Genomic DNA, 72,089 nt, shown 5'->3' on the forward strand with positions numbered 1-72,089 from the left:
CTCCCCTCTTATCTTGGCACCTCCTGGATGATGGGTCATCCCTGCATCTTGTTCACTGCCCTGGGTCAGAGGCAGTGTCGCAAGACACAGCACATCCACAGCAAGGTCGCTTCATAAAATCGGCGACCGCCCCCCCCCCCTCTCCGTCCCCTCATGCAGAAAAGGAGAAGACGGGGAGAAATCCCTTCAGGCTGCGTCAAATCTTCTCACACATACTACCTCACCTCCATCCCCCCACCCATTCCACTTCATGCATCACAACATTATCCATATACAACCATTCTCCAATCACCACTGTCTTCTGTCCTCTCCCGTCCTTCCTCAACAGATATTCCCCTCTTCCCCAAAGCCCCTTTCACCCCATCCATCCATCTCATCCTAGGTCGCCCCCTCATATTCACTCCCTCCACATCTGCCTCCTCTTTTACTCATTCTTTCCATGTGTCCAAACCATCCCAATAATCTTTCATCCACCCTATCTTCCAACTCCCTTACCACCCCTGTTCTCCTCCTCACCTCCTCATTTCTCACTCTATCCAGCCTAGTAACCCCTATCATACTTCTCAGACACCTCATCTCAAACACATTCAAACTCCTTCTCTCTTCCTCTCTTATGTTCCATGTTTCTGCCCCCATACAGTGCTGTTGGCACAATCACTCCTTCATACAGTCTCCTCTTAGCATCCATTCCCAAATGTCTATTTCTCATTACACTTTTTAATCCACCAAGGCATTTACTCGCTTCTCTCAATCTACATTCTACCTCCACCTTCACTCCACCCTTTCCTGCCACATTTGCACCCAAGTATTGAAAATTATCCATTTCTTCCAGTCACACTCCCTTAATGCTCACTTTCAGTCTACTGCCACTTTCACCTCTTATACATCTCATCACCTTACTTTTACCCACATTTATCTTCAGCTTTCTTCTCTCACACACTCTCCTAAACTGTCACCAACTTCCTCAATACCTCCTCTGATCCTGCTACAAGCGCAGTGTCGTCCGCAAACAACAGCTGGCTCACCTCCCACTTTTCTCCATTTTCTTTAACCATCTCCAATCCCTGACCCACCACCCTTGCATTTACCTCTCGCACCACCACATCCATGTATAAATTGAACACCCAGGGCGAAATAACACATCCCTGATGAAGTCCCACCTTTACCTCGAACCACTCACTCGTAAAAACTCTTGACAGCTCCTAGAAGTTTTCCTCCTATCCCGTATACCTGCAAAACCTCCAACAGTGCCTTCCTGTCTACCCTGTCATAAGCCTTTTCCAAATCCATAAAAGCCAAAAAAAAAAAAACACCCTTACCTTTTCCTATAGCTTTCTCACATATCTGTCTTACCACAAAAATCTGATCTACGCAACCTCTACCTGTCCTAAATCCACACTGTTCCGCCAATTACTCTCTCTGTCCCTCTCCTAATCCATAAGCCTTCCCAACTACACTTAACAAGCTAATCCCTCTGAAACTACTACACTCACACTTATCCCCCTTTCCCTTGTAAAGTGGAACTAAACAGGCACTCCTCCAGTCCTCCGGAACTCTACCCTCTCTCCAGCAAACATTAAATAACCTCACCAGGCAGTTCACCATCACTGTACCTCCTTTTTTAAGACATTCTGCATGGCATCCATCTATACCAGGTGCCTTACCTGCTCTCATCATCTTAACAACTGCCTTCACTTCATCCTTCCTTATTTCTCCTCCATTTTCCTCACTCGTCACAGTCATTTTCTTAGCACTTCCCACTGCAACTATCTTTCCCTCCCTATCCTCCTTAACATTTAGCAACTCCCTAAAATACTCTGCCCATCTTCCCCTGACTGCCTTCTTTTCCATTATCATCTCTCCATCTGCACCTTTTACCTTTACTTCTCTACTTGATTCGCCTCCTCTTCCTCTCTTAATTTCTTTCCGAAACATCTTTTTATTACTTTCAAAAATTTCTGTCATACTCTTACCCCATTTCACATCTACTCTCCTCTTTGCCTCCTTTATCTTGTGCTTTACTTCTCTTTTCTTTTCTTTTTACCTCTCATATGACTCCCTCGTCCTATTTTGTATCCAATCTGTGAAAGGTCGCTTCTTCTCTTCTACAACCTTTATAGTAGGCTGGTGAAGTCCGGTCAGCCTTTCCGAGTTCCTGATTAGCTGGCCTCTGGCTGGCCGGGACGTCTTTGCGAAATATACTTGCCAACTACAGTGAGTATAAAAGCGTAGCTAGAGTTGTGTGACGGCCTGCTGGGGGGCTGCGGTTCTTGGTTCCGTTATGGAACTGGGGCCGCTGAGGGAGCCCAGGGAACTCTGCCTCCGTTAGCGCAGGCGACGGTGTTGGAGGCTGCTGGCGTGGCTCCCTCGGTTGCCGAGGGTGTTTCCACACCGAGGGACGGGGCGGGGCTGGAACGTAGTCCTCTCTGGCCTTGTACACCTCCCTCGCAGCCTTGGCCTCGTCTCTGCGGACACCGCAGGCAAGGCTCCAAGCGTGATGTGTTTTGCCGCAGTTGGGGCACTTAGCCGTCGTCTCCTCGTTTTTCTTGTGCTTTGCAATGCACGTGTCGGTGGTATGTGGGCCACTACAGATGCCGCACTTAAACGAGCGTCTGCAGTGCCTTTGGTGGTGCCCGTACTGCTGACAGCGAAAACACCTCATGGGGTCCGGCACAAAGGTGCGTAGTGGGAACGTGCCCCACATGCCCAGGTCCAGTTCCCTCAGTGCGGGCCCCCGGAGGGTAACCACGACCTGCCTGGTGTTCTCCTTCCTCCAGGTGCATCTCTCTGCACTGATCACCTGTGGATGCTCTTCGATGGCGTCCAGGGTATTAACCGTTGACCAGCCCTGTAGCACCATCTTCGTTCCCTTTTCTGCTCCTTCCACCCTCTGGAGGTTTATCCTCCTACCACTGACCTCCGTTAGGTTGGCAAGGGCAGAAGTGGCGGCCTCATCCTTAGGAGAGATGAGAATCTCTCCGGTTGGCAGGTACTTAAAAGTGATGCTCCAATTGCTATGCTGTTTCTCGATTTCTCGAGAAAGCGCATAGGCTGATTGGAAACCTTCTGGAGACTTTGGGATCTTGTATCCTTTGGTGACCAAAGGGGGCGATGCCCTCCTGGCCCCTTCCGCTTGCTCCCGACTCTCCTGCCCATCTCCAGAGCGAATAGCACGCTCTTTCTTCTTACTCCTCTTTTGGCCAGCAGTCACCCAGCCTCCTTCACCGTCATCGCCCGTTTCTGAAAGGCGCGTGGATTCATCCATTCTTGCTGTTGCTGGTAGCAAGAAAAGAGGGATCGAGACAGGATGTGTAGGCGGGAAAGCGGAAGGGTAGTGATTGGGGAGGCGGAGGAGGGAGAGGTGGGGAGAGGAAAAGGAGGGAGTGATAGGGGAGGAGGGATAGTGGAGAAGTGAGAAAGGAAGAAGTAAGGGTGAGCGTGAGGGAGAGGGTGGTAAAGGGGGGGAAGTAGAGTGATAGGTGTAGTGGAAGGAGGAAGGGTGTTGGAGGGTGAGTGGCGAAGGGCAAGGATGGAAGAGCAACTAGGTACAGGGGAGGAGAGTGAGAATGTGGGATAGGAGAGGACGGGTGGAGGAGATGGTGAGGAAGTAGGAGAAGAAAGGGTATGGGCAGGAGGGGTTATGGAGGAGGAGGAAGTTGTGAGCGGGAGAAATAGGAGATGGAGGAGCGAAGTGGAGATAGGCGGAGGAGGGAGAAGAGTAGAGTGAGGGTGGAGGAAGAGGGAAAGCCGGCCCGAAAAGGCAAAGCAGGTGCCATGAGTACCGCAGGAGCCGCGGTCAAGGCTACACTGCCTGAGGGCCCAGTTCGAGTCCAGCGGTACCAGACGAGGCGAGAGGTTACCCTCTCTAAGGCAGGTGGCGCAGCGTTTGTGGCTGGATTCCCTGACGTACCTAGGGGAAACGAAGGGGCGGATACGGACACTGATGGTAGCAGCGAGGGCTCTTCTTCGCCGTCAAGCCCGTCATCGTCATCAGAAGACAACGAGCACCATGGATAGAGTGTCCACAGTGCGCTCGACCACCCAGACTGTTCGCTTCCTCCAATGGAATATCCTTGGATTCAGAGCGAAACAGTCACTTCTGCAAGCCATCATACGGCAGGAGGAAAAACAGGTCATCCTCTTGCAAGAGACCCTGGTGGGAGAGGAAGAGATCAGGATCTCTGGATACCACGTGTTCGTGTCGCCCCAAACGGACACAAGCAGAGGTTGTATGACCCTTGTCCATGCGTCCATCCCATGTTCAAGAGTAGACCCACCAATAGAGTGTGGGGAAGATGTGGAGGTGCTCGCAGTTCGACTGCACTTCCCCCATGAAACGGTCCATGTGTATAACATTTACAAGGCCCCTGTGCGTGGACACTTGGACCTGGGGGAAGTATGCACCGTCGCGGAGGACGAGCAGTACATCATCGCAGGTGACTTTAATGCGCACCACCCCATTCTTCACTCTGTGTCGCCTACAAACTCGTCCGGGCGACACATTGATGAAATCCTGAACACCAGCCCGGGTGTGGTCCTACTGAACGACGGGTCGCCGACGCATGTACGACATGGCAGGCTCGATCTCTCATTTGTCTCCTCCTCATTGCTGCATCGGATGTCGTGGAGCATCAACGACACGGCTACGAGTGATCATTTTGGAATAGACATGTCGCTCACCGTAGCCCCGCCACCCCCAGTGGTCCAGAGAATAGGAAGGTGGAACCCGCGCAAGGCCAATTGGACGTTGTTCAAGGACAGAGTGGCTCGCGAGGTCGTCACCGACGCTCTGGCCATGGGTGAGTTGGACGATGCGGAGGCCTCACTGGTCTCTGCTATTCATGCAGCGGCAGAGGAGGCAATACCTAAGAAGGGCCTCAACAGGAGGAGACATCGAGATGGTTGGTACTACAACCAAGAGATCAAGGATGCCAACCACAGGGTCAACCGTCTACGAAAGATCCTGCGTAGACACCACAACCCTGCTAACCTGGCCAACCTCCGGAGTGCCGTCGAAGAGGCCAAGGAGACAGCTCGACGTGTGCGTAGCGAGAAGTGGCTAGAATGGTGCCAAAGCTTTAGTGAGTCCACCACGCTAAAGGAACTTTGGGGGAAACTCCACATAGCGACCAGCCGTACCCCACCACGGCGCGCTCCCCGTGCACCACAGTGCGAGGCAGAAAATCTGGCGCAAGAGTTTGCCAGACGCACGCACACAGCCACGCTACCCGCCGAGCTGCAACAGAGGCAGGCCATGCTCCGTGAACCAAGAGAGACCAGGATACAAGCTGCCATGGGGTCTCCGGGTGACACGGACACGCCATTCACCATCCATGAGCTGCAAGCCTCACGTAAGAGATCCTCCGACACTGCTCCAGGGAGCGACCTAGTGACGTACTCCATGGTTGCACACCTGGGGGATGCTGGAGAAGAAACACTCCTCCAGGTGGTAAACAGCAGTTGGTCCTGTGGAAGACTTCCGTCCAACTGGAAGAGGGCCGACATCGTGCGTATCCCCAAGCCCAGGGAGCCCGGAAAGTATCGTCCTATCTCCCTGACGAGCTGCCTGGGGAAGACCATGGAAAAGATGGTTCTCCAAAGACTTTTGTGGAAACTGGGACCACCACAAGAGAACCTCTATGGCTTCACCAAAGGGGTGGGCACGGCTCAATGCATTACAACGCTTCTGAGCCATGTGGAGCAACGTCACGCCATGGTCGTCTTCTTTGACCTGGAGAAGGCATTCGAGCTTGCCAGTCCCGCTGTAATTCTGGACAGTCTGGCTGCCAGAGGAGTACAGGGGAAACTGTTACAGTGGATAGCGGACTACCTCTCCAATAGAACTGCCAGAGTCCGTCTACAGGGAGTGGAGTCCTGCTATCACCCCCTGGAAAATGGTACACCCTAGGGTGGGGTTCTCAGTCCCACCCTGTTTAACGTGCTGATGAGTGAATTAATAGCCATCCCTCTACCCACAGGATGCCGCCTCCTATCATACGCAGACGATGTCGCGCTGGTGGTAGCAGGCAGAAGGACCAAGGCCAGAAGGACGCAAATGTGCCTCGACCGCATTTCCTCCAAATGCGAAGAGCTTGGCCTCAAGATCTCGCCACCAAAGACCAAAGCCATGTGTTTTGGCACTAGCGTGACACCGAGGGACAGGCTTCTGCTGCAGGGACATGAGGTAGAGTGGGTCAGCACGCACATGTACCTAGGTGTCTGGCTCGACTCCAGGCTGTCCTTCCGGACTGAAGTGGCATACATCCGGGGAAGGGTCCTCAGCCGGATTAACGTTTTGAAGTCCTTGGCGACCAGAGAGGCAGGTGCCAACTGCGCTGTCCTCCAGACATTCTACGTCAGCGCAATTCGACCGGTGATAGACTATGCCAGCAGTGCTCTGGCTGGTCTATCCGCAACACGGTTGGCTGACTTGGAGACAGTACAGAACCAGGCGCTGCGCGTAATATTGGGCGCGCCGCGCTGGACTCTGGTCGCCAATATGCAGCAAGAGGCGGGACTGGTGCCTATCAGTGCGAGGATCTCAGGATTGGTGGTAGCCTTCGCCATAAGAGTCATTCAGAGAGAACATGACTCGTTCCTGCGGCGAAGGCTAATCAGCGCCCTCCAGCAAGATCCGGATCTCTTCCCGCAGAAGAGGTGGTCAGCGAGGGTTGCACACCGCATAAGGGACCTTCACCTGCATGACCTTATCCTTCAGAAGAGGAGGGATGTGCCGGTGGAAGGTTATGTGCAGTCTCCCCCCTGGGAGAATCCACCGGCCAGAATCAGTGTGATGGCGTCACGACGCGGTACGCCGCTGCCGCGCCTGCGGGCGGATGCGGAGGCCACAATGAGATCTGTCGCCCAGGAAAACTGCGTCGTCTATTTCACAGACGGCTCCGTGGATCCCGTACACAACGTGGCAGGTGCAGCGTTTGTCACGAAGGACGAGGAACAGGGAGTAAGGGTGTTGGGCACTCGCTGCTCGACGCAAGCAGAGGGTGTTGCAGTGGGTCTAGCATTGACCCATGCTCTCAACACCCACCAACGTAATGTAGTTGTGCACACAGATAGTTTAGCTCTGTTGCAATTAATATCTAAAATTTATCATAATGACCAGAAAAAACTAATGACCTCACTGTTGTTTCAGCTCAAGGCCCTCCGTCAGCAAGGGAGATCAGTCGTCCTCAACTGGGTGCCGGGACACATCGGCATCCAGGGAAATGAAGCGGCAGACAGGGTGGCCAGAGGAGCGGCCACAGGGGACATGGAAGGCGGAATCGGTGTCCTCCCGAGCCGAACTGAGATCTTGGCCATTGCAACGAGAACGATGGCCAAGAGGGAACTACAAAGCCATAGGAACCTAACAGCCCAGAGGCCGTCAGCACGCTGGTATCAAGTTGCCACAGCGTATGAGCGACTGACCCCTGGAGTCCGTCTCTCCAGGATAGAGGAAGTCACCCTTCATCGACTCCGTCTCGGGTATCGATGCTTCTCGGAGGTGACGGGACAGCCGGAGGCCTGCATCCACTGTGGAGAGGCCGGCGCAAACGGGCTAGATCATTATGTGGCCCTTTGCCCAGCGACCAGATTTCTACGTGCGGGCCCCAGGACCTCGGCTGGGGGACTCATCCGTCGACTGACGATGTCACTTAACTCGTATCAGCTGGGACGCCTCCTTCAAGTGCCGCCCCCCAGATGATACGGATGGGTTCTGTTCGACTGTACTCTCTTGCTGATTTTTTTTACTTATGACACATTTCAACTTAAGCCAAGGACTAATGCTTTCTTTTTTTTCACCCAGGTAACTGCGCAGGATGCCCTGAACCGACCGGATGAGACGCGACGAGTGCAAAAGATACCAACCACGTCGGCTGGGAAGTCTCCTTCAAGTGCCAGCCCCAGAGGATACGGATGGGTTCTTAACTGCACTCACTTGAAATATTGACTTATAGCTCACCACAAAAATTCAAGCCAAAGGATTAACATCTTCTCCTTTCTCACTTAGGTAACTGCGCATGATGCCTTAGACTGGACCGGATGGGACGCGACGGGTGCAGGAACTACGTCGGCTGGACCGGATGGGACGCGACGGACTCATAGGACACTAACCACGTCGGCTAGATCGTGGAGACCGACCAGGACCATACAGCGCAACAAATATTGTCATATTTAAACACATGTACATGTAACTTATTGTAAAAGGCATACTTGTATGCCTTCTAGGAATATGGGTAGAGACCCAAACAAGATGTACTTCTTGTAAATCAATAAATGTAAAAAAATGTGTGACGGCCAGTCTGGTTTTGACCAGCGGCACGTCACTACTCTACATCATCATCTGTCATTCACATAGATAGCAAACATTATTGGAGCCAATACAAATCCTTGCAGAACTCCGCTAATCTCCTTCCAACCTGAATATTTGTCTCTTAGTACTACTCTCATCTTTCTACCATTCAGGAAGTCCTCCATCCATTTTAGCAGTTGCCTTGTATCCCTTATGTTCCAAAATTTTAAATTATTTTTATGTGGTACCTTGTCGAAAGCTTATTCTAAGTCCAAGAGAGCACAATCAGCCCATCCATTCCTTTCTTGTATTACATCTATTAGTCTTGAGTAAAAACATATTAAGTTTGTGGTACATGATCTTCAATGTCTGGACCCAAATTGTCTTGGGTTTATTATATTATTTTCTTCCAGGTGTTTTACTCATCTGTTATTATTTATCATTTTCTCACAAATTTTGGCTATGGTGCTTGTTAGTGAGACAGGTCTATAGTTAATTGGTTCTTCCTTGTTTCCTCCTTTATTAATATTGGTGGTGTGTGTACGTCAATTCATTGTTTTTATTTGAACTGATAGTAAACAAACTGTTGCGTTTTTACAGGCTTTTGTATACGAAAAGAAAAATCATAACACTGACAATACTGAATGAGATTTATTTTTGTAAGAGTTTTATTGTTATATCATAATTTTGCTTATCTTAGTATTCATGAATAAAACTTGCCTTTCATCATGTTGGAACAAAATTATTCTTTCATAAAACACTAGTCCCTGAACTCTGCCTTGTAATCAGCTGTTAGTTTGTTGTGTTGACGTTGATACAGCAGAAGATGGTGCTGAAAACTCAACGTAATATAGTAGACGTTGCCTGAAAGGGATTTAAGTTATAGAAATGACAAAAATAGTAAGAAAATGAATCTCCAGGCCCTGTTCAGGGATTTCAATCCTGGGTAAAGTTACCTTATTACCTGTATGAGTTTAAAGTGTCTTTTGCCCATAACATAATTCAAATTAAAATAAAACTTTCAAATGATTGGGATGAACGTCAGATTAATGTATAGAACAAACAATATAGCTCACATTATATATATTTTGATTGTCTATGCCAATTATCCCAATATAATATCTGACCGAAGTTGAACCTTACAGGAAGTTTATTGTATGGCTGTGTTTAGCTGTATTTACTGCTTTACTTGCCCTTCGTCTTGATGACGAGCTGGAATGGAGTTTCTGGTTTGTTTTCATTCCCATTTGGATATGGAAAGGCCTTGTGATCCTTGGAGCTCTCATTGGAAACATTGTCTGGTGGAAAAACCCTCATTACAGGTAGGTTAACTGGATTTTTCTGGTGTAATAGGATACCAAACATTGTAGTGCACCCCATCAAATGTTGATTTAAAATGTGTTTAAGATCTAGAGTATTACTATTAGCATGGCCATATCAGTAAATTTTTAGAAGTGCACATCTATGCAATATAGCAATAGAAAATTAATTATTACTTTTGTAAATTATAATACATTAATGTAATATGAGTTTTTCTTGGCAGAAATCAATAACAAAAAAGTTGGGTATTATTTTAGTTGTGCACACCTAGACTAATTTATTATGTTTTCATTTCTTTGATTTTGTCAATCAAAACAAACATGGTATATCATTCAACTCCTGCAACTTCGTTCATTAGTAAATAGGTTTTAGCAACTTTTTTGTTATTGATTTCCGCTATGAAAATTGCGTATTACATTAACCTATTATAATTTACAAAATTAATAATTGATTTTCTATTACTATATCACGTAGGTATGCATAACTAAAAATTTACCAAAAGTTGTTAAAACCAATTTACTATTGAACAAAGTTGTGGCAGTTGAATGATACGCTATGTTTATTTTGATAGATTCCAAGGTCAGAGAAATGAAAGGATGATAAATTCATCTATTCTAATTTAACCTGACCTATTTAACTAACCTACATAACCTAACCCGTATTTAGTAACTCGGTACCTCTAATTCCAAAGATCATCTGGGTTGTTATGGATGCTGACAGCCAGATTATTATTATACCTTGGGCAATTAACAGATGATGGCAGAACCCTGTGTTCTCTCATAAAGTCCAAGGAAGCCCTATTGTCTTTGTAACAGCACTTATTAACATCACCTACAGTTGGAGAACACCTAGTGCACAATGTGAAAACCATCATCTAACTGACAGTGACTGGACTGGACAGACAAACATGGAATGCAATCCTATGCAAGAAAAATATATGCTGATATATTGTAATTTAGATACATAAATATACCAAAGGCTTTTTTCCCCCTTACAAGGGAGGTAGCCAAAAAGAAAAAGGCATAAAAACCATTCCCACCCATTCCATCCCTAATACACTCCACTCCCCTCCACCCTCTACCCTCCCTCTTATCTTGGCACCTCCTGGATGACGGGTCATCCTTGCATCTTGTCCACTGCCCTGGGTCAGAGGCAGTGTCGCAAGACACAGCACATCCACAGCAAGGCCGCTTCATTAAATCAGCGACCCCCCCCTCTCCATCCCCTCATGCAGAAAAGGAGAAGACGGGGAGAAATCCCTTTGGGCTGTGTCAAATTTTTCTCATACGTACTACCTCACCCCCTACCCATTCCACCTCATGCATCACATCATCCATATTCTCCATCCATATTCTCCATTCACCCGTCTTCTGTCCTCTCCCATCCTTCCTCAACAGACATTCCCTTCTTCCCCAAAGCCCCTTTCACTCCATCCATCCATCTCATCCTAGGTCGCCCCCTCATGTTCACTCCCTCCACATCTGCCTTCCATACCTCTTTTACTAGTCTTTCTTCACTCATTCTTTCCATGTGTCCAAACCATCCCAATACTCTTTCATCAACCCTATCTCCCAACTCCCTTACCACCCCTGTTCTCCTCCTCACCTCCTCATTTCTTACTCTATCCAGCCTAGTAACCCCCATCATACTTCTCAGACACCTCATCTTAAACACATTCAAACTCCTTCTCTCTTCCTCTCTTATGTTCCATATTTCTGCCCCATACAGTGCTGTTGGCACAATCACTCCTTCATACAATCTCCTCTTAGCCTCCATTCCCAAATGTCTATTCTTCATTACACTTTTTAATCCACCAAAGCATTTACTCACTTCCCTCAGTCTACATTCTACCACCAGCTCCACTCCACTCTTTCCTGCCACATTCGCACCCAAGTATCTAAAACTATCCACTTCTTCCAGTCACTCTCCCTTAATGCTCACTTCCAGTCTGCTGCCACTTTCACCTCTTGTATATCTTATCACCTTACTTTTACCCACATTTATCTTCAACTTTCTTCTTTCACACACTCTCCCAAACTCTGTCACCAACTTCCTCAAACCCTCCTCTGATCCTGCTACGAGCACAGTGTCATCCGCAAACAACAGTTGGCTCATCTCCCACTTTTCTCCATTTTCTTTAAACATCTCCATTCCCTGACCCACCACCCTTGCATTTACCTCTTGCACCACCCCATCCATGTATAAGTTGAACACCCAGGGCAACATAACAGATCCCTGACGAAGTCCCACCTTTACCACGAACCACTCACTCTCTCCATTTCTAATCCTGACACATGCTCTACTACTCTTGTAAAAACTCTTGACAGCTCCTAGAAGCTTTCCTCCTATCCCATATATCTGCAAAACCTCCCACAGTGCCTTCCTGTCTACCCTATCATAATCCATTTCCAGATCCATAAAAGCCCAAAAACCATCCTTACCTTTTCCCATAGCTTTCTCACATATCTGTCTTACCACAAAAATCTGATCTATGCAACCTCTACCTGTCCTAAATCCACACTGTTCCTCACCAATTACTCCCTCTGTTCCTCTCCTAATCCTCTCAATCAAGATCCTCCCATAAGCCTTCCCAACTACATTTAACAAGCTGATCCCTCTGAAACTACTACACTCACACTTGTCCCCTTTTCCTCCGGCACTCAACCCTCTCTCCAGCAAACATTAAATAACCTCACCAGCCAGTCCACCATCACTGTACCTCCTTTTTTTTTTTTTTAGACATTCTGCATGGCATCCATCCAGACCAGGTGCCTTACCTGCTTTCATCATCTTGACAACTGCCTTCACTTCATTCTTCTTTATTTCTCCTCCATTTTCCTCATTCATCACTTTCATTTTCTTAGCACTTCCCACTGCAACTATATTTCTCTCCCTATCCTCCTTCACATATAGCAACTCCCTAAAATACTCTGCCCATCTTCCCCTTACTGCCTTCTCTTCCATTATCATCTCTCCATCTGCACCTTTTACCTTTACTTTACAAAGGCGGAGCATGCCGACAGGAGACCTTTTGATCCATATCTAGGTCGGATGCGAAAAAAAAAAATCATATTAATAATAAAATAATAAATAAAAACTGATAATGTTAATAACAAATAAAATACATAAATAAATGCATAGGTATAGTTAAATAATAAACAAACAGGTAAATAGTAAATAATAATAAATTGACATATAACTAATAATAAATAAAAAATCAGACAGACAAATGATAACAAAACAAAAACAAATAATATAAGATAAATTATAATCATTACAGCATCTTACTTAGGTATTTATCTAAATGATTCTTAAAGCTTTGAACTGAACTACATTGCACTACCTGTGCAGGAAGTTTATTCCATTCATTAACTACACGGTTGGCAAAGTTGTTTCTACCTACTTCCAAATTGAATCTATTTCCGGACAGTTTGAGACCATTGTTTCTTGTCTGATTCTCATTCAATGTAAAAATTTGGTCACTTTTGATGTTGTCAATTCCCTTTAGAATTTTAAAGACCTGTATCAAGTCACCTCTGAGTCTACGCTTTTTTAGGGAAAACAGATTCATATGTTTTAGTCGATTTTCGTATGATTTATTTTTAATATTTGGAATCAGTTTTGTGGCTCGCCGTTGTACTCTTTCCAATCTGTCAATGTCTTTAATGAGATTCGGTGACCATACGGAAACAGCATATTCCAAATGTGGACGAACTAATCCTGACACATACTTGATTTGTCTCCTCTTCCTCTCTTAATTTCTTTCCAAAACATCTTTTTATTACTTTCAAAATTTTCTGTCATACTCTTACCCAATGTCACATCTGCTCTCCTCTTTGCCTCCTTTACCTTTGCCTCTTCTCTTTTCTTTTTACCTCTCATATGACTCCCTCGTCCTATTTTGTAACCAATCTGTGAAAGCTCGCTTCTTCTCTTCTACAACCTTCTTCATTTCCTCATCCCACCATTCACTACCCTTCCTTCTATTTCCTCCTGTCCTTGTTCCAAACACCATCCTTGCACACTTTATGACTCCCTCCTTGAACCATCCCCATTCCTTCTCCACTCCTAGCTCTACTCTATCCTTCACTCCCTCCCACTCCTCTCTCAGCTTCTTCTTGTACTCCTTCTCCTTTCCCTTTTCATTTAAAGAGTTCACTCTAAGCACCTCCCTACCTTTTGTTCTTTTCCTCTTTCTCCATCTATCCTCCACTCTCAACTTACCTTCCACCAAAAAATGATCTGATATTCCCCCACTCTCTCCCTTTAGCACATGTACATCCTTAACTCTTCCTATTATATTCCTATCTACCACTACATAGTCCATTAATGCTCTATCTACCACCCTTCCATCCACCACCCTCTCCCATATGTACTTATGCTTGACTTTCTTCCAAAACACTGTATTTGCTATCATCAACTCTCTTTCTAGACACATCTCCACCATCAACCCTCCACTACAATTCTTTCCTGGAACTCCACATTTCCCAACCACTCCATCAATTGGTTCATTTCCTACTGTAGCATTAAGGTCTCCCAATACTACTACATTGACGTTCCTCCCTAATACCTGTATGCAGACATTTAAATCTATCCAGAATGCCTCCCTTTCTTATATACTCTTCTCACTACCAGGCCCATATGCACTTACAAAAACCCACATCTCCTTTCCCAGTTTCACCTTCATCCACATTATCCTTGAAGAAACCTCCTTCCACTCCACTACACATTTACCTATCTCATCACTTACTAGTATAGCCACCTCTTCTCTCCCTTGCCCTCTCTTCACTCCTGAGAACCTCCCATCTACACTCCCAAACTCACACTCGCCCTTCCCTCTCAACTTAGTTTCATTCAAAGCCAACACATCCATCTTTCTTCTCACAAACATACTACCTATCTCTTCCCTTTTACTCTCATCTATACCACATCCATGCACATTAAAACATACAAACCTTAGGGTGCTGGTTGGAAAACTCCTAGCCCCTCTTATGCCTTTACTTTTTTTAGGAATGTCCCCTGTGGGGCTACAGGGAGAAGGATGCCTAGCCCCAATCCCCGTCCCGTTTTTCTCACCTCTTACGATCCAAGTGGGAATACTTGGTGGCAGTATTCTTTTCCCCCACCACAGGGTAGGTGAAACAAGGAAATGAAATTCAGAGGAATGATAAAGGACAGCAACAAGGGGTTGAGGGAGAGCATAACGGAGGGACAGTAGCTAAAAGTTTCATAATTTCTCTGTGAGCAGAGTCCTCCTCTATCACAGACAAAATGATGTGTGGCTCTGGTCACCCCTGCATGTTTACTTCCTCCACCTCTGCCTTCCACACTTCTTTAACTAATCTTTCTTCACTCATTCTTTCCATGTGTCCAAACCATCCCAATACTCTTTCATCAACCCTATCTCCCAACTCCCTTTTCATCCCCACTCTCCTCCTCATCTTGTTTGTAAGTCTTGGAATTTTTTTATTACTAATTCTTGACAGTGTGCCAATGATACTGTAGCTGGGTTGTCTTCAAATAATAAAATTACATCTACCATTTGGGTATGAATTTCATTACTTCCCATCCTCACCAAAGGTTACTTAGACAGTTCTTAATTTTTTCATAATGATAATTTATGAGTAAAATGTTTTTAATGTCACCAGTTCCTCTCTAGGAAGCACTCTCAGGAACTTTTTTTTTATAACTTTTTTTCACTATTTCCTGTATCTTGCTAAGAGCAGTAAATATATGTAGGCAAATTGTTGTTTATCACTATAGATGGAGTGAACTTGAGGGGCCAACCAAAGTTGAGATGGATGGATGGGGTGAAAGGGGCTTTGAGTAAAAGAGGAATGTCTGTTAAGCAAGGAAGGGAGAAGGATAGGTGTGAGTGGAGGATGGTTGTGTATGGATGATGTTTAGATGCAGGCCAAAGGGATTTCTCCTCATCTCTATTTTCTGCATGAAGGGACAGGGAGGTGGGGGTCAGCATGTAAATGAAGTGGCCCTGCTCTATTGCTTCTGACCTAGGTAGTGGGCAGAAATAAGGGATAACCTTTCCTCCACAAGGAATTAAGAAAAGAGAGAAATAATGGGAGTGGGTGCATGCCGTTGACCTAGCTACCTCCCTTATAAGAGAGAAGCCCTTGGTATATAGATAGAGATCACTATAGTGTGTGAGTATGCAGCCACCACCATTGTAAACCTTTACCAAATGGGATAGGACAGTGCCTCCTTTTGCAGGATTTTTTGAAACATGGGAACTTAATGTAATAGACCTATACTATGAACTCACTACTACACAGCATCAAAGAATCTCCACCTCTGCTCTCGTGCTTAAGTAGCAGCTCTTATGCCATTCAGCCAGCAAGCATATTGTAAATTCTAAGTAGCTCTTAGTAATAGTAAGGGTGATCATATGATGAAGTGGTGGGGGTAAACCAGCTCTGGCTGTCAGCCCCTACTATGAAAAAAATAATTTTCTTGCTGCATTGCCCTTGATCTAAGCAGTATGGTGGGGCAAGGATGGCCCTTTATCCATGAGGTAGTGGAATGGGAAGGATGTTATATTGATTTTGTTTCTGAAGTGGGTGTGTTGCTTTGAGTTTGTAATTGCTTTTGTACTACATGATAGGAGTTTATTCTGTTTACTATGCATGTGATGGTTACAATTTGTGGCACACATTGGGATTAACCTCTTCAGCTGCTTGAGGTATGATATTTTGATGATGCATCACAATACTCACAATATAAAATATAAAGTTACAGCTGTATTACTCATTCTCTTTCACTCTGAATATTAATAACCACAGAAAATATGATCAAGCCAGTTTATAGAATATGGGGTTCACTCAGCTACAACTACAAAGTAAATATAATCAAGACACCAATGCTGCCATCCTCATGACACCATTATATGGAATGGGTTAATATACACTGGTAAGATGTATTGGGTGTGGGTAACTTTCACAATTGGTAAGACTTCCTTTTAATTTATACCATTCCTTTTTTCCATATCACATGACCTTTTACAAAAAATATTACTGTTGACCTTGAATTACTTCTGTCAACAAAATTTCATAATGTAATGGTCTTCTCAATGCTTCTAATGCAAATTTGATATCTTTCAGGTTAGAGGGTCAGTCCTACATCCAGTACAGAGCACTACTAATATCCCTTGGCCTTCACCTGTTCCTCCTCATGTTTGAGGTGTTGGCAGCAGACAACTTGGAGCACGGTCGTCATGCATGGGTCTCTGTCTTTGCTCCACTCATTCTCATCTCCATTGTTGCTATTGCAGCATGCATTTGGGCTGTCAAACATGACAGATCCTTTGAGGTTTGTTAGTTTAAAAACTTTCATAAGAAATATTTTGTTCCTAGGAAGTTGTAAATAATTTAGTTTGTTGAACTGCAGACCATGTATTTGCAGGTTATGGTGTATACATATATTCTATAGCATTTATAAATCTGTGTTGCAAGGACAGAGTCTGTCCTGAGAGAGATGTCTTTTCCTCTACCCTACCTGAGCTGAACTTTCAATTTGTTCTTGTACTAAGTTTTTCTGGTAATAAAGGGAGCCTTAGTAGAAGAATGAAGGCTCTTTGTGGTTATATCCATAGAGTTTTTCAGGAGAGAAATGTGAGTAAGGATAATATGAAAAGCAGCTAAACTTCTTCCATTAGGCTATAGATAAATTAAAAAATAATTTGTTTTTTATCTATTAATTTATTTTATTTTTATTTATTTATTTATTTTTTACAGCTGGAACTTTTCTGTTCTGTGAATCTGCTACAATTCATCTTCATTGCTCTACGTATGGATGGTTACATTAGGTGGCCATGGGAGGTAAGTTGTTGAGAGTGGTGGATCAGCTCTTCTCTTTTAGGGGTGGTCTTAATTCTGGAGTTCCCTGTTGGGAGCTGGGTATTTTGTTTCTGATAGTATTGTGAGGGAAAATTGAAATATTTAGATATGAAAAAGTTTGCTATGATGCAACTCGCAAGACACCATAAAAGAAATTCTTGAAGGACATCTCTGTCACCACAGTGTGCAATGGAAGCTCTATCTCCTCCCTTCCTCCTGCTCTTGCAATATAGAGTGATTGAAATGCTACAGTTGGTAAAATCATGATCCATTTAGCTGTCAATTATTATGACGTAAAATCATGATCCATTTAGCTGTCAATTATTATGGCGTTTCCAGGATGCACCACGTGGAGGCAGATCATACTTTTTCATATCTAAATATTTCAATTTCCAATCTGAGTGTCACTCTTACAACCATATACGTTGGTACAGCTGTATTCAAAGACTCAAGAAGATAATGAATATGAGATGATGAAAGCCATAAATTAATGGAGATGTGAAAAACCTTGAGCGGTATGTACTGAAATCATATTCAATTTTCATTCATGAGATAGCTGCAGTGGGAAATGCGAAGAAAATGAGAGTGAGGAGAATGGAGGAGAAATAAGGAAGGATGAGGTGAAGGCAGTTGTTAAGATGATGAAAGCAGGTAAGGCGCCTGGTCTGGATGGATGCCATGCAGAATGTCTGATAAAGGGAGGTACAGTGATGGTGGACTGGTTGGTGAGGTTATTTAATGTTTGCTGGAGAGAGGGTAGAGTACCGGAGGACTGGAGAAGTGCCTGTATAGTTCCTCTTTACAAGGGAAAAGGGGACAAGTGTGAATGTAGTAGTTTCAGAGGGATTAGCTTGTTAACCACTTCACTACGGGACTTAAATCTCGCGGGCAGCAGCCAATGCCAGCTGTACGACGTGTCGTAATAATACTCGCATCATAAAATATAGTCACCGCTTATATTGATCGTTCTCTCTTTCACCCGCAAATTTTGAAAACCACAGAGAATGGGATTCAGGGCACATTTGGGAGAATGTAAAAACACAGGAGCGACTACAATAAATATAATCAAGATGCCGATATTGCAGCGTCGCGAATCCACTTGCTCCTCATGATGCCTACGTAGGCGGCACCGTATGGAAGGGGTTAAGTGTAGTAGGGAAGGCTTATGGGAGGATCTTGATTGAGAGGATTAGGAGAGGAACAGAAGGAGTAATTGGTAAGGAACAGTGTGGATTTAGGACAGGTAGAGGTTGTGTAGATCAGATCTTTGTGGTAAGAAAGATATGTGAGAAAGCTATAGGAAAGGGGAAGGATGTTTTTTGGGCTTTTATGGATCTGGAAAAGGCTTATGATAGGGTAGACAGAAAGGCACTGTGGGAGGTTATGCAGATTTATGGGATAGGAGGAAAGCTTTTGGGAGCTGTCAAGAGTTTTTATGAGAGTAGTAGAGCTTGTGTCAGGATTAGAAATGGAGAGAGTGAGTGGTTTGAAGTAAAGGTGGGACTTCGTCAAGGATGCGTTATGTCGCCCTGGCTGTTCAACTTATACATGGATGGGGTGGTGCGAGAGGTGAATGCTAGGGTAGTGGGTCAGGGATTGGAGATGGTTAAAGAAAATGGAGAAAAGTGGGAGGTGAGCCAGCTGTTGTTTGCGGATGACACTGCGCTTGTGGCAGGGTCGGAGGAGGGATTGAGGAAGTTGGTGGCAGAGTTTGGGAGAGTATGTGATAGAAGAAAGCTAAAGATAAATGTGGGTAAAAGTAAGGTGATGAGATGTACAAGGGGTGAAAGCGGCAGTAGACTGGAAGTGAACATTAAGGGAGAGCGACTGGAGGAAGTGGATAGTTTTAGATACTTGGGTGCAAGTGTAGCAGGAAAAGGTGGAGTGAAGGTGGAGGTAGAATGTAGATTGAGAGAAGCGAGTAAATGCCTTGGTGGATTAAAGAGTGTAATGAGGAATAGACATTTGGGAATGGATGCGAAGAGGAGATTGTATGAAGGAGTGATTGTGCCAACAGCACTGTATGGGGCAAAAATGTGGAACATAAGAGAAGAAGAGAGAAGGAGTTTGAATGTGTTTGAGATGAGGTGTCTGAGAAGTATGGTGGGGGTTACTAGGCTAGATAGAGTGAGAAATGAGGAGGTGAGGAGGAGAACAGGGGTGGTAAGGGAGCTGGGAGATAGGGTTGATGAAAGAATATTAGGATGGTTTGGACACATGGAAAGAATGAGTGAAGAAAGACTAGTAAAAGAGGTATGGAAGGCAGATGTGGAGGGAGTGAACATGAGGGGACGTCCTAGGATGAGGTGGATGGATGGGGTGAAGGGGGCTTTGGGGAAGAGGGGAATGTCTGTTGAGGAAGGAAGGGAGAGGACGGAAGACAGAGGTGAGTGGAGAATGGTTGTATATGGATGATGTGTGATTGCATGAGGAGGAATGGGCGGGGGGGTGGGGGGTGAGGTAGTATGTGTGAGTAAATTTTGACACAGCCTGAAGGGATTTCTCCCCGTCCTCTCCTTATATGCAAGGGGGGACGGAGAGGGGGGGTCGCCGATTAAATGAAGCGGCCTTGCTGTGGATGTGCTGTGTCTTGCGACACTGCTTCTGACCCAGGGCGGTGGGCAAGGTGCAGGGATGACCCGTCATCCAGGAGGTGCTCAGATGAGAGGGAGGGTGGGAGGGGTGTGGAGTGTATTTAGGGATGAAATGGGTGGGAGTGTTTTTATGCCTTTCCCTTTTTGGCTACCTCCCTTGAAAGGGGGAAAAAGCCTTGGTATATGTATGTATGTATGAGATTGATTGGGATGGAGGGAGGGAGCAAGATGCTGTGCTTCCTGCCACCCATCCAGTATCAAAAGATAATCACATAAACCTTTCATTTTCTCTTTTATGTGTTACTTTATGGGATATGTGAAAGCACAGTCATTTTCATGACTATTTTATATCACAGAAGACATGTTAAATTTTATAACCAGCCTCATAATGACTGGACACAGCGATAATAAGTAAAATGCTGTATAAACATTAAAATTATATTCCTTATCTTATACATACATATACCAATGGCTTTTTTCCCCTTATAAGGGAGGTAGCCAAAAAACAAAGGCATAAAAACCACTCCCTATCACACTCCACTCCTGTCTACCCTCTTCCCTCCCTCTTATCTTGGCACCTCCTGGATGACGGGTCATCCCTGCATTTTGTCTACTACCCTGGGTTAGAAGCAGTGTCACAAGACATAGCACATCCACAGCAAGGCTGCATCATTAAATCGGCGAACCCCCCACCCCCCCCTTCTCCATCCCCTCACGCAGGAAAGGAGAAGACGGGGAGAAATCCCTTCGGGCTGCATCAAATTTTTCTCATACATGCTCCCTCACCCCCCATCCCCCACCCATTCCACCTCATGGATCACAACATCATCCATATACAACCATTCTCCATTCACCCCTGTCTTTTGTCCTCTCCTGTCTTACCCAAAGCCCCATTTACCCCATCTATCCATCTCATCCTAGGTCACCCCCTCATGTTCTATCCTTCCACATCTGCCTTCCACACCTCTTTTACTAGTCTTTCTTCACTCATTCTTTCTATGTGTTGATAAGATTTTTTTTTTTTTTTTTTATTTTTATTATGTCACGTTTCGCCGTGACACATGTGTCCAAACCATCCCAATACTCTTTCATCCACCCTATCTCTCAACTCCCTTACCACCCCTGTTCTCCTCCTCACCTCCTCATTTCTCACTTTATCCAGCCTAGTAACCCCTATCATACTTCTCTTATGCTCACTATAATTACTTCCTTTGCACTATCGAGATGGAAAGCTTTGAAATAGGTGAACAAGGACTGCTTCATCCCTAGATGTATATGAAATTCATGTAACTCGTATAGTCACTGAGCTAAATGAAGAAATGTAAAACTAGAACTACTGACTCTGGAACAAAGAAAAGAAAGAGGTGACTTGTTGACTATCTACAGAATTATGAAAGGTGTAGAAATCCTTGATAGAGACGACTTACTAAATTGGGATAAGAACACAAGAGGACATGAAAAGAAACTCAAAAAGGACAGTTATAGAAAAGACATGAAAAAAACAGCTTTCCCCATAGAGTGGTGGATATATGGAACATACTCGACAAAACAGTAGCGTGTGCAAAAACAATATAAGAATTTAAGAGCAAATTAAATATGGCGAGATACAGAAACGGGACACCACAAGTGTAGCTCCCTTTCCAGTAAGATGCAACTAGGTAAATACAACTAGGTAGGTAAATACACACACTTTTGGAGTGTTAGACATGAGACTGAGAAAATGGTATCTTCAAGAAAAGGAAATGAAAGTAACAAAGATGTAGAGTGCAGAAATTTAAAAATTGCTACTAATATAAATGGTTTAATTTAAGGATAAAATGAGCCTAATGATTACTTGTCAGAAGCAAAACCAGACATAATGGCAATTATAGAGACAAAATTAAGGGGTCCACTATCACCTAACAGTGTTGGAAATGGATTATATAATCACTGACTTAAAAATGGAGAGGAAAAACAGGGTGGAGAAGTCATGTCCTTGGCTAAGAAAAATTTAAATGTGATGAAGGTTACAAATGGAGGGAACAGTATGGAAATGATCACGATAAGAGTTGAAGATAAGGACATGAAAAAGAAAATATGGTGATCTATGTGCCCCTAAAAATGGGTTCTTGGAGACAGATTACTCTAAAATGTTAGAAGTTACAAGGATTTCATTAAATGGTGTGCTGAAAGATGAAGGAAACGTGGTACTTATAGGAGATTTTTACTGTAAAGAAATCCGTTGGGTAGAGATGACAGTGAAAGGTGGAGAGGAATTATGGGGAAATGTATTACTTGATATGACAATGGAATAAGCAATGGCACAATGGATAAAGGAAAATACCAGATATAGAAATAATGAAGAAACATCAAGACTGGATTTATTCTTTGTCAGAACCTGAAATTGTTGATAAAATTCAATACAAGACATCAACTGGGAAGAGTGACCACATATTACTAGAACTAGAACTAAAGAAGGAAATATATATGGAGAGAAATAAGAAATACAGAAAATAGAGACTGGTATATAGTAAAACAGACTTTGTGAAACTTGAGAAAAAAAAATTCAAGAAGTGAGTTGGGATAAATTTCATAATGAAAAGATGCAAGTGGAAGAAAAATGGAAGATTCTGATGGAAATTTATAATTAAAGGGTAGTGAGCCAAAAAAAAAGAAGAGATAAAGCTTGGAAAAGATGAAGAAAAAGAGAAAAATCCCAGAAAGGGGCAAATATTTATCAATGAAAGGAATAAATATGTAAAAATATGTAGGGAAGAAAAAAGAAATGATGAAAAGGACATAATAGAAAAATGTAGTGATCAGCCAAAACTTCTATAGATATGTGAATGGTAAATTGAAAAACAAGCATGAAATAGAGAAACTACGCCAGGGGAACATGGAATACACAGAAGATATAGAAATGGCTGAGGTCATGAGTAAACATTTCAAATCGGTTTTCACTAGAGAAAAAGTATGGCACTGGGATGAAATTCCTTCCTATGGGGAAAATGATAGCAACATGAGCTGAAATAATGGATCAAATAACAAGCCTTGATATCAAGAAATTGCACAGCCCGGATTGAATTGCAAACTGGATACTAAAGGAGTGTAAAGAAGAATTGGTAGGCAAAATAGATAATATACCGTGTATACTCGTCTATAGGTCGAAATCTTAAGGATTTTTTTTTAGGCCAAAACCTAGGGGTCGACCTATACACAAGTAATAATCTTGTTAGGTTGAAATCTAGACATGACAAGAAAGGCTAGGAAGAACTCTTACCTTTCTTTAGGTTCAGAAATAAAAATATTTACCTACTAGTTACTACCAGTAAACAATGGGGACATAAAATACACGGTACGTACCAAAACATGTGAAATTCCTTCTAGATACGGTAACCCCATACGGAATACGATAAACACCGGCTTTGGTGCCCGGTGTTTGGTTGTTGTGTATTTTCGTCTTCGTGATGTATTTTATCGTCCTGCTTGTCTGGCACACTACTTCCAAATTGGTGGTTCTTAAAATATGTGTCAGGTTGGTGGCAACGTCGCTGGTTGGCAACACGAGACGTCTTGTTATGCAGCAGGACAGCACAACAAGACGTCTCGTGTTGCCAACCAGCGACGTTGCCACCAACCTGACACATATTTTAAGAACCACCAATTTGGAAGTAGTGTGCCAGACAAGCAGGACGATAAAAGACATCACGAAGACGAAAATACACAACAACCAAATATCGGGCACCAAAGCTGGTGTTTATCGTATTCCGTGTTCAGGATGTGATAAAGTTTACATCGGAGAAACGTCACGCGACCTGAATACACGAATACGTGAACACCATTACGACGTCAGGCATGATGTCACCACCAATGCATGTGTGACACATAGAAACAAGGAAAACCATCTTATGGACTGGAAGAATGCAGAGCTGCTGATACGAGAACCAGACAAAATCCGCAGGAAGTGTTTAGAAGCAGCGATCATTCAAGGAATGAACACTATTGAACAAAATAGGTGCATGTTCAACATCTCACCCCACATAATTCCCCTAATACCCATGGCCAGCAAAAAAAAAAAAATTAAACCACCCTTTGTGAACATTTTGCCCATGGCTGTTTGGGCCAGCATTCTCAAGCTTTCGCAGTGTTCAATCCCCCTCCTCTCCCTTCCCCCCCTACTTTTTTCTCTCCCCGTTCCCTCCTTTCCCCTTATTTAATTTCAAGCATATGTATCTTAACTTGTACTTGAAAAGGCTGTAATAAGTGAAACATATTACAAATAAAGGTTCCGTCCTCATATGGTGTTTAACTCGTCAGTCTTGTCGGCAACTGCTTTCATGAAAGAAAAAAAACTTGGTAATCTATTCAAGTTTTTCACTTTGCTGAAATGGCAACTTCTGTGAAACTTATTAGATATTAAAATCAGTGAACTTGAAAAAAACATAAACTAAAATACATCAGAATTAATGAAGTGAAAAAACCATAATAATCAATTGCTATACCAGGCAAGCCACGCCACTTCAAAGCATTAAGACAGTGGAATGCTCACAGCACCAAAACAAAAACAAGCCACTCAACCTATACATGAGGTATATGGAAAATTCCAGATTTTTTGGCCAAAAATGGGAGGTTGACCTTTACACGAGATCGACCTATAGATGAGTATATATGGTAATAAGTTGTCTGCTTAAGGAAGAAAATTATCAGAAGACTGGAAAAGGGCCAAAATTGTATCAATATATAAAGGAGGTAACAAGGAATACCCAACAAATTACAGACCCATTTCCATTACAAGTACTGTAGCCAGAATTTGTTGAAAATATCTGGAGAACAATATACTAAACCCGAGACAGAAGAATAGTAATACTCTCAAATGGATGACAGACAGGCTGAAACATGAGATTGGAATGAAAAGAAGAATAAAAAAAGGGGGAACACACCTTAAATCCAAATATGGTAAGACTGGTTAAAAAAAATATGTGCACAGCAAAACATAACTATGAAATTAAGGTTGCCAGACTAGCAAGATCTGACCCAAAAGGCTTCTTTCATCTCTACAGAACAAAAAATAAGGATAGGATATTCCCAGTTCAAAATGACAAAAATGGTATGATAGAATCAGAGGAAAAAATGAGTGAGGCATTTAACAAATATTTTCTCTTGGTTATTACTAAGGAGAGGTTAGATGAAGTACCTGACTGCAATCCAATTTTCAGTGGGGATGAAGAAAGTAGACTATCTAATATCAGCATTAGTAAGGTAGAAGTAGTCAAGCAGATAGATAAAAAAACTTCTGAGAGTGCTTACATACATGCATATACCAAGGCTTTTCCCCCTTACAAGGGAGGTAGCCAAAAAGGAAAAGGCATAAAATCATTCCCACCCATTCCATCCCTGAATACACTCCACACCCCACCACCCTCCCTCTCATCTTAGCACCTCTCTGATGATGGGTCATCCCTGCACCTTGTCCACTGCCCTGGGTGCTTAAAGACTATAAATTTGAAATCTGTGACCAGTTAACAGAAATATTTAATAAGTCCATAGACACTGGTTTTGTGCCTTGCTTGGGGACAGGCAAACATTGTTCCTGTTTTTAAGAAGAGAGATAAATCATCTATATGCAACTGGAGAAAATACTAAAGCAAAAACAAAATTTAAAAAAATTACAAAATTGGTGAAGAAGAAATGAAAAAAGTGCACTCAGAAAGGGACCTTGGAGTAATAATCAGCAAAGACATGACACCGGGTAAACATATAAACAAAATAGACGGTGAAACCTACAACCTATTAAGGTCAATGAAAGTGGCATGTGACTAGTTGGATGAAGAAATTATTAAAAAAATATAAGTCACATTGATTAGACCAAAACTGGAATATGCAGCGACACTATGGACACCCAGTACTAAAAAGAATATAAGGAAACTGGAAAGAATACAGAGAGCAACAACAAAGTTGGCACCAGCTCTTTCCAAATTAACATACGAACAAAGATTATCGAAATTGGAACTACCAACACTAGAGCAGAGAAGAGAAAGAAATGATCTGCTGACTATATTTAGAATCATGAAAGGAATGGAAATCCTTGACAGAAAAGATTTACTAAAAAATGACAATGGAAAAACAAGAGGTCATGAAAAGAAACTCAAAAAGGATAACTATAGAAGAGATCAAAAAAAGAATAGTTTCCCACACAGAGTGCTGGATGTTTGGAATAACTTACATAAAGAAACAGTGTGTGCAAATACTATTCAAGATTTTAAGAAAAAACTTGATGCCGAAAGATACAAAGATGGGTCACCACGAGCATAGTTCCCTTCCCGTATAATACAACTAGATGAATACAGGCCAATCAGTTTGACATTAGTTATAGATAAAATATTTGAATCAGGAATAGTTAATAGACTCAGAGAACACATCGAGAGACATAATTAGGCCTAATTAGGTCAGGAGACACTGCCGAGATTCCATAGGATGATCTTAACAAATTGTTCACATGATCGGTGAAATGGCAAATGAACTTCAATATCTCAAAGTGCAGCATGTTAAATGTAGGGCTACACAACCCCAAAAATAGATATAGCTTAGATAACATGTTTTTAGATAAAACTGAGTGCGAGAGAGACTTGGGAGTTCTAGTGAGTCCAGACCTTAAATCCAAGAAACAGTGCATTAGCACCAGGAATAAAGCTAAGAGAGCATTAGGTTTTATTACTAGGACGGTTACGAATAGAAGTGAAGAGGTAATTATCAAACTCCAGCGTTAGTTAGACCATTGACTATGCAGTACCATTTTGGTCTCCATCTTATGGGATGGACATCAGTTCACTAGAATCAGTACAGAGGAGTATGACCAAAATGATACATGGGCTCAGAAATTTCCCCTACAGAAAGAGGCTTAGGCACCTTAACTTACACTCTCTGGAAAGATACAGTGTGTGGAGTGATCTAATAGGGGTGTTTAAATGGATCAAAGGCTTTAACAAGAGTGATGCAAACAAGGTCATCCTATTAAGACATTAGGATAGGACTCACAGTAATGGATTTAAACTGGAAAAATTTAGATTTAAGAAAGAAATAGGTAAGAATTGGTTTACTAATAGGGTGGTCAACAAATAGAATAGACTTAGTAAATATGTAGTGAGCAGTGAAACTATCAGTTGTTTTAAGAAATGGTTAGACAATTTTGCAGATGGGGATGACATGTGGTAATGGACATGGAACTGCCTAGTGTAGGCCTTATGGTCTTTTTCAGCCTCCTTCATTTTAATGTTCTTATGACAGTTTGGATTCAGACAGGGAAGATCATCTGCCACAAATCTGATTTGCTTTTAATCAAGACTATTAGAAATAATACAGGAAAGGGACAGATGGGCTGATTGTGCTTTCCTAGATCTACAAAAAGCTTTTGATAAACTACCACATAGGAAACTATTAAGAAAACTGAAAACCATAGGAGGGATACAAGGTAAACTTCTGGAATGGATGGAGGATTTCTTGGATGGAAGAAAAATGAGTAGTGCTCAGAGATAAAGGTTCTACTTGGGAAGAAGTGATTAGTGGAGTTCCACAGGGATCAGTACTGGCTCCAATAATGATTGCTACTTATGTGAATGATATGGACGAGGGTGTGGACAGTTACAAAATCTTTTTTGATGACGCAAAGTTGTTTAGAAAAGTGAGCACTGAAGTAGACTGAGTCACTGCAGAGAGATCTGAACAAAATTTGGGAATGGAATCAGAAGTGGGAAGTGGGCTTCAACATCAAGAAATGTAGTATAGTGGAATATGGAAAAGTAAAAACAGGATATCAGGACAATATAAAATCAGTGAAAAGGATGCAAAGAAAGTGGGATTTGAAAAAGACCTGGGAGTAATCATCAAAAAGGAAATGTCCCCTGATAAACAGATAAACAAAATTGTCAGAGAAACCTACAACTTGCTGAGATCAATAAAAGTGGCATTTACTTACTTGGTAGAAGAAATGGTAAAGATAATACTAGTCACACTGATAAGACCAAGACTAGAGTATGCAGTGACATTATGGTCACCCAGTACCAAAAAGAATAATAGGAAAATTGAAAGAATCTAAAGAGCAACTATGAAGATGGCCCCCACACTTCCAGAACTGTCATACGAAGAGAGACTGTTAAGACTAGCGTTACCAACCCTGGAACAAAGAAGAGAAAGAGGAGACTTGCTGACCATCTATAGAATCATGAGAGGTACGGAAGTCCTTGATAAAGAAGACACTAAATTGGGATATGAGAAATACAAGAAGACACAGAAAGAAACTCAAAAGGGACAGTTATAAAAGAAACCTGAAAAAGAACAGTTTTCCCCGGGATCCGGGCCGGATAGCAACTGTCAAAACAGCAACAGTCATAATAGCGGCTTCATAATGGCGACGTAATCAGGTGAGCGACTGTCATAATGGCGACCACATTATAACAGCAACTGTAACAATAGCAACTTTACTATCAACCGGTCAGAATGGTCGCAGACTTATGTTTCAATTGCTTGTGTTTTCGTGTTTGTATTTACGTGTTCAGTTGTGTTTACTTTGTGAGATAGGTTCAGAATGAAATATGCTCAAAAGGTCGCAGACTTATGTTTCTATCGCTCATGTTTATTTGTTCGTGTTTACATGTTTATATTCACTTTGTGAGATAAGTTCACTGAAGTGAATTTACTGGTCGGTCGCTCGGTTGTGGTCATAGTAATGTTTGGGTTGTTAAGACTTGAATATAAATGGCAAAAGCCGACAAGAATGTGAAGAACAACACCATGTGATGTCGAAGCCTATATTGGTAGTACAACGTTTCGCTTGTTAGGGTTTTGTCAAGAACAATGGCATTGGTGCTCACAAAATGACCCACTACTTGAATATAACTTAATTAAAATAATGGAAGGTCGGCAACAACAAAAGGAACCAACAACAAGACTAATCCTACCAACCAGCAACGTGACCTCCCTCCTCACCCGGACACTTGAGCCGAGTAATATTCAAGTAGTGGGACATTCTAGCAGGACCATCAAGGATCTGACAAAACAGCAGGACAAAAAGGATGCAAGTTGGGGCAAATCTAATCCTTCCTCCCTCTGTGGGTTGGTGTTCTTCCCCCACCCCTCCCTTGCTCGAGACCTTCCCCCGTGGTCACTTCAGCTGACTACAGTATATGACTTTCTGTTGTTAGGCTTGACTAGCCTTTTTCTTTTTAAATCATGTGACTTCTATAGCTAGTCCAAATGAAATGTTTTCGATTCCCTTTAGGATTCAATTTTCTATTACTGAGCAGTTTCATGCAGTTGATGCGATGATGTCGCTGTTATGACAATCGCTCTTATAATACAATCGCTATCATGTGGTCGCTGTTGTGAAGTCGCTCTATTGACAGTCGCTGTTATTACAGTCGCTATTCGGAACCCGAGCCGTTTTCCCCACAGAGTGGTGGATGTATGGAACAAACTGGATGAAACAATAGTGTGTGCAAAAACAATGCATGAATTTAAAAGCAATCTAGATACTGTGAGATACAGAGACAGGGTACCATGAGCATAGCTCCCCTTCCTCTAAGATACAAATTGGTAAGTACACACCTCAGTTTGGTACCTGTTGGGCATAAGATACATAAATACATATACCAGTGGTCATTTCCCCCTAACAGACATAAAATCCACTCCCATCCAGTCCATCCCCACACACTCCATCCCCCTCCCCCTTCCCTCCCTTCTTGGTCCCTCCTGGATGACAGGTCATCCCCATATCTCACCCACTGCCCTGGGTCAGAAGCAGTGCAACAAGACACAGTATAAGGTACAGTCATGCTAAAATTGCACATATACTTCATCCATTTCTAATTAACAGGGTCAGTGGGCTGTGACAATAGAGTATGGTTGCATAAGAAAAAACCTTAAGAGAATATCCTAACAAGTGCAGCTGAAGAGTTTGGTTTGAGAAAGGTGGATGTAGAAAGAAATACACACTGAGTGGCAAGATGAGGAGATGTGTGTACTGATAAATTATGAAAAAAGTTTGTTTGGAGGCTTTAATGACAGTGGGAGGAAGGTGGTAGGATTTTCTATAAAGAAAAAGACTCTAAGAGGAAGAAAATTCAGTTGAGAAAAGAAAGGGTAATGAGAGATAAGGAAGATTTCAATATCATATATGGAAAATGTGTTCTTGTATGAAGATAACAAAATTAGGACTCCTAGAGGAGATGGTATACACATGAGGAAGGAAGCAAGATTGTTTTCTTACAAAGGAGAATGTAAAAGAAACATGAGAAAATATGTTGATGTAATAAATCTAACTCTTCAAAATCATCATATGTCATGGTATATTGTTTTATTTTCCAGCAAAAAAGAGATTGTATGTGGTGAAGTGCTAAATTGTTTATCAGCACCAATCCAGAAATAATTGTGCTTATTTACCATCCCTAGTAATTGTTGTTGCACTGGGAAATTACATTTCTTGCTTATTATCAGGTTGTCCTTGTCCCTTCATGGATACTGATGTGTGTATCAGTTGTGGCAGTATTGTACTCCATTATATTTGCTGGTCTGCTCCTGCGGATGCCAGATGTCAACCCAGATAGAAGGAGAACTTCCATGAATTCTGCCATTGGATACACTTGTCTTGTTGCTCCTCTTCTAATATTCTTGGTATGATTTTATGTTTAGTTCATGCAAAGAAACTGAAATAGCACTATAATTGTTGGTGTGTAGTCAGGTACTAAACTTTTTTCACATAGTTTGCCTCTTTGCCATTACTAGAATTTATAATCTCCAGAAACCTAAACATTTTATATATTTACTTGTTATTATAACAGATAGCACTGTCATAACTTGCTGGAGTTAAGGGTTTATAACTTTCAGTATTGATAATCATCATTATCATTCACTCATCTTCTCTAATTACTTGTGAGTTGTCGAGGAGGGAGGGTCAGGTCACCATGTAAATGAAATGGTGAAGGTAAATCAGTTTCACCTATTGGACCCTGCTATGGAGATGCTGTGTCTTGTTACATTGCATCTGACCCAGGCATTGGGTGGAAGGCATGGATAGCCCTCCGTCCACAAGGAGCTAAGATGAAAGGGAAAACAAATGGGTTTGAGGGTGGGTACATACCTTGGGTGGCTACATCCCCTATAAGGGGAAAGAAGCCTTTTGGTATACAGATAATATTGATAATGAGACAGTAAAGAGGCAGACAGATTTTAGTTATTGATTGTATTGTACTTAGTTTTACATCACTGTGAATAAAACTATGTGAGTTTGGTGTCACAAGAATGTTGCTGGCTATTGCTTTATACTGTATTCCCATCACAGATTACCCTCGCCAGTAAACTCAACGGGTCCACATCTGCCACATATGCATCAGTAGTCTCACCTCTGTACCTATCTTACGTCACACTCTTATTAATGTCTTTTAACACCAAAAGAGCTAATCAGTGTAAGTATACATCTGTGTAGCACCATAGTTTGTCCCAGTGAACCATTTCTATGCATCTTAGTGGCTGTGTATATATATATATATATATATATGTTGTTTGGGCTGATACCAGGTGATATTAATCAACTGCATGTGAAAGACAGACCTTTGACTGAAGAGCATTTCATTTCATGGAGACATCTTCCAATTTGGAGTCTTTCCCCCACTACATAAACATAATATTAGCTAGTCAAGAATACACATTCCATACTCCCAATTTAATAATTGGAAATGACATTAAAAACTTCATTTGTGCTAATGTCAGTTTTTTTCAGCTTAGGATACCTTTGGATGTTTTTAATTATTCAAGAGAACTTACCTTTGTTAATCATATGGTCTCTCCTCAGTTGAATTTATTTATCTGGTATTAGCCAAATTTGAATTGGTAAAATAGCCATCAGTTAGTAAGAGATTTACTCGAGAATTTACAAAGCAGACTAGAAGAAATACCTTCAGGTTGCATCAATTTCTTATCCATTTACTACTGTTCACCAATCACACCAATCACTCTCTTCTTGCCCAATTTGACAGAAATTCCTAATGTGCCCAATGTTCTTTTCACATCATACATCTCCCTCATTCTTAGTCTTCTCATCTCTTCAAGTTTACTCCATTCACCTTTACCTTCCACACTCTTTTTTCTTGTCTTTCTGTACACTTTTCTTTCCATATGCCCAAGCCATACATCAACATCATCATCAATTAGAGGCATATGCCAAGGAGAGTGTTGCTTTACTCACACTCTGGCATCAGTCCCCACTGTCTATCTGAGCAAACTCCCATGCAGCCACCCTTCCAAACAACTTTCATCTGCTTTCCTCACACTTTTAGCTAATCTTTCTTTACTCATTCTTTTCATATACCCAAACCATATCAGCATTTTTTTTATAGACCTTATCAGTCAGCTCTCTCTCCAACCCCACCTCCACATTTTTCACTCTCTCCATTCTTATAACCCCCACCATCATTCTTAAACAACTCATCTTCTACACATTTAGGCTAATCCTTTCTACCTCCTGCAAATTTCAAATTTATATAGTGCAGTGGGCACAGTCACACCCTTGTAAAGTCTTCTCTTTGTATTCATCCACTGATATTTATTTATGACACTTTTCATTACTCCAAGACATTTATTTGCTTCCCTTACTCTATAATTTACTTCCACTCCTCCATTCCCTTCTACATGTTATTTGTACTTAAAGCCCTCCACTTTCTGCCATCTCTCACCCTCGATTTACCTCCAACCCACTCCCACCCTTGTACATCTCATCACTTTATTATTGCCCGCTTCATCTTTTGGCTTTCTCCTCTCACTAACCCTCCCAAAATCCACCACCATCCTCAGATTCAGTTATATGTGCAGTGTCATCTGCAAACTACTATCTCTTCTACCACTTCACTTCACTCTTAATAACTCCAAATCCCTGCCTGGTACCCTCATGTTAACATCCCTCACTACCCCATCCATATACATGTATCTCGAATTATGACAAAAGAAACAATATAGATTTAGTATATCTAGACTTTGCAAAAGCTTTTGATACCGTCCCACACGAAAGACTACTTACTAAATTAGCTTTGCATGGAATAAGTGGTAGCCTGATAGGTTGGACTAGTAATTGGTTGAATGGTCGAAAACAGAGAGTTGTTTTAAATGGAAAAACTTCTGGATGGAAAAGTGTTGCAAGTGGAGTTCCTCAGTGTTCCGTTCTTGGGCCACTTCTATTCATAGTATATATAAATGATATAGACCATGGACTAAAATCTACTGTTTCCAAATTTGCTGATGATACAAAACTGTGCGGAGTGGCAAATGATCACTCAAACCAATTAGATATTCAAGAAGATTTAGATAAATTACAGCAATGGTCTGAAAAGTGGCTAATGAAATTTAACACAAGTAAATGCAAGGTAATGCACATAGGTAAAAATAACAGTAAGTACGATTACAAGTTATTTGGAAATTCGTTAACAAAAGTGGATAGTGAAAAAGATCTCGGCGTAATTATCAGTAATGACCTCAAATCATCCAAGCAGTGTATTTCAGCCTCTGAGAAAGCAAATAAGATTCTAGGACTGATTGCGCGATCTTTTGATTTCAAAAGTCCATCACTCATTAACAAGCTATATGAATCATTAGTTCGTCCACATTTGGAATATGCTGTTTCCGTATGGTCACCGAATCTCATTAAAGACATTGACAGACTGGAAAAAGTACAATGGCGAGCCACAAAACTGATTCCAAATATCAAAAATAAATCATACGAAAATCAACTAAAACATATGAATCTGTTTTCCCTAAAAAAGCGTAGACTCAGAGGTGACTTGATACAGGTCTTTAAAATTCTAAAGGGAATTGACAACATCAAAAGTGACCAAATTTTTACATTGAATGAGAATCAGACAAGAAACAATGGTCTCAAACTGTCCGGAAATAGATTCAATTTGGAAGTAGGTAGAAACAACTTTGCCAACCGTGTAGTTAATGAATGGAATAAACTTCCTGCACAGGTAGTGCAATGTAGTTCAGTTCGAAGCTTTAAGAATCATTTAGATAAATACCTAAGTAAGATGCTGTAATGATTATAATTTATGTTATATTATTTGTTTTTGTTTTGTTATAATTTGTCTGTCTGATTTTTATTTATTATTAGTTATATGTCAATTTATCATTATTTACTATTTACCTGTTTGTTTATTATTTAACTATACCTATGCATTTATTTATGTATTTTATTTGTTATTTACATTATCATAGTTTTTATTTATTATTTTATTATTAATATGATTTTTTTTTCACATCCGACCTAGATATGGATCAAAAGGTCTCCTGTCGGCATGCTCCGCCTTTGTAATCCTTTATGTAGAACAACCATGGTGACACACACAACCTTGGCACAATAGCCATACCTTCACATCAAACCACTCACTCTCTCCATTCCTGGCCCTCACTTAAACTCTACTACTCATTTAAAAAATTTTTACTACCTTCAACATATTTCCCCCATCCCATACATCTGCAACACATTCCATAATTCTTCTCTCTCAACCTTGTCATACACCTTCTCCATATGTATAAAAAAACAAACAAACAAAAATCATATCTGTGTTAATACAAAAAATTTATAATGCCCTCTTCCTTTCTTGAACCCAAACTACTCTTCCCCAATTATTTCCTGTTCTTCTTCCAGTTTACTTACTGAATACCCATATGCCATACTAAGTACATTTAAAGTATTACATTCATATTTATCCTCCTTTCTCTTGCATAGTCGAACTATACATGCACTCCTCTACACCACTAGAGCACATCCTTCTTTTAGACACACCAAAGTATTTTACCAGTCATTTCACTACAACTACTATCAAGAAAAACAGTTTGAGGTGATGGAGGCTTTATTAGTATGACATTCTGCTTGTTAGAGCTTTATCAAATACATAGCTGTGGCACCTAAATCTCTAAGAGAGGAAGTAAAAAAGAAAAGACTTGAAGCTAAGAAAAAAAACGAGAACAGAACAGAGTCAGAAAAAGAGAGATTCTATTGGAGAGTAGTGAATATGAAACTAAGGAAATTCGACACACAAGAGAAAAACAAAAGGGAAACAGAAAACACAATGGAAGTGGCAGAAAACTAAGAGTGTCTTACACAAATATAGATGGATTAATAACAGGATTGAATGAGCTGAATGATTATCTGAAGGAAAAAGAACCGGACATAATGGGAATTGTAGAAACAAAATTAAAAGGTCCACTACCACCCAACAGTGTAGGACATGATGCATATAATTATTGGATTAGAAACAGAGAGACAAAGCAAGGGGGTGGAGTTATGTTCCTGACTAAGAAGGATATAAACGTGAGGTGTGTCACATATGGAAAGAATACAGTAGAGATGATTATGATCGAAGTGGAAGACAGAGATAAGAAGAGCAGAAAGTTTGTGATAAATTATGTACCTCTGAAAACAGCCTCGTGGGAAGAGAGTGAACATAAAAGTATGTTAGAGGACACAAAGATAACATTAAATAAGATAATGGAAGATGGAGGAAGAATAGTTATGATGGGCGACTATAATTGCAAAGAAATCTGCTGGGAAGAGATGACAGTAAAGGGTGGAGACGGCTCATGGGGAAACGCTCTACTTGAGATGATTACTGACAATACAATGACACAGTGGATACAGGAGAACACTAGGTATAGAAATGAGGAAGAACCATCGATACTAGACCTAATAATTACATCTGAACCTAGAATAGTGGACAAGATTGAATATAAAACACCAATAAGTAAAAGTGACCACATATTGATTGAACTGGAACTAAATGAAGAAAAATACATGAAAAGAAATGAACAATATAGAAAAGGAAGAATGATGTATGAAAAAACAAACTTTGATATAATAAGGGAATTCTTTCAAAAAGAAAACTGGGAAGAAATATACAAAGAAGAAACAACAGTGGAAGAGAAATGGAATATTTTGACAAAAATTTACAAAAAAGGAGTGGAAAAGTATGTCCCAAGACAAAAACAAGAAAAAGAATATGTAAAATGCTGGTACAACAAAAGCTGTAGGGAGTTAAAAGACAAAAGAGACAAAGCCTGGACCAGATGGAAAAAAGACAGAAGACCTGAAAAATGGAAAATATATACCTGTTATAGAAATGAATATGTACAAATGTGCAGAGAGGAAAAGAGAAAATATGAAAAAGATATCATAGAAAAGTGTAAAGATCAACCAAAACTATTCTACAGATTTGTAAACAATAAACTGAAAAACAAACAAGACTTGGAGAAATTAAGACAGGAGGGAGTTGAATACACTGAGGAAATGGAAATGGCGGAAATTATGAACAAACATTTTAAATCAGTGTTTACAAGGGAGAACATACAACCTGAAGAGAACGAATGGAAAGAGAAAGTCCCCCCTATGGAAGAAATAGAAGTAACAAAGAATGAAATATTAACACACTTGAGTAATCTTGATGTCAGAAAATCGCATGGACCAGATGAAATAGCAAACTGGATTCTGAAAGAATGCAGGAATGAACTGGCAGACAAAATACATAGCATAATAAACAGTTCCTTGAAAGAAGGAAAAGTTCCAGAAGATTGGAAAAAAGCAAATATAGTACCCATATATAAAGGAGGAAATAAAGAAGACCCTAACAACTATAGACTAGTCTCCCTAACAAGTACAATAGCAAAAATTTGTGAAAGAATTATCAAAAGTAGATGGGTAAAAAATTTAGAAAAAAACAACGTGTTAAATCCAAGGCAATTTGGATTCAGACAAGGACGATCATACGTCACCAATTTAATATGTTTCTATTCAAGGCTAATAGATATAATAGAAGAAAGAGATGGATGGGCTGATTGTGCATTTCTAGACCTAAAAAAAGCTTTTGACAAAGTACCACATAAGACGTTGCTTAAGAAATTAGAAACTGAAGGAGGAATACAGGGCAAACTGCTTAATTGGATGGAAGATTTTTTGCAAGAAAGGAAAATGAGAGTAGTGATAAGAGACAAACACTCAAAATGGGATGAAGTAATAAGCGGTGTTCCGCAAGGAACAGTTCTGGCCCCAATAATGTTTGCTATATATATTAATGATATGGATGAAGGAATTGAAAGCTATATGAGCTTCTTTGCAGATGATGCAAAACTACTGAAAAGAGTGAACATGGAAGAAGATTGTGAATCACTACAGAGTGATCTAAATATAGTACAGGAATGGAGTAAGAAGTGGGAGATGGAGTTCAATACAAAAAAGTGTAGTATAATGGAATTTGGAAAAAGCAAAAACAGAATAACAGGATCATATAAATTGGGAGAAGAAGGAATAAAAAAAGTAGAAAATGAGAAGGACCTGGGAGTCATTGTTATGAATAATATGTCACCTGAGAAACATATAAATAAGATTTTTGGAGAAACTTATAATTTAATAAGAACAATCAAAGTTGCATTTACATACCTGGATGAAGAAATGGTGAAGAAATTTCTAATCACCCTGATAAGACCAAGATTGGAATATGCAGCAACGATATGGTCACCAAGTACAAAAAAATGTATAAAAAAACTTGAAAGAATACAAAGAGCAATTACAAAATTGGCACCAACACTCTCAAAACTATCATATGAAGAGAGACTAGCAAAACTTGAACTACAGACACTAGAGCAAAGAAGAGAGGAGATTTGATAGCTATTTACAGAATCATGAAAGGCATAGAAATTACTGATAGAGAGAATCTGATAAAATGGGATGATAGAAATACAAGAGGACACGGAAAGAAAATAAAAAAAGACAGCTATAGAAGAGATTTGAAAAAGAACAGCTTTCCTCACAGAGTAATAGACAGTTGGAAAAAGTTAGATGAGAAAGTGGTGTGTGCAAAAACAATACATAAATTTAAAAATACATACATATACCAAGGCTCTTTCCCCCTTCCAAGGGAGGTAGCCACAAAAGGAAAGGCACAAAAACACTCCCACCCATTCCATCCCTGAATACACTCCACACCCCTCCACCCTCCCTCCCATCTTAGCACCTCCTGGATGACGGGTCATCCCTGCACCCTGCCCACCGCCCTGGGTCAGAAGCAGTGTCGCAAGACACAGTACATCCACAGCAAGGCCGCTTCATTTAATCGGCAACCCCCCCTCTCCGTCCCCCTTTGCATATAAGGAGAGGACGGGGAGAAATCCCTTCGGGCTGCGTCAAAATTTTGCTCACACATACTACCCCCCCCCCCCCGCCTATTCCTCCTCATGCAGTCACAACATCATCCATATACAACCATTCTCCACTCACCTCTGTCTTCCGTCCTCTCCCTTCCTTCCTCAACAGACATTCCCCTCTTCCCCAAAGCCCCCTTCACCCCATCCATCCACCTCATCCTAGGACGTCCCCTCATGTTCACTCCTTCCACATCTGCCTTCCATACCTCTTTTACTAGTCTTTCTTCACTCATTCTTTCCATGTGTCCAAACCATCCTAATATTCTTTCATCAACCCTCTCTCCCAAATCCTTTTTCACCCCTGTTCTCCTCCTCACCTCCTCATTTCTCACACTATCTAGCCTAGTAACCCCCACCATACTTCTCAGACACCTCATCTCAAACACATTCAAACTCCTTCTCTCTTCTTCTCTTATGTTCCACGTTTCTGCCCCATACAGTGCTGTTGGCACAATCACTCCTTCATACAGTCTCCTCTTCGCATCCATTCCCAAATGTCTATTCCTCATTACACTCTTTAAACCACCAAGGCATTTACTCGCTTCTCTCAATCTACATTCTACCTCCACCTTCACTCCACCTTTTCCTGCTACATTTGCACCCAAGTATCTAAAACTATCCACTTCCTCCAGTCGCTCTCCCTTAATGTTCACTTCCAGTCTACTGCCACTTTCACCCCTTGTACATCTCATCACCTTACTTTTACCCACATTTATCTTTAGCTTTCTTCTATCACATACTCTCCCAAACTCTGCCACCAGCTTCCTCAATCCCTCCTCTGACCCTGCCACAAGCGCAGTGTCGTCCGCAAACAACAGCTGGCTCACCTCCCACTTCTCTCCATTTTCTTTAACCATCTCCAATCCCTGACTCACTACCCTAGCATTCACCTCTCGCACCACCCCATCCATGTATAAGTTGAACAGCCAGGGCGACATAACGCATCCTTGATGAAGTCCCACCTTTACTTCAAACCACTCACTCTCTCCATTTCCAATCCTAATACAAGCTCTACTACTCACATAAAAACTCTTGACAGCTCCCAAAAGCTTTCCTCCTATCCCATATATCTGCATAACCTCCCACAATGCCTTTCTGTCTACCCTATCATAAGCCTTTTCCAGATCCATAAAAGCCCAAAAAACATCCTTCCCCTTTCCTATAGCTTTCTCACATATCTGTCTTACCACAAAGATCTGATCTACACAACCTCTACCTGTCCTAAATCCACACTGTTCCTCACCAATTACTCCTTCTGTTCCTCTCCTAATCCTCTCAATTAAGATTCTCCCATAAGCCTTCCCTACTACACTCAACAGGCTAATCCCTCTGAAATTACTACATTCACACTTGTCCCCTTTTCCCTTGTAAAGAGGAACTATACAGGCACTACTCCAGTCCTCCGGTACTTTACCCTCTCTCCAGCAAACATTAAATAATCTCACCAACCAGTCCACCATCACTGAACCTCCCTTTTTCAGACATTCTGCATGACATCCATCCAGACCAGGTGCCTTACCTGCTTTCATCATCTTTACAACTGCCTTCACCTCATCCTTCCTTATTTCTCCTCCGTTCTCCTCACTCATCACTCATTTTCTTCGCATTTCCCACTGCACCTATCTTTCCCTCCCTATCCTCCTTCACATTTAGCAACTCCCTAAAATATTCTGCCCATCTTCCCCTTACTGCCTTCTCTTCCATTATCATCTCTCCATCTGCACCTTTTACCTTTTCTTCTCTACTTGATTCGCCTCCTCTTCCTCTCTTAATTTCTTTCCAAAACATCTTTTTATTACTTTCAAAATTTTCTGTCATACTCTTTACCTTTACCTTTTGCTTTACTTCTCTTTTCTTCTCTTTTTACCTCTCATATGACTCCCTCGTCCTATTTTGTAACCAATCTGTGAAAGCTCGCTTCTTCTTTTCTACAACCTTCTTTGTTTCCTCATCCCACCATTCACTACCCTTTCTTCTATTTCCTCCTGTCCTTCTTGTTCCACACACCATCCTTGCACACTTTATGACTCCCTCCTTGAACCATCCCCATTCCTCCTCCACACCTAGCTCTACTCTATCCTTCACTCCCTCCCACTCCTTCAGCTTCTTTTCGTACTCCGTCTCCTTTAAATTGTAGTTTCCTTTTAATATTTTTTTCTTAATTCTTCAATTGTTTTATGTACTCTAAATATATGTGAATTTTAAGATCTATTTTTCTCATCCATTTCAATCCATTCTAAGTGTGAGATATATGTACAGTACATTTATCTTTGTATACAGCATTGAGTAAAAGCAGCAACGACTGCAACAGCACTGGAGGAGAGAAGCCAAACCCAGAGTGTGGGATCCAATGTATTTAACGTTGCGCCCAGCAGTTTCATGTTCGTTTCTCCCCGCAAGCTCGGGTTATATAAGGAGTCAGATGTTTGTCCACTATGTTATTTCTGAAGAAGCCCTGGTGGGCAAAACGTTAAATACATTGGATCCCATACTCTGCGTTTGGCTTCTCTCCTACAGTTGTATACAGTATTGTTTTCAGTTGCTTAGTTGTTAATATGATATGGTAAGTTAAAGAAAGAAAATACTTATTATAGTGTATTCGTATTAGTAAACTCATAATAGGCATCAGCTAGACGTGGTCGTAAGAACGTAAATATCCTTCATCCATAATTTATCAAACTCTTCCACAAATGCCTTAGCTGCAGGCGCATCACGGCTAGCAGCCTCACCTTTCGACAACATGTGGTGAACCTGGTAACACTTTGAAAGCAACGAAACCACCCAGTACTCACTATGAACTCATCTGAAGCATATTCTTCACCTGCACGTTCTTTCAACATGTGAAATTAACTTGTAGCCTTACTTTGCACTGCTTGCAACGTCACTCTCACATTTCTTTGCCGTACGCGATGCCGATTGCCACAACTATCTTACGCGCTGTGCTGCCAGACATGTACAGTAAACTCATAATAGGCATCTGCTAGATGTGGTCGTAACTCGCGCACGTCGTAACTCGGATAGTGACTGTACTTGATAAAACTCTAACAAGTGAAATGTCATACTAATAAAGCTGTGTCCTTACATGGTATTTCTTTTGATTCATTGGCAACTGCCAATTGCATACATAACTATCCCTCCCCTTATCATACACTCCATATGACAAAATCTAACCAAGGTATCTTACCAGATTTCAGTTCTTTTAACTTTCTTTATATCTCCTCTTTACTTATAGTCCTATCATTCTTCTTTCCCATTACAGCTATTTTTCTTGGTATCTTCCACTGTTGTAATCAAAGCCTCCCTCTCTTCCTCTCTATGCAACAGGTCCCTGAAATACTCAACCCATTTTCCTCATCTCGGGGTATTGGCTGCATGTTATTGTGGAGTTAAAAGCTGCTCAGTAGCATGCACCCAATACTTTAGGGTCTATGTGGGGTCCCCCTAAGGACCAGAGCCACACTCCTTTTTGTCTATTCATAGAGAAATGATGATACTTTATTATTCTGTAACTGTCCCTTCGTTATGCTGTCCCCCTACTTTTAATACTGTCCTGTATCACTTCTCTGAATGTTCATTTCCTTATTTCACTGAACCCTGTGGTGGGGGAGAAGAATACTACCACCAAGTGTTCCCACTTGAGTTGCGAAAGACAACAAAAAAGGGACAGGACAAGGCTTCCTACTCTCTGTAGCCTCAAAAGGGATATTCCTAATAAAAACAAAGACATAAGGGTGTCTGGGAGGAGTTTTCCAACCAGAACCCTAAGGTTTGGGTCTTTTAATGTGTGTGGATGTGGTAGAGATGAGAGTAAAAGGGAAGAGATAGGCAATATGTTTGTGAGAAGAAAGATGGATGTGTTGGCATTGAGTGAAACTTAAGTTGAAAGGGAGGGGCGAGTATGAGTTTGGAAGTGTAGTTGGGTGTCAGGAGTGAAGAGAGGACAAGGGAGAGAAGGGATAGCTATACTAGTAAGTGAAGAGGTAGGTAAATGTGTGGTGGAGTGGAAGGAGGTTTCTTCAAGGTTAATGTGGATGAAGGTGAACTGGGAAGGGAGATGTGGGTTTTTGTAAGTGCATATGAGCCTGGTAGTGAGAAGAGTGTAGAGGAAAGGGAGGCTTTTTGAATAGATTTAGATGAGTGCATAGAGGGTTTAGGGAGAAATATCACTGTAGTAATATTGGGAGATCTTACTGCTAGGGTAGGAAATGAACCAATAGACAGAGTGGTTAGGAAGTGTGGAGTACCAGGAATAAATTATAGTGGAGAGTTGATGGTGATGTGTCTAGAGCAGTATTTCTCAACCAGGGTTCCCCAGAACCCTAAGGTTCAGCAAATGGTCCCTAAGGGTTCCGCAAGAAGAAGTGAGAGAAGCTAATGCACTTTTTTTTTTTTTTTTTCATATAGGTAATATGATTACCTATATGAAGTGGAGTGCTGTGGATAGCCATTGTTGACGAGTAGTGTTGTCATACGTTGGAGTTCGAATCCATCAACAAAAAGAAGATGAACTCCTTTACCGCCCAACCAACACCCACAAACACCAATATAACAACACTAGATCTGTACTACAAAGGACATATGAACACCGGCTACAAAGAAGACGAAAGAACACTTCGAAATATTATCACACGTAACATTCGACCCATCAACCCAGACACTAAGATACGCCTAATCGTATACTACAAAACCTCTAAAACACACACCCTGGTAATGAAGAACAACAGCCAGCCCCCCAACCCTCCTCTACAAGAAGTCAATGTTGTGTATAAGTTTGATTGCCCTGTCGGTGATTGTCAGCACCGCACCTCCTCATACATTGGCATGACTTCTATGACCCTCTCCAAAAGACTCACATACCACCTCCAGAATGGCGCCATCAAAACACACATGATAAAAGAACACAAAACCACCATCACCAGACAAACACTAAACGAAAACACTAAAATAATTTACAAAGCTCACGACCCCCTTCACCTTAAGATGGCCGAAGCAGTGAACATTTACATCAAAAAACCTTCCATTAACATACAACTTATGCCCACAACCACACTCCCAAGCAGTAGACACACATAACACAAACAATAACACCCATTTCCACAATCTACAAGAAAGTTGCTACTTCCACATACGCAGCGCTACGGATCACGGCAATAGGCTGACCTCTCCCAGTGTTCGGCCAATGTACGGCCTGTATATAAACCTATGTAATCACCAAACATTGTAACTCCCTCCCTGAGGATGACCGAGTAAGGTCAAAATACGTATTGGAGAAATTAAAAAAGAGAAAACTGCACCAAATGTCTTTTGGACACCTTCTCAGCTATTTGGAACAAACACAGAAACTTGTTGCACAAGACAAATTAAAGCTTCAATATAAGCTCAACAACGCCATTGTTGCTGTAGACTTCTTGAAATCATATATATATATATATATATATATATATATATATATATATATATATATATATATATATATATAACAACCTACCTTATATACCCACTATATAACACCCTCTTTATTCTGTATTTCTCATATGCTTTCTTATTTCTTCTTTGCAACCCTCCTAGATGTGCTTGTTTCTCTTCTGACAGTACTGCTTACACTTCATAATTTGCTACATCTACTTCTGTTCCTTCCTAATCTCATCATCCCACACACTGTCTTTGTGGACTTTAGCACTTCCTCCTTGAAACATACCCATTCTTCCTTTAGTCCCATTTCTCCTTTATCATTTACTACATCCCAGACCTCTCAATTTATCTGGTATTCTTCTGCTTTCTTCTCATTTTTTTCTTTTCTTCTTTCTCTGCTTGATCTCCACTCTCAATTGTCCTTCTACAGTATAATGATCAGATCATCCATTACCCTTTCTTATGAATATGTATACAGCCAGAACTCTTCCAATCTTCATTTTGGGCACCACTGTAGTAACAAGCATAGAAAAAAAATAATTGACAGTTTATGAAGTAACTGTAAAATTTTATTGAAAAAAGAACATGAAATTTCTAATTAGGTATCTAAATTTGTAATGGTATTTTTTTTTTTCCTTCTTCTTCTTTTTCTTTTTCTTTTTCCCTTCAGGAGCTGCAACCTCCGTGGGTATTGTTATATTATTTTTTTTCCCTTTTTCTCTCTTTCTCTTTTTGACAGGGTGGTTTGGGTTAAGGAAGGACTTGTGCCAGTTCTTGCTGGGTGTGTGCCCCTTACTTCAGGAGTATGCCAACATATCATACAGCATGTCTCATACAGAAGAAGGTATGGTCGCAAGCCCAGGTAGTCAAATGAGTCAAGGAGTAATTACATCTGAGAAGCGAGATGTTATTGGGTCTTCTCGGAGGGTTGACCACCGGGTGGTGGTCCCAGCTGTAAGCCTGGAAGTACCAGATTAGGATGTTTGATCATTTTTGTTCATTCTCACATTCCATTAACACCTTTGGTTTGAGGGGCTATTCCTCAGCCAAACAAAATTGTCTAGCATTAAGCAGAACAAACTCATGGAAGTATGACACTGTTGAAAGAGTAATTGAAAATAGTTTTAACCTGTTAATCAGAGAGGTCACCCACTCTGTTGAATAAGATTTTCTGGAGTTAGGCAGAACATATGTTTTTGAGAAGGGTTAGTATTGTTTTTCATGAGACAAATGTGTAGACAGTAGTCCATATATATTGAATTTAGAATGAAAGGACCTGTTGGCATATAATTTATTAGCATCTATAAGGAATAAAGATATTTTGATGGTAGGTGCTATCACTTCAAAGATGTAAAAAAATTATTCATAGAATAGGAATAATTGAATTATCAATCTGCAAATCCCATCAGAGATGGATGTAGTCACAAATGAATAGTGCTTTGGTTAGTGTCTTATGAAAAACAGGCATTAGCTGGTTATATGTATGTGTGTGTATGTATATATATATATATATATACATACATATATACATACATACATACAGTGGTGGTTACCAGTTCATATAAACATGTCCTTGGAATTTCATAAGCTCTGTGAACTGGATATTAAAAATTGGCTTATACAGGCTATGATGCAGCCTAAGTGATATCTGCCTGCTACTGGTCTAATGAGAGAACCTGTTATTAAAAGTTTTGGATACTACCACTGTGTACATATATATATATATATATATATATATATATATATATATATATATATATATATATATATATATATATATACACACAATAGCTGCCATAAGTTTGGTTATTAGGTGGTGTGTCTCTTTGCACAGTGCAACACTGCTCCCCCCCACTGTCCTTGAAACATAACAACCAGCATTGCACTGAATGCAGTGTAACTCCTGTATTTTTAGAGATATCCTCCACAGAATGCCCTGCCTTAAACAGGGCCACTATAGCAACAATTTTGTCACGTTTGATTTCATGTCCACTATCCATAGCCGGCAACACAGACGCCAAACCACTTAGAATTTACGTAGAATTGTAGGCAAAGCACAGAGCTCCAGAAACATAATCCTCCCCCGGTTGAATCTCAAACAGCACTAAGCCTGGAAACACTGCATGCCCTGGTGACAGCCAACCTTGGTCTCACTGCCAGGCATACGAAAAAATATCTGGCTCACTTGGGATAATGAGGGTGAGGGACTTCCAATTTGTGGCATAAGAATTGACATCAGCATTATTGTGTCCAAACTTATGGCAGCTATGGTATATATATATATATATATATATATGTATATGTATATATATATGTGTGTATGTGTATATATATATATACACACACACACATGTACACATACATACATGTATATAATGTATATTTTTCTTTGCTTTCAGTTACTATCAATTCACTTTAGACAAAGATTTGGTTATAAGGTTTAATGTCACCGTTATTGTAGTGCATGTATGTGCACACGTACATTACCTTCTATATTGTAATTTGGTAAGTATCTAATGAAAGTAGATATCACAATTTATATTAATTTTCTCTTCTTCCTTGCTGTTATGATCTATAAAGAAAAATATTTGGTTATAAGTTTATTATTGCCACACATGTATGTGTCCATGCCATGTATATTTATATATATATACATGTACATGTGTATTTGTGCTTGTATACTTGCATACATAAATTTATTAGTGTGTCAGTGTGAGTATTATTATTATTATTATTTTTTTTTTTTTAATGAATGAAGAAGGAAAGTTGAGTGACATTGTGTAGACTGAGATTGTAAGTTTTATGTACTGCTAGTACATACATAAACAAAGTGGTCTTTTCCCCATGTAAATGGGGTGGCCCAATCAAAGCATACACCCACCCAATATGTATACCACATCCATCCAAAACCCCTTTTGTTGTCCCTCCTATCCGTACACCTCATGAGTGAAGGATCATCCTTGCCACCCTAAACTATATCTCCACAATATGGTTCCCAATAATCACCAAATTGAACACTACAAACACTTCAGGATGACAACCAATCACCTATACCACACAAAATATCCACATAGAAGTAGGTAAATACATACACACCCAGGTAACTAAATAAGCTCTTCAAGAAGCACTGCCAAACTCACTACTCCATTGACAGTCCCCAAATATAATCTCCCACAGAGAAAAGCCTCCCACACTTCTCTCAGCTTCTCCTTGTGCTCCTGCTTCTTTTCCTTTTCATTTAAACAGTTGACTCAAAGCACCTCCGTACCCTCTCCCTTTTTCCTCTTTCTCCACCTATTCTCCACTCTTGACTTACCTTCCACCAAAAAATGAATTGATATTCCCCACTCTCTTCCTGAAGAACATGGACATCTATAACTCTTCCTACTCTTCTCATGGATACCACTACATAGTCCATTAATGCCTTATAACCCACCCTTCCATCCACCCTCTCCCAAGTGTGCTTATACTTGACTTTTTTCCTAAACACTGTGTTAGCTATCATCCATTCTCTTTCTAAACACATTTCCACCATCAACTCTCAACTATAATTTTTACCTGGCACTCCAAACTTCCAAATCACTCTGTCTATTGGTTCATCCCCTATTCTAGCATTGAGATCTTCCAATACCACTACACTGACATTCCTCCCAAAACTCTCAAAGCACTCATTTAAATCTATAAAAAAAATATCCCTGTCTTCTACCCTCATCTCACTATCAGGCCCGTATGCACTTACAAAGACCCACATCTCCCTTTCCAGTTTCACCATCATCCACATTAACCTTAAAGAAACCTTCCACTTCACCACACACTTACCTATATCCTCACTAGTAGAGCCACTCCTTCCCTCCATTGTCCTCACCTAACTCCCGACACCCTCCCCACTACTCTCTCAAACTCAAAAGCACCCCTCCCTTTCAAGTTAGTTTTACCAACACATTCATCTCCCTTCTCACAAACATACTGCCTATCTCTTCCCATTTACTTTCACCTGTACCACACCCACACACATTAAAAGACCCAAACTGGTTCTGGTTGGAAAATTCCTCCTAGACCCTCTTATGCCTTGACTTTTTGTAAGAATGTACCCCTCAGGGTTACAGAGAGCAGGATGCCTAGTCCCATCACTCCATCCCATTTTAGCAGTCTTTTATGACCTGAGTGGAAAAACTTAGTGGCAGTATACTCTCTTCCCCCCCTACCACAGGGGACAAAGGCAAAAATGGAAATATATATTCAAAAAAGTTGTACAGGATAGTATCAAGAGGTGGAGAGGACAGCACCATGGAGGGAAGGTCACAGTATGATAAAGTAACATCAATTCTCTATGAGTAGATATTTCCTCTAGCACAGACAAAATGATGTGTGGCTCTGGTTCATAGGGGTGCCCCATATAGTCCCTAAATTATCAGCTTCATATTATTTATCAAAATTTTATAGCACATTAACATGCAGTCAGTATCCCAGATGGGGAGGTAGCCAATTTGAAAGATAAGTACCCACTCCCACCCATTTTGCTCCCACCCATTCTACTCCCATCCACCACCCTTTTTTCCCTTTTATCTTAGCTCCTCATGGATGAGGTGTCATCCCCATATCCCACCCACTGCCCTGAATCAGAAGCAATGCATCAAGAAACAGCACATCCACAGCAAGGACACTTCACTTAATCAGCAACCCCCTTTCCATTCCCTCATGCAGAAAAAGAGAAGATGTGGAGAAATCCCTTCAGTCTCCATCAAAATATCATTGATACATAACCACTCCCTACCCTCCCATCCCCCACTCCTCCCTTCCTTGCATCATATTATCATTTATACACAGCCATTCTCCACTCACCCCTACCTCCTGCCTGTTCCCTTTCTTGGTCAACACCCCTTTCATTCCATCTATCCATCTCACCCTCATTCATCCCTGAAGTTCATTCCCTCCACCTCTGCTTTCCACACCTCTTTTAATAATCTTTCAACACTCATTCTTTCCATGTATCCAAACCATCCCAATACTCTTTCACCAGCCTTATCTGCCATCTCCTTTTCCACCCCAGCTCTCCTCCTCACCTCCTTGTTTCTCATTCTATCCAACCTTGTAACTCCTACCATACCTCTCAGACATTTCATTTCAAATACCTTTAAACTTTTCCTATCTGCTTCTCTTAAATTTCATGTCTGCCCCATACAGTGCTGTCAGTACAGTCACTCCTTCTTATAGTCTCCTTTCTGCATCTATTCCCAAATGCATATTTCTCATGACACTTTTTAATCCCTCAGAGCATTTACTTGCTTCTCTCAGTCTACAATTTACTTCCACCGCCACTCCTCCCTTTTTTGCCACATGCAAACCTGAATACCTAAAGCTGTCCACTTCATCCAGCCTATCTCCTTTAAGGCTTACTTCCAACTCGCTGTCATCCCCTTCACTTGTACATTTCATCACTTTTATTTTACCCACATTTTCCTTAAAACTTCTCCTATAGCCATCCCAAATTCAATCACTAACTACCTTAATCCCCCCTCTGCTACAAACACTGTTATCAGCAAACAAAAACTCACCTCCCACTTTTCTCCATCTTCTTTAACCATATATATTTAATATATATATATGAGGGGTGAGGGAGTATGTGCAAGAAATAAACTGACGAAGCCCGAAGGGAGTTCTCCCCATCTTCTCTTCTGCATGAGGGGATGAAGAGGGGGGGGGGGGTCACCAATTTAACGAATTGGCTTTGCTGTGGATGTGCTGTGTCTTGCAACACAGCTTCTGACCCAGGGCAGTGGGTAAGATACAGGAATGACCTGTCATCCAGGAGATGCCGATGTAAGAGGGAGGGAAGAAGGTAGAGGGGAGTGGAGTATGTCAGGGATGGAATGGGTGGGAGTGGTTTTTATGCCTTTATTTTTTGGCTACCTCCCTTGTAGCAGTGGCCAAGAAAGTAGGAGAAAGAATTAAGAAGACAGATCTCCTAGAGGTAAAGAATGAAAGCTAGAACAAGAAAATCAGAAAATAGTCTTCAAAGAAATAGTACAACAGTAGGTAGAGGAAAATACTAAAGAAATGGTAATAAAAGTAATTAAAGAAAAGGAAAACTGGGTAAGAGGCATAGTGGATAAAAAAAAGTGCATTGTAGTTTATGGTATTAAAGAAAAACATAATATACATAGATACCAAAGAGAAAAAGAAGAGAAATTGCAAAAGCAATTCTGAAAGAGATACAAGAGGAGGGACAGGTAATGGACAAAGAGATAGAGTACTCTAGAGAAAAATAGTATGGGCCACTAAAAATCAAACTAAGGTCTAAAATGATAGCTGAAGAAATACTATCAAAAGCAGCAAAGCTGGTAAATAGTGAAAATTACAAAAATGTATTGATAAAGAAATGAGCAATGAGGAAAAAAAGAGAAAGAAAAGACTGAAATTAAGCAAATGAAAAAAGAGAGAAGAATGGAGACTGATTTTTTTTTTTTTTTTTTTTGAGAGAGAGAGAGAGAGAGAGAGAGAGAGGCTGAGAAAATGGTACATCAAAAAAAGGAAACATGAAAAAAAAGAGAATAAAAGAAAAAAATTAAAATAATATATACATACATATACCAAGGCTTTTTCCCCCTTACAAGGGAGGTAGCCAAAAAGGGAAAGGCATAAAATAATTTCCACCCATTCCACCCTCCCTCTTATCTGAGCACCTCCTGGATGACGGGTCATCCCTGCACCTTGTCCACTGCCCTGGGTCAGAAGCAGTGTCGCAAGACACAGCACATCCACAGCAAGGCTGCTTCATATATATGAACTTTGCAGATGATGCAAAATTACTAAAGAGAGTAAGTACAGAGGAAGATTGTAAATCACTACAAAAAGACCTGGATAAATTCGTTAAAAATGTTAACTCAGAAAGGGACCTAGGAGTAGTTATCAGCAATGACATTGCACCAAACATTTCAACAAAATAACTGCAGAAACCTTCAATTTACTAAAATCAGTGAAAGTGGCCTTTGACTACTTAGATGAAGAAATGGTAAAAAAATATTAGTTACATTGATAAGACCAAGATTGGAGTATGCTGCGACACTATGGACACCCAGTACTAAAAAGAATATAAAGAAATTAGAATTCAAAGAGCAACAACAAAGATGGCACACTCTCCATACTGACACACAAACAAATATTGTCCAAACTCGAACTACCAACCCTGGAACAAAGAAGAGAAAGAGATCTAATGACCATCTACAGAATTATGAAAAGGATGGAAGTCCTCAATAGAGATGATTTACTAAAAACAAGAGGACATGAAAAGAAACTTTAAAAGAATAGTTGTAGAAGAGATCTGAAAAAGAATAGTTTCCCACACAGAGTGGTGGATATCTGGAATAAATTGGATGAAGAAACAGTGAGTGCAAAGACTATACAAGAAGAAACACAATGGCAAAATTGTATAGACACGGATTTTCACAATGGCAAAAGCCGACAAGACTGTGAGAATCAACACCGTGTGAGATGGTGTTGATTCTCACTATACAAGAATTTAACCCATTAAACTCCGATGACAAGATGTCTTGTCATTTGGTCAAATAAAACAAAAAATCATAAAACACCAAAATGTTTGATCAAACACCAGAAAAAAATATGACGTCTGTCCTCGCTTCCTGCGAGGACAGACGTCATATTTTTTTCTGGTGTTTGATCAAACATTTTGGTGTTTTATGATTTTTTGTTTTATTTGACCAAATGACAAGACATCTTGTCATCGGAGTTTAATGGGTTAAGAACAGACTTGATGCTGAAAGATACAAAGACGGGTCACTACAAGCATTGCTCTCTTCCTGTAAAATACAACTAAGTAAATATACACATACACATACACTCCATGTATAGCTCCCCTTTCTGTATAATACAACTAGGTAAATACACACTCTATTGTATAGTTTACTGGACAAAAACCAGACTTTGTGTAAGTGTGAAATGTAATGCAAAGTGCACATGCAAGTATACAAGGGTTATGCATATTGAGGTATGTTTATAGTTGAATGTGGATACATACTGTGCAAGGATTTCTTTTCTGCTATTTACATTTATCCAAATAAAGGCAACTAATAAAGGGGTGCAATGAGTCAGTACTCTAAATGTAAGGTACAAATACAAGCACACAATCAGCCAAATGGTTCACTAGGTGGCCTTGGAGTTTAGCAGTTTTTTAATTGAAATAGAAGTGAATCATATGAGATCTGAATTGTGTCACATGTTTGCTAATGGGTCTCCATAAATAATGATGATGAAATTGATTCAGGGTAGACCACAAAGTGCATGAAGCTTCTTGAAGGCTTTTAATTTGTCCGAGGAGTTTAAGGAAATGACAAGTATATTAGCAACTGTTTCACTATAAAGCATACACATAGTAGTAATTCTTGTGTAGTTTTATTTCATTCTGTGTTCACACATGTACAGTATATTTTTGTTGAATAATAAATATGTAATATATTAAGTAGAAACTTGTATTGTCCTTTCGAACTACTGTTATGTGTTAAAAACTGGAAACAAGTATTAATGCATCATTCATATCATCATACAGTGGTACCTCTATTTACATGATTAATCCATTCTGTACACCTCTGCATAGATAGAAATTTGTATAAATGGAAACCCTATTTCCCATTAAAATCAATGTTAATTCAATTAATCCCTTCCCAACCTCGAAAAAGTCTACTTTTTTCTTCTGATATGATGAAGCCTGTCACCAAACAGATATAGATAGGGATGATGATGTTCCCACAACATTAATGCCAAAAAATCAATGTTAAAGACCACTTACAAGGTAAAAAATATAATGAAAAAAGCAATCTTTTGTACCTACTGATGGTAAGGCTTGCAGCTGGCATAGGGGGATGGGAGTGAGGAGGTGGTGGAGTGGTGGGGGCTTACTGACCCCCCTCTGAAGGAGGAGGTGCTCCTTCAGTTGGAGCAGCACCCTCATCAGGGCACTGTCGTTTGGCACAAGGCTGGAAAAACTCTGTGATGGTTGCTTGCCATCACCATGTGTGCAGGATTTGGCAGTAGTGAGACATGACCAGTTCATTAAACTGGCCTGCAACACGACTCACTAGTGTCTGGTCCAGGTGTGTGACCTCCACAAAATTGTAGAGCTTCCTCCACATTACACAGGCCTCCTTCACCTCCTCTGTGGTGGGGCCCTGAACATAGTCATCGTCTCCCTCAACCTCTTGCTGTTCCCGGGCCAGTTCGGCAACCTGCTCCTGATGCAGCTCCTTCAGCTCCTCAGTGGTCAGTTCATCCTCGTGCTCCCTTTCTAACTCCTCGACATCCCCGTCCTCCATCTCCAGGCCCAGGTCCCTCCCTAGCGCAACTATGTCCGAGATGACCAATGAACCAGCAGACTCAAAGCCCTCGAAGTCCCACTCTCTGTCAAATGAAGGCCAAAGATTCTTCCACGCTGCCTGTAGAGTCCTGATGGTCATCTGCTCCCAGCTCTTGCTAATCATCTTGACACAGTACAAGATGTTGAAGTGGGACTTCCCAAATTCTTGCAGGGTTAGGTCTGTGTCGGTGGTTGCATTAAAGCAGTGTTCAGACAGAGCACATGTGTACAGCTTCTTAAAATGAGAAATTACCTGCTGGTCCATCAATTGCAGAATGGAAGTGGTGTTCGGAGGCATTAATTTAATTGTGATGAAATGCAGGTCTTGGGGAAGATGTGCCTGCATGTCAAGGGGATGTGCTGGGGCTTTATCCAGCAGCAGGAGGCACTTCAGTGATCTCAGTGACCTCAGGGCCACATGCCCCTTCGAGCCACTCCTGGCCCAGCTGTCGGGTTGCCCACGCCTTTGGGTTGGAACGCCACATCACTGGAAGTCTGCTCTTCAGGACGTTGCCCCTCTTAAATGCTTGTGGCGTCTCTGAATGATACACTATGAGCGGCATGATCTCACAGTCACCACTCACATTAGCACACAACATCACTGTAAGCCTGTCTTTTATAGGCTTATGCCCCAGCAAAGCTTTCTCCTTAGCAGTAATGTAGGTGCTGTCAGCCATCCTCTTCCAAAAGAGCCCTGTTTCATCACAATTAAATACCTGCTATGGCAAGTAACCTTCATGACGCACCAGCTCCTCAAACTCCTTGACGAATGCCTCAGCTGCGTCTGTGTCCACACTTGCTGCCTCACCATGCTGTGTCACTCTGTGGATGCCCATATATTGCTGAAACTTCTCAAACCACCCCTTACTGGCTGTAAAGGGCACTGAAGATGGTGTAAGCTGGCCACTGGTACCAGCCTGTTGCTGCTGTAGGTCGGCATACACTTGGTGAACCCTTGAACAGATCATTTCCTCACTCAAGCTGTCACTGTTATGCTGATTATCCTGTATCCACACAAATAATAACCTTTCCACCTCATTCAACAATGCTGGCCTCTTATGTGTGCTGACATACCTTATACACTTAGACACATTAGCTGACAGAATTTATCTTTATTTAAAAGAATGGTTCTTATTGTTGACTCAGGCATACCAAACTCTCCCACCAGCTTACACACGCATAAACCTTGAGCAGCTTTGGCAATCACTTCCCTCTTTTTCTCAATCATGATGCTGGTTTTCTTATGAGCACGAGCTTCAGTAGGACTTCTCACCTGTTTTGGAGGCATTTTAAAGGCACAAACAGTACAATACCAAGGGGCAGGCACCGAAAGAAGGACCAGTCGTGCACACAACAAACAAAGATGACAGGAGGAGACACAACACAGCGCGTGAATGGTGACATCAGCAAGATGGCAGCGCGGGATTTGATTTCCCGTGCAGTAATGAACACCAATGGGCCCACGTAAACAGAAATTTTCCGCATAAATAGCAAGATTTTCCCCATAATTTGACCACGTAAATAGAATTTTGTATACATAAGGGTACGCATAAATAGAGGTACCACTGTATTGCTAACTATCCCAGTCATTATTTCTTCCAGGTATTATTTATATATTTTATAGCCTTTCATTTGTATATGTACTACTTCTCTCTTAAAATTTTGTGCAGTCTATCAACATATTTTGATCTCCATTTTTCTACATCCCTTCTGCTTTGGTTACCTATTACCTCTAAAGCTTTAGTTTTATGCCTAACCTCATTGTTCAAGATTTCATCAGGGCTGCACATGTTAATATGTAGTGACAAACATTGTATTTGGCCATTATTGCTTCATATAGAAGAGGAGTACAGTAGAGTATATATGTTAGATATTTCTTTTTCTTTTATCTTTTTCTTATGCTATTCTCATCCCTTTTCCCTTCATAATTGTTCATCTTTATGTATTCAGCCATATTGCATATCAGATTATCATATTCATGAAAAACATGTTACAACACAATTTTGTCGCATATAATAAAAGTAGTATGCATATCTGGCTTAAACCATACACTGCTAATTCTGGATATTCTAGAATTCATGGAATTAAAAAAAAACGCTTCAATAGGGATAGTGAGATACATAGGAATATAGTTTTGAATTAACAAACACTTGAGTCATAAATGTTGGTAAAAAACAAGCATCAGTTGTTGTGTTTAGCAGTAAGCAATGAAACATCAGTTGCTGATAGCAGTTCAAGGATTAAACCAGATAGCCAATTTGATCTACTTCTGGGAGGTGTTGTTAGAATTTATTATTTATGTTAGTTATCAAATCTTTCAGATTGACTTTCATTCCTTAATTCATTTTATTTCATTTATCTGTCTATTTATTTATTTTTTGTGTCCTTAAACTTCAATAGTACAGCATATGTTCATATTAATTATGTTTTGATAATATTTTGTTCATTTACATGTATTATTCGCATTTAGATAAATGTATTCTTTTGAATACAGTACATATGATTAGTCATTGTTTACATTTAAGTTATATTTGTATCTGCAAAAATGCACCAGGTCTCAAAGCATTTTACAATGTCAAACTGTATAATGTTTATGTTTTTACATAGAATGCAAAGGCAGTTGTTTATATAACAAACTAGAATTATTGGACTTTGAGCATGATGTTGGTTTACAGATTTTCATCAGTGAAATCAGCTCCTAAAATGGACTGGAATAAAAATTTTGTAAAAAATAAATAAATAAATAAATAAAAAAATTTAGCCTTTGGACTGGTTTCTTACAAGTGGGTAAAATATGTTGCTGGACATGTTTATCTCTTTTACTATGATAATCTATTTGTATTTTGCTGTGGCTAGGCCCTCCTTCCTGGAGGATGACTAACTACTACCTTACCACCTCCTCGCCTCTTCATGCTGTTCCCCAGGGATTGATTCCCATGAGGGAAGTCAATGTTGAATGTGAGGTAGTAACTGAGACTGACAGTATGATGGGGGTTACTAGGCTAGATAGAGTGAGAAATGAGGAGGTGAGGAGGAGAACAGGGGTGGAAAAGGAGCTGGGAGATAGGGTTGATGAAAGAATATTAGGATGGTTTGGACACATGGAAAGAATGAGTGAAGAAAGACTAGTAAAAGAGGTGTGGAGGGAGTGAACATGAGGGGACATCCTAGGATGAGGTGGATGGATGGGGTGAAGGGGGCTTTGGGGAATGTCTGTTGAGGAAGGACGGGAGAGGACAGAAGACAGGGGAGAATGGTTGTATATGGATGATGTTGTGATGGAATGGGCGGGTGGATGGGGGGTGAGGTAGTATGTGTGAGCAAAATTTGACGCAGCCCGAAGGGATTTCTCCCCGTCCTCTCATTTTATGCAATGGGGGGTCGCCGATTTAATGAAGCGGCCTTTGCTGTGGATGTGCTGTGTCTTGCGACACTGCTTCTGACCCAGGGCAGTGGACAAGGTGCAGGGATGACCCATCATTCAGGAGGTGCTAAGATGGGAGGGAGGGTGGAGGGGTGTGGAGTGTATTCAGGGATGGAGTGGGTGGGAATGATTTTATGCCTTTTTCTTTTTGGCTACCCCCCTTGTAAGGGGGGAAAAGCCTTGGTATATGTATGTATGTAATAACTTTCCTCAAACTAACAATAATTTTGTTCTTCCTTATACTAACTAAAGTCCTGCCTGTGATGGTGCATGACAGTGGGGGGCAGGAGGGGGTGATCTCTGGAAGCCTGTAGTCAAAACCCACACAGAAGTAATGCAGGCCTATCATCTCATACTAAGATAATGCCAGCAGTACAGCTAGGCAAACTGCCTGCACATCTGAGCAGCCCTTTTCAGGATCCACTTTGCTCATCCCACATGAGGAAAGAGCTAGAAAAGGTGCACTAAACCTTAATAATAGCTGTTGCAGTTCCAACAATCCCCAATTGCTCCTCTTCCTCACTTTGCAGTCTTTCATTATACCATGAATTTCCGGGAGGTGCTAAGATGAGAGGGGGGGTGGAGTGTATTCAGGGATGGAATGGGTGGGAATGATTTTATGCATTTTCCTTTTTGGCTACCTCCCTTGTAAGGGGGAAAAAGCCTTGGTATATGTATGAATGTATGAATTACAGAGCAGTTTATCTCCTGATTTGTGAAAACATACTATAAGTGTCTTTTTTTTTTTTTTTTTTTAGGGTGGTTTTGATTACATCACTTCCATACATTTTCCTATAATTTGGTTTTCAGATAGCTTGCACTTATCTTGCAAGATTGGTTCTGATGCATCACATCTTGCCATTCTTGCAAAGTAAATTGAGAGTCGTCACACTTTTCCATGTATGAACAAAATTTCTCCAAGCCAGTTACAATATCTTCATCATCAGGTCGTCCATGTTTACGTAATTGATTTAAGTGCTGCTTTTTTACAGAAAAAAAAATTGACCCTACATGATCTATGGTATCTAGCTTCTTTTGCAATCAAACACTGGACACCAACTGCAGTCACTTTTACTTTTTTGTCCCAGTCATCATTACAATCGTTAGCTTTATCAAACACATTTTTTCCAAAGACTTAAGGTCATCACACTACTAACTACCTGCCATCTATGGAGAGCTTTTTCTCTTTTCCAATTTTTCATGGCAATCTTCAAAACATAATATACACTTTTTCTTGAAATCAAAATCTGTTTCTTTTGATCTTAGTTTCTGCTTAATAGGTGACCCTTTTTCCATATTCTTAAATCAAAAATTATATATAAATTAACCTTCTAGAAAAACACTATAAAGCTAAAATGAATAAGCAATTGTGAGTGATACCAAACCTATAGGAAGTGAACAAAATCACGTCAGCATCAGCACAGAATTGAATATGGTTAAGAATTGTGAATATCTTTAAAATGATCACTCATAGCAAAAATCAGAGCATGTTTTGTAGAAAATTTAATTTTGGATAATAATATAGAAAACCTTTTTTTCGTCGGATAAACCATTTTCACAGAAATAGCAAAAAACTGAAAATTGACAGCCAAAGCTCAGGGTGGACCGATGGGAACTTTTGATGTGTTATTTGTAAGTGTCTAAAGAAGTTATTCTCCAATTTTCAGCTTGTTATATTTTTTAAATTTATTTTTCCTAATCTGACTGGACTATAACAGTATCGACTTAAAACAACTGATAGTTTCAGTGTTCACTATATGGTTACTAAGTCTATTCCATTTATTTACCACTATTGGTAAACTAGTTCTTGCCTATTTCCTTCTTAAATCTAAATTTGTCCATTAAAAATCCACTACTGTGAGTCCTGCCTTATTGTCTTAATATGATGACCTTGTTTGCTTCACCCTTGTTAATGCCTTTGATCCACTTGAACACCTCTATTAGGTCACTCCACACTCTGCATCTTTCCAAAGAGTGTAAGTTAAGGTGCCTAAGCCTCTCTTCGTAAGGTAAATTTCTGATCCCATGTATCATTTTGGTCATTCTCCTCTGTACTGATTATTCTAGTGAATTGATGTCCATTCTATAAGACATACATACATACATATACCAAGGCTTTTTCCCCCTTCCAAGGGAGGTAGCCAAAAAGGGAAAGGCATAAAAACACTCCCACCCATTTCATCCCTAAATACACTCCACACCCCTCCCACCCTTCCTCTCATCTGAGCACCTCCTGGATGACGGGTCATCCCTGCACCCTGCCCACTGCCCTGGGTCAGAAGCAGTGTCGCAAGACACAGTACATCCACAGCAAGGCCGCTTCATTTAATCGGCGACCCCCCCTCTCCGTCCCCCTTTGCATATAAGGAGAGGACGGGGAGAAATCCCTTCGGGCTGCGTCAAAATTTACTCACACATACTACCCCACCCCCCACCCCCCCGCCCATTCCTCCTCATGCAGTCACAACATCATCCATATACAACCATTCTCCACTCACCTCTGTCTTCCGTCCTCTCCCTTCCTTCCTCAACAGACATTCCCCTCTTCCCCAAAGCCCCCTTCACCCCATCCATCCACCTCATCCTAGGACGTCCCCTCATGTTCACTCCCTCCACATCTGCCTTCCATACCTCTTTTACTAGTCTTTCTTCACTCATTCTTTCCATGTGTCCAAACCATCCTAATATTCTTTCATCAACCCTCTCTCCCAAATCCTTTTTCACCCCTGTTCTCCTCCTCACCTCCTCATTTCTCACACTATCTAGCCTAGTAACCCCCACCATACTTCTCAGACACCTCATCTCAAACACATTCAAACTCCTTCTCTCTTCTTCTCTTATGTTCCACGTTTCTGCCCCATACAGTGCTGTTGGCACAATCACTCCTTCATACAGTCTCCTCTTCGCATCCATTCCCAAATGTCTATTTCTCATTACACTCTTTAAACCACCAAGGCATTTACTCGCTTCTCTCAATCTACATTCTACCTCCACCTTCACTCCACCTTTTCCTGCTACACTTGCACCCAAGTATCTAAAACTATCCACTTCCTCCAGTCGCTCTCCCTTAATGTTCACTTCACAGAGACCAAAAAAAAACTGTACTGCATAGTCAAGGATGGGTCTAATACCAGATAGATTTTGATAATCACCTCTGGACATCTATTTGTAACAGTCCTAGCAATGAAACCTAATGCTCTGTTAGCTTTATTCCTGGCACTAATGCACTGTTTCCCAGATTTAAGGTCAGGACTCACTAGAACTCCCAAGTCTTGCACTCGTTTTTCTCTGAAAACATGTTATCTAAGCTATAGCTGCTTTCGGGGTTGTGTAGCCCTATGTTTAACGTGTATTTTGAGATATTGAAGTCCATTTGCCATTTCACCAACCATGTGAACAACTTGATAAGACCTTCCTGCAAAATCTCAGAGTCGTCTCCTGACTTAATTAAGTGTCCTATTTTAGTGTCGTTAATCCCATTGCCCAAGTCGTTTATATACATAATGAACAAAAAGGGACCCAAAACCAACCACTAGAAACACTCCCCATTTGGATTTTACACCGTTTATGGTGACCCACTGTTTTCTGTCATTGATCCAAGCTCTAATCCATTCAAACACTTTTCCTCCTATACTATGGGCTTTGATTTTATTTAGTAGTCTCAGATGGGGCACCTTGTTGAACATTTTACTAAAGTCAAGGTTATTGGAAGAATATATTACAAGTTACAGGAAGTCACAACTACATATCACAGGACGTCACACTACGAGGAGATAGATATCAAGTATACAATGTCATGTACTTCTCAGCAGCAACACCAAACTGCTGTTGAGCGTCAGGTCTAACCAGAACCCAACCATAGAGGCCACTTAACTGTAATTAGGTCGACCTGACCTTGACCATTAGGACATCTGGTGTGCTCCAGATACAACTGTAGAGAAGGTACATTCACGGAAAGAATTATCTTTATATTTTATTTTTTTGCCCTGTATGATTAAAATATGCCATTTTCAATGTATCATAATTGTAAATCTTTTTTATTTATTGTCGAGTGTATCATTCAACCATGTAAACACCTATTTCTGTGACCTTGTAAATATTTCTGTATCACAAAAAAGGAAAAAAAAAGATGTAGTGGCAACTGTCATAACCTTCATGGTCAATTGCCTAATTTGCCTTGCTTCTTCGCGCAGATCTCCACTGACTCTGGACAAGACAACTGGCTATGATTTACTAAAGTAAATCCGTAGAACTAACAGGTCTTTATTTGCTCCACTACTCACATCACCTCCAAAGTGTGAATCAAACCTTTCCACATTTTCTGGTAATCAGCGGTGGGATACGAAGATTGCCACAACCCACAAGATAAATAACATCGTAACTTTCATTGTTGTCTGACACCTTATACTTTAGTGTGAAAAGATAGAAGATTAGTCACAAATGGCTTACCCTTGAAGAAACCATGCTGTGAGTTACGAATCAAATTATGTCTCTTGATGTGATCTCTGATTCTATTAGCTCTTAATGATTCAAGCATTTTACCTATAACTGATGTCAAACAGATTGGCCTGTAGTTGCATATAGATTATTTATCTCTCTTTTCAAAAACAGGAACAACATTTGCCTGTCCCCAAGCAATAGGCACAAAAACCAGTGTCTACTTATTTATCAGATATTTCTGTTAACTGGTCGCAGATTTCAAATTTACATTCTTTAAGCACTCAGAAAATTTTCGTCTGGATACGGGGATTTTGTAGCTTCAAGTCTTTCAATCTGTTTGACTATTTCTATCTTACTAATGCTGATGTTAGATAGTCTACTTTCTTCATCCCCACTGAAAATTGGATCACAGTCAGATATTTTACCTAACCTCTCCTTAGTAAACACTGAGAGAAGATATTTGTTAAATGCCTCTTTTATTTTTTCCTCTGATTCTATCATGACATCTTCATTCTTTTTAATTGGGCCTATCCTTTCCTTAATTTTTGTTCTGTAGAGATGAAAGAAGCCCTTTGGGTTGGATCTCACTTGTCTGGCAACCTTAATTTTGTAGTTACATTATGCTGTGCACATGTTCTTTTTAATCAGTCTAGCCATATCATTATATTTGGATCTAATGTGTTTCCCTGTTTTTTATTCTGGCATAAAGTTCTCTTTTCATTCCCATCTCATATTTCAGCCAATCCATCCATTTGGGAGTGTTACTTGACTTGAGGGGAATAAATTTATTTTGTGCATTTAGAATGTTTTCTATTATTTCAACTTTGCCACTGCATCATCCATTTCTCTTTCACTAATATCTGCAAAAAATATTGAAGATGCAGTGGCATTTTTTCAATATTAAGGATATGGTGATACCAAAAATACATCAAACATTTTGTAATAAAGTATGTTATTTAGAATTCATACACAACATATGGTGGGCACAAATAAGTGAAATTAAGTAATCTCTATTGTATCAACATAATACTTACATTTGTTAAATCAATCATTGATTATTTCTGCTCTTCTCTGAAATACTGACAAGAAACCTCTGCTCATAAATGAAATCTGTACTTCAATTAAAGTGTTATGTCAAGCTGAATGATAATAAAGAAATAAATACATATACATATATAGCAAACATTATTGGGGCCAAAACTGTTCCTTGTGGAACTCCACTAATCACCTCATCCCAATTGGAATGTTTATCTCTTATCACCACTCATTTTCCTTTCATGCAAGAAGTCTTCCATCCACTTAAGTAGTTTGCCCTGTATTCCTCCTTCAGTTTCTAATTTCTTTAGCAATATCTTATGTGGCACCTTATTGAAAGCTTTTTTCAGGTCTAGAAATGCACAATCAGCCCATCCATCTCTTTCCTGTATTATATCTATTAGTCTTGAATAGAAACACGTCAAGTTTGTGACACATAATCTTCCTTGTCTAAATCCAAACTGCCTCAGATTTAGTACATTGTTTTTTTCCAAATGTACCCATCTAATTTTGATAATTCTTTCTCAAATTTTAGCTACCGTACTTGTAAGAGAGACCAATCTATAGTTTGTAGGGTCTTCTTTGTGGCCCCCCCCTTATATATTAATACTATATTTGCTCTTTCAATCTTCTGGTACTTTTCCTTCCTTCAATGAACTGCTTATTAGACTATGTATTTTGTCTGTTAGTTCGTCCCTTCATTCTCTCAAAATCCAGTTTGCCATTTCATCTGGACCATACGATTTTCTAACATCGAAATTACTCAAGTGATTCACTATTTTATTCCTTGTTGTTGTTGTTGTTGTTGTCATTCCCTAGACTGTCTGTCCGAGCAGTCCCGTCTCCCCAAGGAAGGCCACAGCCGAAACTGGGTTTTCCCACAAATCCTTTATAGAGTGTATGTTGTGTTGTTTGCATGCATGATTGTGTATAATGCAGTCTTCCATTATATGTTGTATGGTATGGGGTGAAGTGTTACATCCTGGGCAGCTGTTCACAACACGGTCGTCCAGCCTCTTCTGGTAGCTTAGAAGTGCTGGGTGGTGACCGCATCGCAGTCTGGCCAAGTGGACTCTGTCCTTTCGTGGGAGAGAGGATTCAGAAGGGTGGATATCAGGGGGTCTGGCATGCAGCAGTGTGTTGTCTTTCAGTGTGTTAATGGAGCGGTGAGTGATATGATTATGAATATGTTTCCGGAGGCTGGTATTTGGTGGTTGTGGAGGAAGAGAAGAGAGTATCTGTGCGTAATAAAGGTCTTTGGGTGTAGTTTTAATGTTTCTTGGTGTGTGTGGGTGTTCTGCTATGTAGTGTAGCGGGTGTGATGTGTTTGTGGTGGTTGCGGCAAGTGTTTGTGTGCCTCTCATGTCGAGGTGGTCCTTGACTTTGAGGACTTTTGTTTCATGGTGTAAATGGTCTGTAGGTGTTGTATTTGTGCAGCCTGTAATTGTTTTTAGGGCTTTGTTTTGTATGATTTGAAGGGTGTTGTGGTGTGTCTCACTGAGATTAGGAGCCCATGCAGGACTCGCATAATTCATCACTGAGCGTATGCATTGTTTGTATATTGTTATATTAGTTTCTTTGTTTTGTCCAAATGTTGTTCCAGTGATTGACTTAAGTGCATTAAGTCTAGGTGTGCATTTGTTTTTTATGTTTGTGAGGTGTTGTTTGAAAGACATGGATGTATCGTATGTTACACCAAGAATTTTCGGTGTGTTTGTGTGTGGTATTAGAGTGTTGTTGATGTAGAGATGAGGTATGTATTTGTGTTCTTTTGTCCAGTTGGTGAGAAGTGTTGCTGTAGATTTGGTTGGAGCTATTTTGAGTCTGTTTGTGATGAACCATGTGTTGAGTGTGTCAAGGTAAGGCTGGATTATTTCTGCAGCTTTGTCTGTGTTACGATGTGTGCATGTGATTGTTATGTCGTCTGCGTAGGAAGAGATTTGTATTTCTGAGGTGTCTGGTGTGGGTAAGTCATGCATGTATAGATTCCTTGTTACTTCTATCTCTTTCATAGGGGGGATTTTCCCCTCCCACTATCTCTAAGTTGTATGTTCTCCCTCATAAACACTGATTTAAAATGCTCGTGTGGCAGGATTTGTGTTCCCATCCACACTGTTGATAAGTTCTTCGGAGGCTTAGAGGTAGAGAGTTCGGTGACCAGGCAACCGACGAGCAGCGGGTTTTTCGAATGTAAACAGTGATGAGTTTTTAGGACTCTATTCTGCATGGATAGCAGAGAGGAGACTGTGTGCCACTCAAGCCCATGGTGAATCTGTCCACTGAGCATTGAGCCGTGGCGAAGAAGGATTTAGTTTTGGTTGACACTTCATCAATTTACAGATAGCATTTATACACAAGAGGCCAAAATTGGCGTGAAACTACATGTAATTGAGTGATACACTTAATACTTTGCTAACTAATCACAATAAATATACCTAATCTAGAACAATAGGAAAGCATGGCATAAATGAAGTGGAACAAGAAGGAAAAAATATATACAGAAAAAATATTGTTCGTATGGTAGTCTTTAATGGTCGCCTTGTGGAAATTGACCTGTGGAGCTGACTGATGGGTGTTTGCCCTAGTTGTGAAGTCTCTCTCCCTCATTATCATGGGAAGGTCAAGTTCTTGCTGGTGGTCCAATACCACATTACTCCTAAAATGTGTTCACGTACATGATGGTGAAGCAAACATTACCTCGTGTAACATGCTGTGACATGCCTTGTGACGTCACTCTCTTGCAGTCTGTCTTGATTGCAACAGATTGCTTGGATCCACTACCTGTCAGTGACTACACTGATATGCTTGTAGAGAAACATTAGTAATTCATCCTTAAATGTAAGATATTGGAAATAGAGACAATACATGATGAAGTAGAGGCAATACATGATGAAGTAGAAGGGAAACATGTGGAAGTAGATACAATTCCGTTCTCTAAATGATATGCCCTTACATCATGGCTCTTTTGTGTAAGCTATATCTAGGAAGAGGAGTAGGAGGAGTTGGTGGGAAGGAGGTATGGGAATCTTGTGATGGAGTGGTTGTTGGAGATGGTGATGGAATATGCTGGAGGTCAAGATCTCACAGAACAAGTTTGACGTTATCTTTGTGTAGGACTGTCTCTGTCGAATTTAGCAAGCTAAATGCTTTGACTTTATTATTTGGCAGAAGGTCAAGAATGCGAAAGAGTCCTGTGAACTTTGCAGAAAGCTTTGATGTGGGTGTGTGGTTGAGTACATACACAATGTCTCCAATTTCAATTTTGCAATCTCTTGCTCCTGCATTATGGAGTCACGCCATGTCGTCTTTGGAGAAAGAAAGGGTATTGTGAATTCTCTTGAAGAGAGTGTTGAAGTTTTGGACTTTTACATACATACATACATATACCAAGGCTTTTTCCCCCTTACAAGGGAGGTAGCCAAAAAGGGAAAGGCATAAAATCATTTCCACCCATTCCATCCCTGAATACACTCCACACCCCTCCACCCTCCCTCTTATCTGAGCACCTCCTGGATGACATAATCACTGAAGTTATATATATAGGGCGGAGGGGGTAAGTCTGAAGTAAGGGGATCATATGGGACCTTTTTTCCAAGCCAAAGAGGACAAAATGTGGTGACTCCAATATTGACTTATTAATGGAGGTGTTAATGCAGGCTTGGTTCATTGGTACATGTTCATCCCAAGAAAAGTGTATGTCTGAGGCAAGATGTCAGAGAACATTGATTATTTTTCTGATCTGTCTCTTGACTAACCCATTAGAGCTAGGGTGATAAGGCGTTGTGTTGCATTTTGTGATGTTAAAGTGTTTGCAAATGTGTGTGAGAATGTCATTGTTAAACTCTGTACCATTGTCAGAAATGTGTAGTGCAGGGGCATATGACTTTGTCAACAATTATACGTGCAACTTGTTATGCTGTCTTGTCTTGCAAAAGAGAAAGAATGCAGAAACAGGAAAAATTATCTACGCAGACAAAGAGGTATTGGTTTCCGCTGGTAGCAAGTGGCAGCTTAAGAAGGTTTAATAGCTTCAAAGGTTCAAAAGTTCAAAGGGCTTGCAAGGGGCTGGATACATTAATATTGGAACGTGACCACTAATATGACTTGTGTGAAGCACAGAGTGACAAGCATCAATGTGGGCCTGTATATCTGTCCACATGGATAACCAGAAGTACTGCAACATGGCTTGTGTAAGGCACTTGTCTTTTCCTGGGTGACCCATAATGGATGAATTGTGTACAAGGTTCAGTACTTCAGGAATGAATTCTGTAGGAACAATAAGCTGAAGCACTGAGTGGTCTGGTTCATGTTTGTTGTTGAGTGTTGTGTTGTGATACAGTACTTCGTCTATCAAGGTGTAGTTTTTTATATTTGGAGGAAAATCATCAGTGTTTGTTGTATCACCGGAAGTGAGGAAATATATCACATGTTTCCACAGGAGGTCTGACTGTTGCACTGCAGCAATGCACGGTTGTGTAAGATTTACTGAGGTAAATATTTGACTGATGGTCGCTATGTGCCTACTGAGGGCATCTGCTACTACGTTAGCTTTACCGTGAACAAAATGGAAGGTGGGCATGAATTTTTGTATGGTAATAAACCAACGTGCCAATTTGCCTGTTAGATTTTTCCTTTAAAGAGGTGTAGAATTGGTTGATGATCTGTGTGGATGTGTATCTCATAACCAAATATGATTTCTTTGCAGTGTTTAAGGACAGAAATTATAGCTAGAGCCTTTGTTTCCATTACCAAGTAGTTCTGTTCATGCTTGTTGAGTGTGCAGCTAGCATAGGCAATTGGTCTGATTTTCGTGTCATGTTGTTGCATGAGGACTGCACCAGTGCCTGTATAGCATGCGTCCATATAAAGTGTGATGGGAAGCTTGTGGTCAGGAAAAGTAAGGGCAGGTGCCATAGTTAAGGCTTCTTTTAAGTCATCAAATGCATTCTCTTGGTCAGGTGTCCAGTTAAAGTGAGTGTCCTTAAGTAAGACAGTTAAAGCTGCTGCTGTGCCAGTATAACATTTGATAAACCATCAGTAAAATCCTGATAGACCAAGGAATGATCATATGTGATCAACAGAAGTAGGACATGGAAATTCCATGACTGCCTTGACTTTGTCCTGCGAGGTTAAGATTCCTTGAGAGTTAAGAACGTGCCCTAGGAAGCGTATTTCCTTCTGAAGGAAGGAGCACTTCTTAAGCTTCAGTTTGAGTCTTGTCTGTGCTAGTCGTGAGAGGACAGTGTCAAGCATGTGTAAGTGTTCACTAACAGATTTGGAAGCGATGATGTCATCGAGATACATGAAAACTGAGTGCACTATGAGTCCTGCAAGTACTGTGTGCATGAGGCATGTGAAAACAGAGGGCGCTGAAACGAGACCCATAGCAAGGTGTTTGAATTGGTAGTGTCTGTTGTTCATGCTGAATGCTGTTAGAGGTCTAGACTTTGTGTCCAGGGTAATCTGGAAATATCCTGACATGAGATAGAGTGTTGAAAAAATTGTGTTATTTTCACCAATGGAGTCAAGAATGTTGTGTAAATGAGGGAGTGGGTGCCTTAAGGGATAGTGAGTTTGTTGAGTTCCCTAAAATCAACAACTGGGTGGAAGGAACCATTGTGTTTGGGAACAACAAAGAGAGGGAAATTCCATTCAGAGATTGAAGATTCAACTGTGTGGTAATCTAATCTGCAAGCAGGAATGTAAAGTGGTTTTGTGTTTTACCAAAGGGGTATATAATGCTGAATAAGGTTTGTTACTCCAAGGGGTTCACCTGGCAAAGCAATGGTATGTCAAAATTTGTTGCACAGGGTAAGTAAGTCTGCTTGTACATCAGGTTGAAATGTGATGCTTGAATGGTTTCCTTTGCCTTGAGCATGTCAGAGGCAATGGGCCACACTTGTGAAGAGGGAGTGTTGTTGTCCATGATTTTTATACATGATGGGTATACTAAGAAATCACAAATGTTTGTGCTGACTTTGAGATGGAGGAGGGCATTTGTATTATTTGCAATCAATATACACATGTGACCTTTGATGTAGAACTGATGGCGGAAAATAGGGAGATACCATTTATATGGCTTGTGACTGGCATACAGATTACATTAGCATTTGGGGCTTGGAAGACACATGTGTGTACTTTGGTATACTCATGAGGGAACAATATTTTTGAGCTGATGATTATCACATGAGTGGGTGTGAAGGTAAATAACTCTCGTGAGATTGGGGCAGATTGAAGGTTAAACTTTTCCATGAAGGGTAAGGTGTTTCTCAGACAATGAGTTTTCGTCAGTGTGTAATGAGTGTTTGGTTTTCCATCTGTCTTGACCTCGTGTTATTTGGCATAAGTGGTGTTACGTGTGCTACTGTGTGGGTAGGGTTGATAGGAATGGATTGACTGTGGATTTGATCAATTGCTTTGTGAGAATTTTCTGGCAAATTGTCCTAGGGGGGTGCCTGGTGTGAAGGGAATTGTGCCAGCTTTTTGGAGTGTGTCTGGGTGTAATTGTGAAAGTAGGCAGAAATAGGTTATGAGTGATATTACGTGTTCCAGTGATATTTTGTCATCCATAACCCAATCTGAGTTTTTGAGGTTGTCTCTGATCTCACTTTAAAAGGTAGAAGCGATTTTGACTGCTCTTTCCTTTGTCTGATGTGGACCTGTACTGTATGTTCTCACAAGTGAGTACAATGGTGATAGAGATCCAAGTTGATCAAATTGTGCTAATTATTTTTTTAAATGTTCAACAAAAGCTGAAAATGACTTGAGTTTCCTCAAATATGTCCAATTGGATTATGTCTCCTGTGAGTGAATCATGAAGATTGATCCGTGATTTTAGGAAGGATATTTTTATTTTGTCATCAGTGACATTTGTACATATAATCTCCGCTTAAACGGCGAAGATGAGGTTATTGACTGGAATGTTTCTACCATTGAACTTTGATAATGTGTTGTCATGTTTGATCACTGTGATGAGATTGTGTGGTTGGTAATTGTTAAGAAGAATTGGAATTATTAGACGTATTTGTGGGAGCGAGTGTGATACAGAGAAAGCCACTAATTGAACCTACCACGGAATTGCGTCTACTTACCAATGGTTGAGGTAAGGTTTTGGCTCCTGCAGTGATGAGGTATGATGGCACATTGCTGTGGTGTTAAGACGTAAATGATACAATACTGCAAACAAAAACAAGGTATGAATATATGTATTGAAAGAGAATATTAAGGATGATGATGTGACAATATATATATGATGTGACAATATATATATATGGGAAATATTTCAAAATAAGCTCACTAAGATGATTCAAACTTACATTCCTTTTAAGGACAGACGTCCCCCAAATCAGGCTTGCCCAAAGTGGCTCGACAAAGAAACTGAAAAAAGTATTGCTAAAAAGAGACAGGCTTATAAGAAATAAAAGTGCTCGGGTGCATCTAATGACTATGAAAATTATGTATCAATACAGAGAGATTTAAAAAAGACAATAAGAAAAAGAAAACGACAATACAAAATGAACATCGCTGAAAAATCCAAAGAGAATCCCAAAGAATTCTATAGTTACATTAGAGATATAAAGGTTGTTAGGAATCACATTGATCCACTATTATCTGCTGACGGTCAACTTGAATATTCAAATGAAGGAATGTGTAATATCTTAAACAATTATTTTAGCTCGGTATTTGTAAACAAAACACCTCAAAATGAATTCCAAACTGAAACCTGTGAAAAGTCTAGGGTAAACTTACTATGGTAAATATAACAAAAGAAAAAATTAAAAGGTGTATAGACAAACTCAAAGTTAATAAAACACCAGGGCCTGACGGTTGGCATCCAAGAATCTTAAAGGAAATGAAAAATTAGATTGTTGTTCCATTAGAAATTATTTTCAAGAAATCCATCATATCCGGAGATGTCCCAAGAGAATGGAAGCTAGCTAACGTTACTCCCATATTCAAAAAAGGTGACAAAAAGAAACCAAATAACTATAGGCCTATAAGCTTGACTTCAATCGTAGGAAAAATAATGGAAACTATCACCAGAGATGCTATCGAACATCATTTAGAAAGTAACCGTTTGATAAATGATAGCCAGCATGGTTTCAGACAGAAACGTTCTTGCGTGACTAACTTACTCGAATTCTACAATACAGTTATCTCGAATTATGACAAAAGAAACAATATAGATTTAATATATCTAGACTTTGCAAAAGCTTTTGATACCGTCCCACACGAAAGACTAATTACTAAATTAGCTTTACACGGAATAAGTGGTAGCCTATTAAGTTGGACTAGTAATTGGTTGAATGGTCGAAAACAGAAGAGTTGTTTTAAATGGAAAAACTTCTGGATGGAAAAATGTTACATGTGGAGTTCCTCAGGGTTCCGTTCTTGGGCCACTTCTATTCATAGTATATATAAATGATATAGACCGCGGACTAAAATCTACTGTTTCCAAATTTGCTGATGATACAAAACTGTGCGGAGTGGCAAATGATCACTCAAACCAATTAGATATTCAAGAAGATTTAGATAAATTACAGCAATGGTCTGAAAAGTGGCTAATGAAATTTAACACAAGTAAATGCAAGGTAATGCACATAGGTAAAAATAACAGTAAGTACGATTACAAGTTATTTGGAAATTCGTTAACAAAAGTGGATAGTGAAAAAGATCTCGGCATAATTATCAGTAACGATCTCAAATCATCCAAGCAGTGTATTTCAGCCTCTGAGAAAGCAAATAAGATTCTGGGACTGATTGCGTGATCTTTTGATTTCAAAAGTCCATCACTCATTAACAATTATATAAATCGTTAGTTCGTCCACACTTGGAATATGCTGTTCCCATATGGTCACCGAATCTCATTAAAGACATTGACAGACTGGAAAAAGTACAACAGCTAGCCACAAAACTGATTCCAAATATCAAAAATAAATCATACGAAAATCGACTAAAACATATGAATCTGTTTTCCCTAAAAAAGCGTAGACTCAGAGGTGACTTGATACAGGTCTTTAAGATTTTAAAGGGAATTAACAACATCAAAAGTGACAAAATTTTCACGCTGCATGAGAATCAGACAAGAAACAATGGTCTCAAACTGTCCGGAAATAGATTCAATTTGGAAGTGGGTAGAAACAACTTTGCCAACCGTGTAGTTAATGAATGGAATAAACTTCCTGCACAGGTAGTGCAATGTAGTTCAGTTCAAAGCTTTAAGAATCATTTAGATAAATACCTAAGTAAGATGCTGTAATGATTATAATTTATCTTATATTATTTGTTTTTGTTTTGTTATCTTTTGTCTGTCTGATTTTCATTTATTATTAGTTATATGTCAATTTATTATTATTATTATTTACCTGTTTGTTTGTTATACCTATGCATTTATTTATGTATTTTATTTGTTATTTACATTATTATAGTTTTTATTTATTTTATTATTAATATGATTTTTTTTCGCATCCGACCTAGATATGGATCAAAAGGTCTCCTGTCGGTATGCTCCGCCTTTGTAATCCTTATACAAAACTGTGCAGAATGACAAATGGCAAATGATCACTTAAACCATTTAGATATTCAAGAAGATTTAGATAAATTACAGCAATGGTCTGAAAAGTGGCTAATGAAATTTAACACAAGTAAATGCAAGGTAATGCACATAGGTAACAGTACGATTACAAGTTATTTGGAAATTTGTTAACAAAAGTGAATAGTAAAAAAGATTTCAGCGTAATTATCAGTAACAATCTCAAATCATCCAAGCAGTATATTTCAGCCTCTGAGAAAGTAAATAAGATTCTAGGACTGATTGCGCAATCTTTTGACTTCAAAAGTCCATCACTCATTAACAAGCTATAAATCGTTAGTTTGTCCACATTTGGAATATGCTGTTTCCGTATGGTCACCAAATCTCATTAAAGACATTGACAGATTGGAAAAAGTACAATGGCAAGCCACAAAACTGATTCCAAATATGAAAAATAAATAATACGAAAATCGACTAAAACATATGAATCTGTTTTCCCTAAAAAAGCGTAGACTCAGAGGTGACTTGATACAGGTCTTTAAAATTCTAAAGGGAATCGACATCAAAAGTGACAAAATTTTCAAATTGAGAATCAGACAAGAAACAATGGTC

General features: G+C 40.4%; 2 protein-coding genes across 4 annotated transcripts; one reads left to right on the forward strand and one right to left on the reverse strand.

Moving 5' to 3' along the window:
- Nucleotides 1-9,033: 9,033 nt before the first annotated feature.
- LOC143023996 (transmembrane protein 185A) lies at nt 9,034-50,542 on the forward strand. Of its 3 annotated transcripts, none has more exons than XM_076182700.1 (7): nt 9,034-9,236; nt 9,436-9,612; nt 16,726-16,933; nt 17,359-17,442; nt 30,522-30,698; nt 31,366-31,489; nt 40,973-41,482. In XM_076182700.1, exons 1-7 carry the CDS (start codon nt 9,199-9,201, stop codon nt 41,014-41,016), a joined length of 852 nt encoding a protein of 283 aa, XP_076038815.1. In that variant the 5' UTR covers nt 9,034-9,198; the 3' UTR covers nt 41,017-41,482. The 3 variants fall into 3 exon arrangements, with proteins under 3 accessions (XP_076038815.1, XP_076038808.1, XP_076038800.1); XM_076182693.1 differs by having other exon boundaries at nt 40,967-41,481; XM_076182685.1 differs by lacking the exon at nt 40,973-41,482 and adding an exon at nt 44,419-50,542 and having other exon boundaries at nt 9,036-9,236.
- A 15,433-nt stretch (nt 50,543-65,975) lies between these two features.
- Nucleotides 65,976-66,524, reverse strand: LOC143018979 (uncharacterized). Its single transcript, XM_076174660.1, has one exon. The coding sequence runs from the start codon at nt 66,522-66,524 to the stop codon at nt 65,976-65,978; it is 549 nt and encodes a 182-aa protein (XP_076030775.1).
- Nucleotides 66,525-72,089: the final 5,565 nt, after the last annotated feature.

Source organism: Oratosquilla oratoria, chromosome 3 (genome assembly GCF_046742065.1).
Source record: "Oratosquilla oratoria isolate Oo_2021 chromosome 3, ASM4674206v1, whole genome shotgun sequence".
In the NCBI taxonomy this organism is placed as follows: Eukaryota; Metazoa; Arthropoda; class Malacostraca; order Stomatopoda; family Squillidae; genus Oratosquilla; species Oratosquilla oratoria.

Excerpts from the sequence above, each read along its gene's own strand:
- LOC143018979 (XM_076174660.1), bottom strand. The coding sequence starts at position 66,524 with ATGCCCACCTTCCATTTTGTTCACGGTAAAGCTAACGTAGTAGCAGAT.
- LOC143023996 (XM_076182685.1), top strand. The coding sequence starts at position 9,199 with ATGAATCTCCAGGCCCTGTTCAGGGATTTCAATCCTGG. Across the intron at positions 9,613-16,725 it reads TGGAAAAACCCTCATTACAG|GTTAGAGGGTCAGTCCTACA; the intron begins GTAGGTTAACTG and ends GATATCTTTCAG. Across the intron at positions 31,490-44,418 it reads CACCAAAAGAGCTAATCAGT|GGTGGTTTGGGTTAAGGAAG; the intron begins GTAAGTATACAT and ends TCTTTTTGACAG.